We start from the raw sequence: 72,089 nt of genomic DNA on the forward strand, positions 1-72,089 counted from the left end.
ATATCTTTTTTTCACTCGCGTGTTTTCGCGCGTTTAGTAACGCGGAAAACTCGCGTTTTTTGTGTGGGGATCCCAAACTATGCTTACAACGCTCTTTAAAAATGCTAGTTTTGGCCCTCAACCAAATCTACACAAACGTATTTCACTTACGGATGTCTATCGAATTGAACAGTGCTTAGGTTGGAGATTCTCGCCCATATCAACATTCTTTTCTCTCGTAAGCTCTGGCGCGTTTAAAGACGCGCCACACTCGCGTTTTAGGTGCGGGAATCCCAACCAGGGCTTACCTAACTTTTTAAAGATGCTACTTTTAGCCCTCCCCCAAAATCTACACACGTGTGTTTCACTTGTGGAGGTCTTTTGATTTGGACAGTAGTTGGGTAAGAGATTCTCGCCTTTATAAACTTCCTTTTCGCTAGTAAGTTCTCGCGCGTTTAGAGATGCACCGCACTCGCAATTTTGGTGTCGGCATTTTAAACTACTTTGGCCCTTTGGCCCTTTCTCAAATCTACCTATGTGTATTTCACTTGTGGAAGTCTGTCGCTTTGGACAATGCCTGTGTAGATTTGAGAAAGGCCCAAATCTAGCATCTTTAAAAACTTAGGTAACCATTGGTTGAGATCTCCGCACCTAAAACACGAGTGGGGCGCATCTCTAAACGCGCGAGAACTTACTAGAGAAAAGAAAGTTGATACGGGGGAGAATCTCTTACCTAAGCACTGTCCAAATCAATAGACTTCCACAAGTGAAATACCCGTGTGTAGATTTGGGGGAGGGCTAAAAGTTGCATCTTTAAAAACTTAGGTAGGCGCTGGTTGGGATCCCCGCGCCTAAACCGCGAGTGTGGCGCATCTCTAAACGGGCGAGAACTTACGAGAGAAAAGAAAGTTGATATGGGCGAGAATCTCTAACCCAAGCACTGTCCAAAGATATAGACTTTCACAAGTGAAATACACGTGTGTAGATTTGGGGGAGGGCTAAAAGTAGCATCTTTAAAAAGTTAGGTAAGAAGTAGTTAGGATTCCCGCACCTAATACGCGAATGTGGCGCATCCCTAAACGCGCGAGAACTTAAGACAGAAAGGACAGTTGATATGGGCGAGAATCTCCAATCAAAACACTGTCCAAATCGATAGACTTTCCCAAGTGAAATACACGTGTGTAGATTTGAAAAAGGCCCAAGTCTCGCATCTATAAAAACCTAGGTAAGCATTGGTTGAGATCCCCGCACCTAAAACGCGAGTGGGGCGCATCCCTAAACGCGCGAGAACTTACTAGAGAAAAGAAAGTTGATATGGGGGAGAATCTCTTACCCAAGCACTGTCCAAACCGATAGACTTCCACAAGTGAAATACCCGTGTGTAGATTTGGGGGAGAGCTACAAGTTGCATCTTTAAAAACTTACGTAGGCATTGGTTGGGATCCCCGCACCTAAAACGCGAGTGTGGCGCATCTGTAAACGCGCGAGAACTTACGAGAGAATAGAAAGTTGATATGGGCGAGAATATCTTACCCAAGCACTGTCCAAATCGATAGACTTCCACAAGAGAAATACACGTGTGTAGATTTGAGTGAGGGCTAAAGGTAGCATGTTTAAAGAGTTACGTACGCACTGGTTGGGATCCCCACACCTAAAATGCGAGTGTGGAGCGTCTCTAAACGCGCGAAAACTTATGAGAGAAAAGAAAGTTGCTTTGGGCGAGAATCTTCAACCTAAGCACTGTCCAAAATCGATAGACTTCCACAAGTAAAATACGTTTGTGTAGATTTAGTACAGGGCCAAAACTAGCAGTTTTAAAGAGTCCTATAATCATAGTTTGAGATCCCCAAACCCAAAACGCGAGTGTGCCGCATCGGTAAACGCGCGAAAACACGCGAGTAAAAAGAAGATATAAATGTTCGAGAATCTCTTACCCAAGCACTGTCCAAATCGATAGACTACCACAAGTGAAATACACGTGTGTAGATTTGGAAGAGGGTTAAATGTAGCATCTTTAAAGAGTTAGATGGGCATTGCTTGGGATCCCTGCATCTAAAACGCGAGTGTAGCGCATCTCTAAATGCACGAAAACACGTAAGAGAAAAAATTTAAATGGGCAAGAATCTCCATCCCAAGCATTGTCCAAAGCGGCTTACTTCCACAAGTGAAATACACGTGTGTAGATTTCGGGGAAGGCTAAAAGTAGCAGGTTTGGAAAGTTAGGTGAGCATTGGTGGGGATCCCTGCACCTAAAACGCGAGTGTGGCGAATCTCTAATCGCGCGAGAACTTACGAGAGAAAAGAAAGTTGATAGGGGCGAGAATCTCTCACTCAACCACTGTCAAAATCGATAGACTACCACAAGTGAAATACACGTGTGTAGATTTGAGGTAGGGCTAAAAGTAGCATCTTTAAAAAGCTAGGGAAGCATTGTTTGAGATACCCGCACCTAAAACGCGCGTGTGGAGCATCTCTAAACGCACGAGAATTTGCGAGAGAAAAGAAAGTTGATATGGGCGAGAATCTCCGACCCAAACACAGCGCAAATCGATAGTTTTCCACAAGTGAAATACGCATGTGTAGATTTTGGGGGAGGGTTAAAAGTAGCATCTTTAAAAAGTTAGGTAAGCATTGATTGAGATCCTCGCACCTAAAAAGCGAGTGTGGCGCATCTTTAAACGCACGAGAACTTGCGACAGAAAACAAAGTTGATATGGGCGAGAGTCTCTTACCCAAGCACTGTCCAAATCGATAGTTTTCCACAAGTGAAATACACGTGTGTAGATTTGGGGGAGGGCTAAGAGTAGCATCTTTAAAAAAAATGGGTAGGGATTGCTTGGGATCCCTGCACCTAAAACGGCAGTGTGGCGCATCTCTAAACGTGCGAAAACTTACGAAAGAAAAGAAAGTTGATATGGGCGAGAATCTCTAACCCAAACTGTGCTAATCGATAGTTTTCCACAAGTGAAATACACATGTGTAAATTTGGGTGAGGGCTAAATGTAGCATCTTTAAAAGTTAGGAAAGTATTGCTTGGAATCCATGCACCCAAAACGCGAGTGAGGCAGGAGTGAGGCAGGCAGATAGGGGCGAGAATCTCTTACCCAAGCACTGTCCAAATCGATAGACTTCCACAAGTGAAATACACGTGTGTAGATTTGGGGGAGGGCTAAAAGTAGCATCTTGAAAAAGTTAGGTAGGCATTGCTTGGGATCCCTGCACCTAAAACGCGAGTGTGGCGCATCTCCAAACGCGCGAGAACTTACGAGAGCAAAGAAAGTTGATAGGGGCGAGAATATCTCACACAAGTACTATCCAAATCGATAGACTTCCCCCGTTGAAATACACGTATGTAGATTTGGGGAAGGGCTAAAACTAGCATCTTTAAAAAGTTAGGTAAGCATTGGTTGGGATACCCGCCCCTGATACGCGAGTGTGGCGCATCTCTAAACGCGCAAGAACTTACGAGAGCAAAGAAAGTTGATATGGGCGCGAATCTCCAACCGAAACACTGTCCAAATCGATAGTCTTCCACAAGTGAAATACACGTGTGTTGATTTGGGGGAGGGCTAAAAGTAGCATCTTTAAAAAGTTAGGTAGGCATTGCTTGGGATCCCTGCACCTAAAACGCGAGTGTGGCGCATCTCTAAACGCGCGAGAACTTACGAGAGCAAAGAAAGTTGATAGGGGCGGGAATATCTCACACAAGCACTATCCAAATCGATGGACTTCCCCAAGTAAAATATACGTGTGTAGATTTGGGGGAGGGCTAAAAGTAGCATCTTTAAAAAGTTAGGTAAGCATTGGTTGGGATCGCCGCCCCTAAAACGCGAATGTGGCGCATCTCTAAACGCGTAAGAACTTACGAGAGAATAGAAAGTTGATATGGGCGAGAATCTTTAAGCCAAACACTGTGCAAATCCATAGTTTTTTAGAAGTGAAATACACGTGTGTAGATTTGGGGGAGGGCTAAAAGTAGAATCTTTAAAAAGTTAGGTAAGCATTGGTTGGGATCACCGCCCTTAAAACCGCGAGTGTGGCGCATCTCTAAACGCGCGAGAACTTGCGAGAGAAAAGAAAGTTGATATGTGCGAGAATCTCCAACCCAAACACTGTGCAAATCGATAGTTTTCCACAAGTGAAATACACGTGTGTAGATTTGGGGGAGGGCTAAAAGTAGCATCTTTAAAAAGTTAGGTAAGCATTGGTTGGGATCCCTGCACCTAAAACGCTAGGATGGCGCATTTTTAAAAGCGCGAGAACTTACGAGAGAAAGGAAAGTTGATATGGGCGAGAATGTCTCACCCCATGTGGAGACGAAATTGACTTCTACTGTAAGTATCTCTGCCTGGGTTTTTTTTTAATGCATTGAGAACAGGGCTGTATTTCTCTAAGGCTGTGGGTGTAATTCGTAAAAACACTGAGTTCTTATAAATCGTTTAGAAATTCTTCGTTCCGGTTCAAATTTATGTTGCTGGCACATTAGCCTGCGAACGCAGACGTATTTCCGGTGTCACTTGGTTTCGCCGAAAAATAACGTCTGCGAACCCGAGCCAGGAAACGATTTCTGTGACGTAGAAATTTTAAGCCAATCACGGTTTAGCTCAGGTAGCCCCAGAACTACTGCGCGAGGTTTTTTGCTATGAGGACCACTCGAGTTTCAGTCTATCATGGAATCTGATTGGGCAAGGAGAAACAAAAGTCATTACGGCACAGAAATCGTTTCCTGGCTTGGGGTCGCAGACGTTATTTTCGGCGGAACCAAGTGACAGCCGGAAATACGTCTGCGTTCGCAGGCTACTGGCACTGCTACGTTAGTCTGCTCTATAAATATTTAATTGCTTTGGTCGAGTTTTTAATTTCAATATGATTAAACGTTCTTTTTATGCGCTCCTGTTAAAAATGATGCAAAGTTGTCAATTCTAGTAATTTCAATTTGAAGAAAAGGTCATGTTAGTACCTTCTTGTTACTTGATGAAAACTTTGTTTTACCAGGTCGCTTCATGACGCCTCCTGGAGTAAGCTATACCTTCCCTAGTTGAATCGTCATCAGTTTATCGTACGCTATTCAGGTTATTGATTGGAAAGATATTATATATTTTTGGACCTTAGTTGCTCTATTTTCAGGGGATGGGGGGTGGGCTTACTTCTTTCGGAGGTCTTTACTTACGGACTTTTATGATTCGTTGCGTGTACGAGCCATTGGCCAAGTGATTGGCCAAGCCATTGGTAGCCGCGCATGGTCACCTAAAGCACTGACAATCTATCTTAGCTCCATGTACTAAGTTTCTCCTCGCGCTTGTTTTGCCCTTGGCTGTATAATTGTGCGATATTTTCTACACAATAGCTTCAATTGCCGAGCATGATAATACTGCACGTGGCTCCCACTGCCAACGACATACTCAGACAAGTATTCCAGATCATCTGGGTTTTTATTCCTTAAGATCTGTTTTAGATTGATTAATCAAACGGTCATTTACGCCCGGGCAAGCATCTCGATGCAAGCTCAGAGTTCACTGTGATGGCCTTCATTTGGTAAACAGGACATTTACGTCTGTTCGCCGCGCTCAACATCCAATCGTAGGCACTTTGGTATCTTTAAGTTCAGTTCGTAGATCTGAACTCGGTTCAGGGGTAGAAGCAGAGGAAGGTTCATATTCATGTTGTGTGATTTGTTCATCATTGCGGGATTACTTGATTTATCGGCATTCCCCGGTTTTGTCCGCTCACGTTTTTTTCCTGCCCAAGTCTTTCTTCGCGTGTGTTTAGACGTGATCCGATATATAATGACCTTGTTTTGATCCAGATTATTGGCGTCGGTGGAGTCCGCCATCATTTGAAAGCATCCGGAATGACTCGAACGCACTATTTACTTTTAAAGCACTATTAATATCGTGATTCATTTTAAAGCTTGTCTCATATTCCATCGGCCCTTTCTGGTTTATTTTTTATTTAATATCATCGACATGTCACTGAAACAGATTCTGACGCCTTCCCTGGCCGCAAGACAAAGATCCCTAGTGAGAGTATGTAGGGAATGCTAGAAAAATTTCCTACCATTTCTCTGCGGTACTAACAGTGGAAGCCCCGTGCGTCCCGTCATGTTAGCAACTTGCTTGCTGCAGGAGATGAACTCGTCACGGGTTCCAAAGTACCATCGGATCTGCTACAACTGAAATCAGGACACTCAGAGAACTTGGACTTTACACGTTTATTCTTCGTACTTCGCTACACGTCTTCGATGTACAGCTGTTTGATGTAAATCGTAAATCGTCGAGATGTAAATCGTATTACGATGAACAGAGTATTTTACTTATAGTAACGCAATAGACGATTGCAGCATCTAAGGAACAAAATAAAGACAGCTAAATAAAGTCAGCTTGAAACTAATCACAAACTTAAAGGCATGAATAGGCATCTGAATAGAGTCGGCTTCATTGAAATCGTCAACTAACTAAACTCAGTTTACAAGATATATGTGCCAACAAGACTTTATAACAAAAGTTATACGCGTAGGCTGTATATTCAGCTTGTATGTAAAAAGGTCCATAAAGATACATTATTTTTCAGAAAATTGAAACTAGAACAAAATAACTTTCTTTATATGTTTTTACTGTACAAAACCGTTGTTTAAACAGCGACCATCTCTACGCGAGCGTATTAAAACTTACTTACTTTAAACACAATACAGGTTGCTTTATCGCAAGTCCGCTGTTTGTTTAAGTTCCGAACATAAAAGTTGTTTGACAAATTTTAGCCAAACAATGCTCCAACAAAGTAGAAGTCCTATTTTTAACACCATTGCTATATTTTAACCTCACACACTGAATCACCAATGCCAAAGATTGTTGTATCATCTGCGTACATACAAATCGTTCTGAGGCCTTAGCTTTTCTTTTTTTGCTTTCTTGTGTTTCTTTGCATCCTTGCGCCAATAGAGAGGCTGCTTGTTGGTAGAGGGACTATTAAGTCAGACTGAATGTGCGACATGCTTTAATTAGCAAGCCCCCTCCGCTCGAGTATCCTGCCCCCTGCCCCTGTGGAGTACCCTGCCCCCTGTCCCTTCCAGAAGCCAGCATGATATGGGATGATGCTACAATGCTTCCAAGATAGACTGTTACAACATGTTAATAAAGATTCATCTATTGGCTGGAAAGATACTGTAAAATGAAAAGGGACACATCCGCGCTCTGCCCCCTTGACGCTACCTTTGCTGAAAGCATTTTATTTGTGTTGTGACAACGTGACGTGACCGATGGGTTTATCTAAGTACTTCATGTATCCCTTGTTATAGTGTATTTAGAACTTCTCCGCATGCAGAATTTCCAGGCTGTAATTTAAACGTTTTCCTGGCTGTGTGCGTGATGTTGTGACCCATTTATATGGTCCTATGAAAATTTCGAAATGACAAACTGGGGCGGACGTAAACCAGAAGCCCGGCTATAAATATAAATAGCTCATTGTAGAACCACGCGCAAATCTTGAATCTTGCAGTTCCAACAGCGAAACAGTGCCATCTCTCGGTACCTTCTCCGCCTAGTGGCCTAAGTTAAGGTGTCAAACAAAATTAGTCCGAACGTTATGGGTAAAATAAACCGTTGTATATATTTTTTTATGTAAACCTTAGTTTAGTCACTGAAAAAAACGTTGAAAATTGCTTTTATGTGGAAAGAAGAATAAAACGTCAGAACACGCGGTGGAGAGAACAACTTGATCTGTTCATCCAGGGCGGAAAAAGGCCGCTACATGTAAGCGCTCTGGCTCATCTGCTAAGTTCCCGCGTAAAACGCGTCTTCCACTCCGTGACGCGAGGGAACTGGAAATGAAAGAGAATCTAAACATGGCGGTGGACCTTCGCATTTTGTGGGAATTATATACTTAAATATTCTGATGTCAAAGCCACGTTGAAGACACTATTTCTGGTACCACTTGCACTTTGAAACCTATTTAGCTTCGTGTGGTTGTATTTGGACGCAAGGAAAATGGCTGCAGCATCTATAAAATTCTGAAATGGAGACCACGTGAAATTTCACATGCTGACAACAGCTTAGCTCGTACAAGAACATACCGAAGGTAAGATTAAGAACTTAAGCTACTGTTTACGAAATTTCTTTCCCTACTGGATCTTTCTCACGGACTAATGCCTAAGCATTTAAGTGACTGAATTTTTGTTGCGCTTTTGTAAGCATAATGTTTGCTGCGCTGGATTCAAATTCTTCCATCACCGTTCTATGCCGTTGTTTTGACCGAAAAATGTTTGAGTTGATATTGAGCAAGACGAAATTCTAGCCCCGTGAAAATCTTCTTAGACAATACAAAAAGTGATAAAAGATGCTAAAAGGTGCTAAAAGGTGTTAAAAATCTTGATGTAAACGCCTAATTTACATAAATTTTTATTTTTTCGGTGAAGCTTTGAAATTGACCAATTATTCAGCCTTACGCAGTAGACCTCAGCACAAGGCTCTGGGGAATAAACCCCCCAAACTCTGCAGGCATTCCCCAGAGCCTTGTACTGAGGTCTATTGTTTTAGGCTGAATTTTAATATATCAAAATTGGTCTACTCTTTAAAAGTATTGTATTTAAATCCTTTATGAATAAGCTTATTATAAGCAAGCCTTATATTTAACAATTATTCCACAACTGCGCATTGGATATGAGATGGTAGATAGCAAACATGGCAGGTAGCGCTGAGTTGGCTGTAAATATCTCATATCCATCAAGTGCAAGTGGATTATTGTTTTTGTTATACCTCCCAGCTCAAATATGTTTTCTGATTGGAGGAGAACGTGTCACGTGTTGTGGGTCAAAACTCACTAACTCCCTAGGGCAAACAAAACTCTCTAACTCCCTAGGGAAACAACAACTTGAACTTTTGACTCGCACATGATCAGGTCGTGCTCCTTGAAACCAAGGCAAATTTTGAGCCAACCGGTGTCAAGCAAACAATTTCTTATTTTGCAGTTTATTTCTATTTTTGAGTTGGGAGGTATAACAAAACACTTAGTGACTACTCCCGTGGGAAACAGTTTTGTTTCCCGTTGACCTTAATGTTCCCCTCGGCTTCCCCTTCAAGAACATTGAGGGTCTCAGGGAAACAAAACTCACTGTTTCCCTTGGGGCCAGTCATTAAGGGCTTATTATTTAAAACGCCCCCAAAATATAGCAAACTAGACTAAAATAAAAAAAGAAATCACAAGTATACTTACCATATTCGTAGAGCATGGTATAATGGCTCATAACCCATCATGGCTAAGCCAATGAAAACTCTTGAATTGCATTATCCAATGATCCAACTTTTTTTATTCAACCAGCACGAGGTCTGCATAATTTGGCAAAATATTGGTGGAGTCCTTTTTGTAGGTTTATGGACCAAACTACAGGCATAAACTTGCAAAAAAAAGAACAAGACTAATATTCTCTACTATGGACTGAACAAGTTAGTTCAGTAAAGTATTTTATTATATGGCTTGTGCTTGTAGCCGATATAATGCACGCTTCAATAATTTGGACAATTCTAGGGCATTCTCCCGTAATTTTAAGCATTTGATAGTGTTATCAGAGAGAAGTTATGGGTCATCATGCAACAGTAGGGCATCCCTAGTATGCAGGGATCATCATCTATATTGGCAGTAGTCCAGTTGTCTGTGATGACTAAAAATTCGTAGGGAGGACCAAAACAATACAAAACTCGTCCGCTGGACGAGTTAAGTTTCACTGTACCAGGAAATTGAAATTTTCTTATGAGTTCCCTGCATTCTGACCACTAGTCATCCATTTGGAACTTTTAGAACACAGAGGGAGATTTGCAGTTTTCTTTTGTGACAAAATCATCAGTTTGGTCTGCCATCTTGGATGATATTGTTTTCTCCATGAATGGAACCATTGCAGGTTCAATTTTCATTTTGTCAACCCCTGATACTCTTTACTGCATCTGCATTCACAAAAATATGTGGTGTGATCTTGTCAGCTGTTTGTTCAGGATATGGTGTTAAGTAATAATGTGAACACTTCGGAAAACAAGCCAAATGTGAGCAGGAATTGCAAAAACATTCCTTTCAACCTTCATGGCTTTCACAAAAGTTGGGTTCATTTGTACCTGGATTGTCTGTGTTTGCCGACAGCCACCACTGTGGTCATGATATACTGGGAGACTGGTCATGTGAAAATAATAAAAAAGTAAACTTTCCATTTACCTGCTGTTCTGTTGCCATTCTTCCCTACTGGATGGGCAAGTAAAATTTTGCCAGGACATTAAGTAATCCGGCATACTTGCCCAGCTGATGACTTAGAGAAAAAAACAATATGGCTCCCTGAGTATGTATATCGACATCATCAGTCACCTGTCTGATCAGAGCTTAAGCTGCATCTTGGAGGGTAGAAGAACATCAGACTGGTTCGAGATGAGAAGCGGTGTGAAGCAGGGTTGTGTCATGTCTGGCTTCATTTTTGTTATCCTAATTGACTGGATCATGAGAAAAATGCTTGACAAAAGAAAAGGATGCATTGGAATCTCACCACTGTCCTAGAAGACCTGGACTATGTGGATGATATCACACTCTAGCAAGCAGACACAGTGACATGTATCCAGGAGAAGACATCCAGCCCTCACAACATAAGTAAAGCATCAACCTCAGAAAAACCAAGACCATGCCCCTGAACTGCAAAAAAAAAACAACCCAATCACTGTTGGTGGCAATGAGTTAGAAGACATTGAAGCATTCACCTACCTCGGCGCAGTGTTTCATAAGCAAGGTGCAAGGAGGCAGACATCAAAGAAAGACTGGCCCTTGCAAGAACTGCTTTTGCCACACTACAACCCCTATGGAAATCATCAAAGTGCAGTTCTATAACTTTAATATACCTGAACTGACCATCACATGTTGGTTTTTTATGCATGGACCACGCGTGTGGAATTAGTCAGATGCTACAGTGCCTCGTTTTCGTTCAGACAAAAATAAATGAAAGAGAACTTGAAGTTTATGCAAATGCTTGACACATCATGAAAGTCGAGTTTCAAAATGTCTCTCACAACAAAACAAGGTCTTCAAAGGATTAACGACTCAAGTGGTCCAAAACAACTTTAGTCTCTGAATCTTTTAAGACTCTCTTAACTTGTTAACAATAAAACAAAGTCCCCGAAGCGCACAAATTTCCTTACAATTTGCAATGACCATCGCACAGTTTCCTGACGTAACAAAGGACTTGACTTTCAGTTTCTCCTCCCTTTTCTGATGAGCTCTGAAGAGGTTGGTGGGACAATTTATACCTCTGTCCAACTTCATCTGACAAGCTGTTTTCTTTTCCATCTGGTTTGGACACACCATCTTGCTTATTGTGCTTCTTTACCAACACAGTATTCCATGTGAATTCATCTCCAGCCTTTTCTCTCAGTTACCTCTTTTCCAGTCTTCTGAACCACTTAAACGATTTAGACTAAAGTTGGTTAAAAACTTTTCTCTCACTGTTAGCTCTTTTCCAGTCTTCTGAACCACTTAAAGGATTCAGACTAAAGTTGGTTAAAAACTTGTTAGACTTTTCCGCTTTCAGTAACACAGTTTTGCCTATCCGTGCATCAGCATAGGCTTTGACCTTCAATTTATTTGACTGATCTTGATCGCAAACATCTTTCAAGCACAACGTTCAAACATCAAAGCATAGGCTTTGACCTTCAATTTATTTGACTGATCTTGATCGCAAACATCTTCTGTTGGCACCTCTATGGTCTCTCTTCTTAACTCTGAAAATTTATCCGAAAAGCTGTTTGCTGTTCTTCACCCCACTAAAAGGTGATGCCCTTCGCTTGGAAAGGCCCAGTGTGCAAAAGATTGAGAATTTATGCAGTTTCCTGACCCAGTAGCATTCGGCAGTCACCCTTGACCACCACAAAGTCAGCTCTACAACCACTGTTGTGACCAGTCAGCGTTACATCTGCAGATAAAGATCCAAGAGTCAGGAAAGATTCTGTACTACCCTAAGCAAAAAGCTCTCTGGCTGACGTACGATGTTCATGACTCACATTGAATTCCTTTCAGTTTTAACATGTCCCAGGTCTGTTGGCCCATCACATTACAAGTAGCTCCAGAATCAAGAAGGACATCAGATACATCTGCACCTTCGACAATCAAGGTTATCAAACGGCTACTTTGTGACTCATGGCCAGCTAACTGCTCCACAGAAAGTGTGAACTCAGGAAGTCCTATGGTGAACAGGTGTGGCAAGTTCTCCACTGTGATTTTCATCAGCCTCAAGGTTTGTTTCTTGTGACCTTCCATGATCACTTCTTCCTCTATTGCCACCCCTGCCACTCCCAGCACTTCTTCCATGAGCCGCAACTCTGCTTCCTTTATCCCCTCTGGATCCAGAGTCAGCACCGTTACGCTGACAAATCTGGGGGCAGTTAATTTAACTTTAAATGGCCAATAACACCGCATAAGCTCAGTCACAGGCCTGACACTTTTTGTCTCCACTGAAATGTCCTTCTTGATCACAACTAAAGTATTTCTTTCCTTTCCAGAATGCATATTTCCATTCGACTTATCACCAACTATTCACTTGGTCATTCAATTGATTATTAACTTGGTCAGCACCATACTGTTTGAATTGGTGATCAACCACTTCTTGCAATCTCACAATCCTTATCAAATCATCCAAAGTTAGAGCTCCCTCTGTTTCCAGGAACTTTCGATCAAACTTTCTTGAATAACACTTATCATTGACTTGATCATGGACTTAATTGTTCTCATTTTCACCAAACTCATAATTGATTGCCCGTTGACAAATCCTTCCATGGAACTGATCAACAGTTTCTCCACTTTCCTGTACAATTTGTCGAAGCAAATTTTCTCAAAAGGAAAGATTGCATTCAGAACAAAATAATCATCAAGAATTTTAACTGTTGCCTCAAAATTAGCTAAAATATATTTCACGAACATCCATTCCTGTGACACGTAAAAGGAACTCTTTTCTGTGCATCATCAGAAACTTCTTTCCCCATCATGTACAGATTAAATGCTCTTTCCCACCTTTTCCACTGCTGGCTTAAACTGTGTAGCTCTCCTTTTGGATTATTAAACAGTTCCAAACAACCAACATCTAAAGCCACCAAAGTTCTTTTCAAACTACTCAAACTACCACTCGAACCAGTGCTTGCTTCCTCTGTCTCACCTCCCAGCATCACTAAGAAAAATCCTTTGTCGAAAACCTTGACAAAATCCTCTAAGAAATCAGCCAATGTAAAGTTGCAGTGAATAAAATATTACACCTGTACTTAAATACACTTGAATCAAACATAAAATGTTTTTTTTTTTACACATTCCATGTGTGTGGAATTACGTGTAGTTATGACACTCGTAACCTCACTCTTGGTTAATTAATAGATGCGTGCCAAATATTAGCATTTATTTAGTCTTCTCACATCGCTTTTGTAAACAGTTAATTGTCCTCCAGGCATGGAAGTAAAAAAGTTTCTTCACAACAATAACTTTATATTTTGTGCTATGAATGGAAAAAGAAATTTGCCAAAATTAATTCGTGGGCAGTCTACCTTAGAGCTCCGTATTGCAAAATTCAAACTGCTTAGCAAATTAATCAGAATTCATCCTTTTCATCGCAGACAGTTTAGCCATACAATAAATTTACATATTAACCAGGGGTGAGGTCTCTACAGGAAAATCTCAAACTGAGACCTTGCCATATTGACTGGGCAATAGTGAGGTCAATACATTAGTGAATAGCAATGCTTGATCAAAACTGTTTTCTTTTAAGTGCCAAATAAGGCTCAGTGCCAATCACAAAATTTATCCATTGTAATAGTGGCTGAGAAAATGGTAGCAAGCAAGAATTCCACTGAGAGCATGCCTCGTCATTGAACTGCTGAGCCCTGCCAAGGCTAGCTTTGGTTAAATTTTAAGCCATTCTGTGCAATAAGCCTCTTTTTAAACGGTCTTGCAAGGTGCAGAATGAATAAATGTTTTTTTGGGGTCTATAGGCCATTGGTTGGAGGCGCGGTGGCCTCATGGTTAGTGTGCTCATCTCCGTATCGAGCGGTCTGGGTTCAAGCCCTGGCCAGGGACATTGTGTTGTGTTCTTGGGCAAGACACTTTACTCTCACAGTGCCTCTCTCCACCCAGGTGTATAAACGGGTACCGGAGAACTTAATGCTGGGGGTAACCCTGCGATGGACTAGCATCCCATCCAGGGGGGAGTAGAAATACTCCTAGTCGCTTCATGCTACAGAAACCGGGAAAAGCTCCGGCCTGATGGGCCACTTGGCTCGCATGCAGACTTTACCTTTACCTATAGGCCATTGGTAGTTTAATTTGTTTCACTATTTTGACCTGTCAGAAACAAGACCTGTTAATTTCAGGAATTAGAGGAAACATTTATTGTGAAATCATGTATGCATGTCGTTAATTGCTTGACCTCCGATGTTAATGTATGTGGACAATTTGTTTTGTCAGGCCAATGAAAAGCTAGACAGATGTAAAAGAATGGAGGTGGATTTACAATGGACTTACTGTCTATACAGCAACATTTACAATAGAAAGAAAGAAAACTGGTCACCCCTTCTGACAAGATAAATACACTGTTAACCATAATTATGCTAGCTTGCTTCGTGTTTGGCCTCGTTCTGTGGACATTTGCTGGTAGTGAAGGGGGAATGGGCTCAGGGATATTTTTGTGGAGAAACAAAGATAAGAACTTTAAAAACTTAGAAAAAGATGAAACAGACACTTACTGTAATGCAAAGAGTGATTAATTATGTTCTGAAAAGTAAATAGTTAGAGCGGGTAACAGAGATCTTTTTCAGGATTCTTGGGGTCACATTTGTGTTAGAAAGATGGATCATGTGCGCAGTCATAATTTCTGGCTTTGCAAAAATTGTGGTTGGGTTTGACCATCAGAAAGTAGAAATTATCTTGTTTTGGTATGGTCACTCAAGTGGTTATAGAGATTCTGTTGTTGTCATTGGTCAAGGATTGCATCATATCTTGCTTGAATGACCTAGCAAGAGGTGATCATATTGCAGGTGCTTCATGCTTCAGGATTTGTTGACATTTCTGATAATGAAATGGATAAGATCAAAGAGAAAGCCCCATCCAAAAGTACCAAAGATGTGGCTAATTTCAGAGTAAAACTTTTCCAAGATCTACATGTATATTGCATGAGATAGGAAAATTTTCCTATTTGTCATAGCAAACCATTTTAAATTCCAGTGAAAGTTTTGCCAACTTTGACTTAAGTAGATTATCAGAACAAACAAAACTCTATTACCGGTACACAGAATAGTATTTAATATGCAATTATTTATGACTGCACTTGAAAACATGGAAGGAAACAAAAACGAACAAATTAAGTGAAGAAGTCGATGCTCTGTGCCAATAAAACCCCAGATGCAGAAGAATTCTTTCAGATTTAAACAAGAGTTAGTACAGTCTGGAACCACTCAGGAGGACTTAAGGGGTCAGAAGATCAGTTAGATAATAAAATCTTTTCTCTGGCTATTACAAGAAGATGACTGTCCAGTTGAAGTCCTTATAGATCCACTTGAGGCATCTAAATCCAAATTCAAAGGCATTATTCCAGAGGCCTGAAGACCACAGCTCTTCCAAGTTCAACTGCGAAACAAGCAATAGATCTCTGATATGAAGAACATAAACTCAGCTGGAGAATATGTTGGGAAAGATGACAGAAAAAGCCAGCAGACCAGCCATTCATTGTGAGCCAAGTGTTTCTGCCAGACTGCACCATTGCGGGAATCCTGTATTGCAATCAGAGATGGCCCCCAGAAAAACGAAAAACGCCCTTTCCTTTTACAAGGCTGCAGGCTTAATGCAGGCATAGCATTTTAAAAGCCACCCCAGGGCTCAAAATTGCGACCAATATGGTCGCCAGTGCAACTAACATTTCATCTTTGGTGACCAAAAATTCTGATTTAATTGCCACAATAGTGACTACATTTCTCTGTGTTGACGATCAATAACAGTTATCTTCTCAGACATTATGTCCTTCCAGAAATCATATTGAAAGATCTTTGCTTCTAAAACACTCAACATAAGAAAAGAAGTCAGTCCATCCTTTTGCTTTGCTGTATTGATTCTCTCACATCGGAAAACTTCCAACTGGCAGACCACCCCATGATGCATTGCAAACCCACGATCATTGACTACATCATGTATGCCTATGGATTGTTCTCTTGTAATGAACGGATCCTTCATATCTGTAGGGCATAGTCATCAGTGTAACTTTTCCAAGTCTTCTTGATCCCAAGGGGGGGGGGGGGGGGGGTACTTCCAGAAATGTTGGGTGGGGGTGCGAGGCCCACTTCCCAAAACTCTTACCCTATTTATGACCCAAATCTGTGTTTGTTTGTTTTTTGCAAGCCTGTTTATTACCTGACCAAAAATTCGATAGCCTATTTATGACCTTTGTCACTGATGCAGTTGGCCTGAACATAAGCTATGAAGGGCTTTTGTTCACAGTGTTATTGATAATGATGAAAGAGTAGCTTCTTCTAAGAAACATACTCAATTCAAGACCAGAGTGCAAAAACCGTACCCTATTTACAACCAAAATGGCCAAAATCGATACCCTATATGTGACCAAAACAGCTGAAAAACCCTGCCCTTTGGGGCCGCACATACATGTACCTATATAGTTCATATAAGGAAGTACCTTCCCTCACCCTCCGGTTCTTGATGTGAAAATAGAATTGAACCTGAAGAGCCAGGCATGAGCAAAACAAGAAATGCCATATTCTGATTCAAAAGAAAATTTTATTGAGTAGAAACACTTCAAAAAGCATTTATTATTAAATTTTATCATAGCTCCTAATAAACTGCTGTAGTTTCCTTGGTACCCTGATGCATTTTTTTGTTCTGTAGCTTACAATTTATTGGCCCCTTTCCTAAAAAATTGGCCCCTAAAAAAAGGTCTTCAGGGGCCAATTTTTTAGGAAAGGGGCCAATTGGCTCTCAAATAAAATTTTCTGGCTGAAACACTGTGAGCAAGAACAGTTAACAAATCTCGTATAGATCATTTTCATGTGAAGTCATCATTTTCTAAAATTGAAAACTAAAGAGCCACCAAAGTTTTTACCCCCATCAAGCATAAGATGTGGTAAATTTATATCTGTTTACAATGTTACAGCTCAATAGTTTGCTTCATTTGAAAACCAGCGTATTTTGAATTTCAGAGTTATGGTGGAGCGTGATACAAAGCTACAATCACGTTTGTCGAAAAATGTATATATATGATTTTTAACTCTTTTAGAAGTTAGATCATTAGGAAAAGTGCTTATCTAAATGTTTCTTTGTTCAGTACAGATAATCAGTGACCTAGATAGCCAAAGTAAGTTCCAGATGTTTACACCATTTTCCAGCTACCATATTGGGGCACCACTGAGGTGTACCAACATGGTATTTCCATACTAGGCTCTGTAAATTTCTGCGAAAGATTTTGACAAATATCTGCAGTCTGGGAAAACGCACAAACCTAAAACCTGGAGAAGTGTCTTCTCTATCTATTTCCTATAAGATCACAATTTCTTGACTTTATCCACTGAATGGTTTTCGATTTATTTTTTCATGGGGTGACAGTGAAAATGATCTATAGTCAAGGCCATCACAGAGCTCAAGAGCAATAATATTTAAGTATTGAAAGCTACTGTGAGCAACCAAGACTCAACCAATCAAAGAACTCTTGCCTTCATCAACAGAGCAGAAAGTCCCAGAAGTTATCACATAACCTACACTGCACCCTCCAATTGATTGAATACCATTGGGCAGACACAAGAAAAATTACTGCTGTCCAATGACCTAAATCCTGGGGCAGTTCTTTCTTTTGGAAGTTTCCACAATTGTTCATTTACATTCAAATGAAAGTAAATCTAAACAGGGGTGTTGCCTTTCTCAACTAATCTGTTCATACATTGGGTTACTGCTGGACATGTTTAGTCTGTTTTTTTTTCCTTGACAAAATAATGACAGCAATCAGAACAAAGTGTTTTCATTCCTGTCTGCTTTAAGCATGTACAGTAAAATGTAGGGACCATGTGATCCATGCCAGACTGCACTTTGCCGTTCATTGATGCATCAAACAAACACTTTTTTTTTTCAGTTGCTTCTTTCTTTGTCTCTGGTAATCACCTGCATAGTTATACTAAAACATTTATTAATGCCCCGAGCTCAGCAAATATTGGTGAATTGTTGTTGTTGATTCCTTTTTCTGATAGTAATCATTGGTCTGAGTTGCTGAGAATTTCACCACTAATATGAATCTTTCCTGAATGTCTCAATACTTAGCCAGACAGTGGACAAGCCTGAATAGGCAGTGGGCAAGACTGAACAGACAGTGAACAAGTTCTTGACAGATGGTGTGTAAATGAGGATAAACAGAGGAAAAGCCAAAACATTCAGACTGTGACCAACTAGGTAAATACACTTACTGGGTACCCTGTCTGCAGGACATTCCTGATCAAATTTTGGTTGAAGCATTCTGAGTCTGGGAGAATCTCCTCATGGCTCACATTGTTTTGGAGCACCTCAACACTGACCTTGTAAATATAATATTATGTCAAAGTTATACTATGCACAGTGCCAATGGTCAATTCCCTCTATAAGATATGCCTGCAGAGAATCATGGTAGTTGTATTTGTCATCTTGGACTGGATATTTGCTTTGATGGCTGCAACTACCATGACGTCCTTAAGGCACATCTCACAGAGGCCTGGAATTAGTCATAAGTATAAATGCCGTTCACTCATTTCAGGGCATCTGACAGGATGCTGTGGTGCAGATCCACATAATTCACAAACATCCTCATTCCCCACATAATCAGAGTTTTTTCCGCATAAAACAGAAAAAATGTTTCATGTTAGCGATAAAGCAGCTGCTTACCATCCCCAGAAGTAAAAATTCCTAAGACATTGATTATTTTGAAGTAGTTTTTCTCCTGAAATGGGGAAATAAAAAAAACCCATTGCATTTGTGGTGAATTTTTAACCTCCAGGCTTTCCAACCTACTTTAGGTGAAGAGCCTGGAAACTAGTTTTTCATCTTCCGATATAATGCCTGGTTACTAAGTTACAGATGTTCCAAGAAACCAACAATGAATTCTTCATGTAAAATTTTATGGAAAACCTGTGTTAAATGAAGAAGTACCTGTCAACAAATACTAGAGACAGATCAAGCATATGTCAAAGTTGGTGGGCACGATGTTTAATAAGTAAGTTCACTTACTTACTTACTTAGTTTATGGCCATGCACACGGTGTTGGTGTACAGTCGCTAATCATTGACAAATGTCCGACTTTTACTCAAATATTTTTTTGTTATGGACTGAATGTGAACGAAAACAATCATAGTCATAGATTCTCGGTTATATCAGCTTGTGGTGTTGCTGTTTGAATCTCCTCTCTTTTGCTGGGTTAGCGAGTAACAAGGAGAAATATTTACACGACTCACTGAAATTCTCATAGGCGACATTACATTTTTAATCCCAAACAGTGCAGAGTTTGCAGCGTTCACAGCGTTTGCAGCGTTAACAATGTGTCTAACATTCGTTTGGTTTCCCGGTGTTAGATTGTGTCAAACCTTCCGTTTCTATCGTTTTTATCGTTCATTTTCCTTGTGTCGTTCGTTTCGTTTCGAACATTTAATTGCTCACCTCAAATTTATTTATTCAAAGACCAAGGTGATTGGTTGACATCGCAAGGGATTTCCAAGGACCCTTCATGCTAAAAACTGGCTTGGTAAACAAAAAGATCATCTGTTTGTTGCAACCAATTTTGTAAGATCATTTCCAAGTGTTTTGAAATGTTGAAAAAACTTCTAACGTGTTGTTTCGTGCAGACAAGAAAATGCACGTAAAAATTGAAAGATCTTATCTTCCACTGAAGTTAAGATCAATTGCTCTATTACCTATAATAATGTCACAAAAATTAAGATATATCAACTGTTAAAGCTGTTAAATAAAAAAAAATGGATAAAGCAGTGGAAAACCTTTCTGCTTCATTCAACCTGGAATTTTACTACCCGTGGGAACTAACGATTCTGATTGGCTGGCCAGCCTGTAATATTGCATTTTCTCAAAAGTCAACAAAAAGAGTCAACACAGTTGTTTCATCTGGGATCTGTAGGTTTTATACGAAGGCACAGGAAGTTTCATTTGTAGTTTAAAACAAGTTGTCATGTTAAACATGCCTTAATGTAACAGAAATGGACATGACGTGAGTAATTTAATGCTGCCACTGAAAGCCACGAAACTTTCAGCTGATCCCAAGTTCGCTGAGTTCAAACCTCTCATAGCACTGGCTCGTCACGCAATAAATTTAGGAAGAGCAGCGTGGTTCTGGTCCAGTTTAGGAACAAAAATGAAACTCCAACAGTCTTCCAAGTACCGTTTACAAGCATTGTAAATGGCGCAGTTATTTTTGTCTTGGAGGAGGTGGGGGGAGGGTCAGATGTTTTTGTGTAGGTATTTGTGAAGGGTCATGCATTAATCCATTCTGGGAAGTGGGAGGGCCATGACTTTTTTTGCAAAAAATTTCTAAAACTTTTGTAAAGTTTATCATCATTCATTGGTCTCTTTTGATCAGTCTATTGTTAGTCAAATCGGTCAGTTTTAGGTGCGTCTATTGTTAGTCAAATTAAGTCGGTTTGTTAGAAGTCTGTTTGTCAGTTTTGTTTTTGTTGTGAATAAGTCGTTACCGGCAGAAGCCATCATGGACTTACTGAACCTTTGCCTTACATCGACTTACTTTCAGTATAACGGTAAACACTTCAAACAGTTGCATGGAACAGCCATGGGGTCGCATGTTTCTGTTGTTGTTGTAGAAATTGTGATGCGACATGTGGGGGAACATGCCCTTGCAACTTGCCGACAAATGATGCCTATAAAGACGAAATTGACGCTTTTCATGACCACCTTAACCAACAGAACACCGAAATTCAGTTTACTAAAGAAATGGAAGAAAATGGAAAACTTCATTTTCTAGACTGTTTGGTAAGCCGCAACAACAACAAACTGCGTATGACACTGTACAGAAAACTAATTGATACCAACAGATTACTTAACAAATCATTCTACAAGCCAACTTCACACAAAGCCACGGCTGCAGACTCTGACAAGACAAGCGCAACTAGTTTGTGACACACTGGACAGCTTATGTGACAAAAGAGATACCTTGAACATGTTTTTCACAAGAACAACTACAATGCTGACTTTATTAGGAGAAAAATTTACCGACCTACTGAAACTTATGCAATAAACAGGAACCAGACACCTGTTACCACAGTGACTATACCTAACATTAAGGGCACTTCTGAGACCATCTCATGAATCCTACTGCCCTACAACATTCATGTAGCCCACAAACCTACAACTACGTTACGGCACTTACTGTCTAACATTAAAGACAGGGATGAACCCAACAACAGATGAGGAGCAGTTTACAAGATCAAATGCTTCAACTGCCAAGCTTCCTACATTGGTGAGACTGGCAGAAACCTTAACAGGACACTGACTGAACGCAAACAAGCCATAAGAAATGGTGATGCCAACAATCACATTGCTGTTTATCATCAACTGACAAACCACAGCATTGAATGGGACTCTGCTCAGTGCTTAACCTACTGTACAAACTATTTTCAATGACTGACTCTGGAAAGCTGGTACACTAACTTAGAACATATGCCTCTCAGCCAATGTCAAGAACTACTGGGGCCTTACAAACAATTTATCGACGACAAAAACAAAACCGACAAACAGACTTCTAACAGACTAATTCTAACCTTAAACGGACCAATTTGACTAACAATAGATGGATCAAAACCGACCAATGGCTGATGGCAAACTTTACACAAGTCTTTCAGTCAATACTAACATGGCTAAACTGACCAATCACTTTCAACAGACTAGACTTATAACATCATCGACTGACAAACACTATTCACTTGACACTGAAGATGACTTCCGCTCAGGTTGTCAAAGCGTGAGTCACCAACAACAGTTCTTTTGAGAACTACCCTCACCCAGATGGTCACACTATATGAAATACCATAAACTGTTTGTAATTAATGACACACTGCCGCATTAGTCTGGTGTACTATAGCAGTATCTCATTGCGCTGGTCAAATTTTTAATTTAAATTTGAAGAAACGTTGCTTTTAATACGCTCCTGTTGAAAATGATATTAATTTGAATCAAAGTGTGCTACATTACGTTCCTGTTACTTAAACAGAGTTGCCAAACCTATCTCAAGTAAGCCAAAGCTATGTTCTATTGACAGTATCAGTGAACATAATTATTATGGTTCCCAATATAGCAGCACTATGGAGGGGGGGGGGGGGGGGATGAAGAATTTCCCACTCAATTTTAATTTCTTCCTGTAATATATCAGATGAATGCAATAGAACATCTGATTCTTATAAATGATGATGATGATGATGATGTAATTTACTGACAGAGGGTCCACAACTTAACTCAATTTTCTCACAAAAAGCAATTTGAGAGCAAAAAATGAAAACGTCGAAAAGAAAAATAGATATATCTGATACATCCCATTCAACTTATACAAATATTATTGCCAAAATATACCAGTTTCTGGAAGCACTATTTAGGCCCATTTAAAGTTGCTAGAAATTTTGGCTATTTTAGACCACTTGAGAGGCCAAAACATAACATGGTGATATCTCGAAAAATAGTGGACACCTGCCTTGGCAAAGATCCAAGTAAAATTGTTTTAATGGAACAGTCAGCTGACAGCTGGCCGACAGATGGCTGACAATATCTTTTAGGAGCTGGTCTTCACTTTTATCAATCATATTGTTGTTTCATTAAAGGATGTTGGACTAGACAAGGAACATCACCAGAGAGTGTGGATTTGGCAAGAGCAGGAAAAGGACAACAGGCCAGACATTAAGGATTGTGCCCAAAGATTGAAGCAGGACCAAATGACAAGATGGTTTCTGGTAAATTTATTGTGAGGCAGTTATTGAAAGTCAGAGATTTACAGCTTTAAGAAATAATAGTAATAATAATTATGTTATTTGTAATTAGGGGTACAACATGTGGCATGAACTGTTTGCAAGGCTAACATTTTGTTTCTTTCTGATTTTCTGGTGATTAGAAATGTTTTCAGAATACCCAAACTGATTGATTTTAGCTAAAGCCAAATAATCTTTCCTCCAAATTATATGCAAATATGAAAATGTGATCTACATACATATAATCTCAGCCTGGAAATGTTGACTTTATAAATGTTCATGTTACTTTGGATGTTTAATTTAAGATATTTTTAGTTATAGATTGTACATTTTCCCCTAAAAAATTACTGAGGCTTTACATTGCAAACTAAGCTAAAAATCTCAAAGTACAAAATAAACTCTTGCAAAATATTCATGCTACACATACGCACTGATTAGTAAGCTCACCAATTACTTAAAAAAGTAACTAACAGGAGAATATTGTTTTACTTAGACTTAGATATACCAAATTTGATTTATAAATAGTTTTGTAGCCATTTAACTTTTTAATTATTGGCCCAGCCCGGGAGGTCATTGAACATGGGGTACAGCTGGCCCGGGGTTTTCCTCCTAGGGGCAAGTGGACGTACGGGGAGGTTTTTCACCCAGCTGTTGTTCCACAACCCCTGTTCAGTTTAGTTACTTATTTCAATAGCTTGATACACTTTTGCTAGATTCTTCAATGTGGTTTACATTGGTTTGGAGAGAATGTAAAAAAAATACAAACTGTAAAGTATACAGTCACTAACATTTTAGAACAAACACTTCTGAACTGATACCAACAACTGCATTTCTTTCACTCATCAAATGGCTTGTTTATGACCTCAACTAAACCAACCAGCAGACGATAACTTCAACAGAACAAACACAAACTTGTCTGACTAACAATACTTGTGCATTTATGTAGATGATTGAAACGGACAACACCGTGCAGCAAGAACTACTTGCATCTTACAAATGACTTATTCGTGACCTCAACAAGCCAACAAAATAAAATGTTAACTTCAAACAGAACAATCACACATTGGACTAAAAATCACTGCAACCAACAATAACTGGCCAATCACAGTTAACTTACTTTGTACTCTGACTGTCAATAACCACACTGGAAACTGACCAGTCAGCTTCAAGGACCAGACTTATCACCCTCAACTGACCAACAACTTTTTACCTAACTCTGGAGACTGGCTCTATGCTTCACAGAAACTTGACAAAAGACAAAAGGAAAGCACCTAACAATGACCAAAATGGACACATTTGGTAATGGCAAACATACTTACAAATACCTGACCTGACACCTGTACTTCAACATAAACTTAACAGTCAACAAACTAACAAAAAGACCGCCATTGACATTCAAGTCTACTACTATGTCAATAAGGATCACGACAGCCAAACCTTAAGACACCACCGAAACTGTGCAAATCACATACCAATGCAACCCACCACCTCATTATGTTAATACTGTTGTTTGGTGTGTGTGCCACCAGTGTTCAAACAAGTGCCTTTTCGGAGAAAAAAATTGTCTGTATAGCTGGTTTGGAACTGAATATGGAATTAGCTGTATGTGATTAATTGGTTCATTGGTTGGATTTCTTTGTTACTGTATGTCATTCTCACTACAGTCTGCATCATGAAGTGTATATTTTGTTGTTTGTCTTATGTTGTTCTCACTAAGGTCCATGCAGATGGCAATGTTTTGCCAGTTTACTGTTAGCTTTCATTGTTTTAAGCTTGCGAAAAAGGCTGGTAGAGAAACGCAACAAAATTTTACGAATATTAGAGTTAAGTGTACTGTTCACCCTGTTGTTCGCAAATCTGTTTCATGCTGAATCTTCTAAGCTTGCAATTTTACACTTCCAAATTATTGTGCTGAAACAATATTAGTCATTTTACATAGTTTGTTTTCCCTTCCAAATTCCCAAATTTCTTTGAAGATCAAAGTATTAAATATTATCAAGTCCAAAGAGTTTACCTTTTAAAAAGTAAGCCAAACGGCTTACATTCTGCCAAGATTTTGCTGCTTATAAATCAGTCAGATTGCTTAGATGGGGGTGAAAATTGGCATGGAATTATAGAGAGCCAACTGAAGGCAAATACTCTATTGCAAAAATGCTTTACATTGTACTTTTGTTCAAACAAAAGTATGGATAATTGCCCTAGATTTTGACTTCTTTCTTTGGCAGTTAAATTTCAGTTGTTATAGCCACTTTGAACAGAACACACGTGTGTAACGTTTTTGCAAAACAGTTTTCCAAGGACTCCAAGGCTCCTTAAAGACCAAATGAAGTAAGAAAAAAATATAAATTCTTTATTTGTCAGCCTAGGTCATTCAGTATAGGGAAAAACTGTACAAGATGTCTTGAGTCAGCCCAAGCCCTTGGGCCTCAGGTTGTTCTCATCACAGCCTCTGGCACAGTTTTTCCCATACAGACCTGGCCAGCAAATAATACATCTCTTTCCACGCCATTTTTTCTGTTAAATGTATATTAGTGGGAGAGCTGCATGCAGTAGCAAAAATTCTGACCCCAATCAATGAACCATTTAATCAAGAAATTACAATATCTTTTTTGTTTTCAATTATTTGGATGATTTGATTCCATTGTCAAATCTTACTCTTGCACTTGTTTGTTCAATATAATTAGGATTGAAGGTCCCACGACAAGAGTCTTGAGCAGAGCTAGCCTGCGAGCAGGCTCACCTTTGAGTCACACGCGCGAGCGGTGAAGAGCAAAGAGATCTGACAGGAAGGAGTCTGGTGAAGAGGCGCCCAGAGGTGCCCTTTCTTGTCTCACGGCTTTGCTGCTCGATTTTGCTTGCGCTCAACCATGAGCCTGCTTGCAGGCTAGAGCAGAGTGTTTCTTATGCATGCAGTATTGCTGCCCCAGGACAAGGTCGTTGATTAATTTTCAGAATTTCGTTAATAATTAGAAAATCCAAAATTGGCAATTCTGAGATAGGACAGCCTCAAGACAGTTGGCATGTATGTGCACAGGACACCCAATTTGTTACTCCTCGCTATTTTTACTCTGGGATGATGGTTTGATACAGGCTAAGAATAAGGGAAGCAGTTATATTTCATTATAAATTGCGTGTTCACAAGATAGGCAGTGAGGTACTTTTTTTTCATTCTCAATTTATGCACAGTTTGGATTAAAGTTATTTCACTTCTAAAAAATGGCCTAGGTAAGCTGAAGTCATTTTGCATTCCATGTTCAGTTGTCATGACAACAGTTTGAGGTGAAAAATGACATCCGTTTACTATCAGGCTACTTCAAAGTGCAGCATCTCATTTTAGCGAGTTATCGTCCTTTTTAAAAAAAAAAACTATTAATGCTTCCTTTGTTTACATTAAGTAAAAATGGATCTGCAAACTCATTAGCACAACTCTATAGAAGTTTAAAGTGCTTATTTTTAACACCACAGAACTTAGTTGCAGCTATTAGCAAGGTGCTATTACTCTTATCGTTGCCACTCAATTTCCTGACTGCATTTATTGCTTTGAAGACTTATCAGAATTTTCATCAATACACGTCGTTTAGCCTTAACCACAAAAAATGTACTACTTCCTTGTGAAAAAGTTTTAGAGTGGTAATGATTTGAAAAAGAGAAAAAAGAAAACAAGATAGAGAAGAGCTATTTGAAAATTACCAAAATTTCATTTTAGCTACTTACAACCTTTGATGGAATTAGGCTATTCTTGGTTTCCAAAGTCTTGGTTTCATTTCATGGTCAAAATCTCAAGTTTTATTTTAATTTTCCTGGCCTATAATGGTAATAATGCAATATTCAGGTTAAAGGAAGGTAGATCAACAGTCTGCGTTTTTGTTTTATCACTAGTCTGTTTTTTTTGTTGTTGTTGTTGTTGTTCTTGTTTTAATCTAATACAAAATCTGGACTCTTCTCGGTGCTTAAGATCTACCTAATGCAGACTGTTGATGAACATCAATTTGTTTATTTGCTTTGTGTGAATTTCTTGGTTCTTTCTTGGTGTTGGAAGTCCTTATATTTCTTAGGCTCTCCAAGACTTCCTTTAATCGTCTTCAATACTGTTTGGTTTTTTAATGACTGTTTTGGTTTTTTTCCCTAAAAAAAAAGCTTGTAGGATTTTTTAGCTCAGTACCCTGAGCACAGCCTGCCGACAGGCTAGATCAAGTTTTAAACCTTGTTTTGTTTTGTTTTTTTTGACTTTTATCACCAAGAAACAGCCACTTTTTCTTTTAGTACTTTATTTATAATTTGCCAGTGAGCTGGCATATATCTACTTATTAGTTGTTAGGTTATCATTTAATTCCAGGACAGAAGGTGGCACACACACCAAGACACAAATCTAGCCAATCAACGTTCCTGCTGGGTTGTGGAAGCTCTGCCTCTGAGAAGGTGTGTGTTTCTGATGTCCTCTGATATATTCCAACTGAGAAATCCTGGGAAATTTTATCTGATCCTGTAATTCAAGCTGGGGATAGTTGGACGCTTGGAAGTGTTGGCCATTTGCTCTCAAGTGGGTAGGACAGTGTGAAGGAAGGTGAGAGTTTGCTTTTCATGTCTTTAGGGTCTCACTTAATTTGTCACAATACCACACCATCAATTGGGCATTTTTGGACCAGCAAGATGCTTTTTCGCAGTCAGTGTATCAGGAAATGTTCCGCAACCAAGGATGTAAAACAGGAGTGCTGAATAGTGGGGCTCAAGGAAGGTACATCTCTTGAGAAAGCATGGACAGAGGAGGGTGCTGAATTTTATCGGTCTGACCTGATTGGATTTTCACAAATGACATCAAATTGAGCTAATGGTCACTAGGAGTCTCTCTGAGTGGGTTGCTACTGGGTTAGGTTTTCTTTCTTTTCTTAGTTAAAATTAAAACTTTAAAAAATTAAATGCTGAAATCATAAATCCTATAGGCCCAGTTATAAACAAATCAAATCTTTTTGACAGAAAAAAAAACACATTTTCTCATTAAGTTTTCTCTTCATTTTGAAATTTTCTTGTTTATTAAAACATTTCACGGAACTTAAAAATTATTTTGAAGCTGTATATTCACTTTGACTTTCACTTAACGTAATATATAACTTACTCATTTTTAATTCTTCAAGAATAATATTCATTTGTTCGCCACTCTATATCTTTTAGGGATACAGCTTTGGGTACTAAGGTTTCTGGAATTGTGTTAGTAACCAGACATGAGCTGTGATTGGTCAATGGTTGTCTTGGTGATCATCAACGAATCATAGCTCACGTTGGTTACCAAGACAGTCCCAGAAACCTTAGTTCTCGAAGCTGGAGTCCAGTCTCCCTAAAGCTTCTAGAATATTGAATAAATTGTTCTTTTTTTTTTTGGCAATCAACTAGTTTTAAGAAACGGATATATTGATAATAGTTGTTTGAGGAACAACCCTTCATTGGTAGCCTAGTTGACTGTCAAATACAACGGCACCATCTCATGTAACGGTTAATCAAGCTATTGTTGAAGGGTGATTCTGAAACATCTGGCATTGATTATTATTTTAAGCACTTTGATTTACTTTCTTCAACATTGTTGCCTTTGAATTTTAGACGAAAATTATAACTTATTTAAGCCTAAATTAAACTTATATAGCGTTCCTTAATACTTAAATTTACTCTTTCAGTAACAATTAAAATTCGCAATCATGAATTTCCTTTTTAGCCAGATTACATTTTTTCCATGGGTTTCTTTCCTCTTGAATAAAATTCACTAAAATCACTTAAATTCAGACCACTTTTTGGCAGTTTTTTGGATAGTCACGCATTTTTCAGCAGAGAAGGTGCGTGACAACGCAAGTCACGGCTGCGTAGGACGCTACATTTTCTTAAAATGGGAATTTTGTAAATATAAATATTATAAGTATTATAAACTAAAATAACGTATTGTTAGCTTCCTTTCGCACTACAATAAAATAATAGTCAGCTGGATTTTTTTACCCTATTAAATCGAAATTTCAGCTAATTAAAAATACATCCACAGCAAAATTAATCAAAAAATTTCTATTTTTCAGCCTTTAAAAATATATTGCGCGCATAACTTTAGACTTTTACTGACTGCCAAATGCTCTCAGCAGCAATAGACCCTTTTCGCTTGGACGGTTTGTTTTCCCATTACAGACCACGTGATATTCTCTAGACAGTTCTTCTTTTATCCGTCTAAAAATTATTTATTCATATACACACGACTATTTGAAAATGTGAAAGGAAGAATTCTCAAGAGTATCATCACATGGTCTGAAATGGGGCCACAAAACGCCCAGTCGAAAAAGGTCTATTCGGCATACTCTTAAACTTGTTTTATTTATTTTGTAACAAGACCCGTTCAGCTTTGTATGTTAATTGCCGGTTTCAGATCACGGATGTTCTCTGGAGAATTGCTCTTTTGTCTTTCTGAAATTTATTTATTCATTCGCACGGGAATGATCTGCATTTGACAAAAACAACTCTCTAGGGTCACATCACATGATCTGCAATTGGACAACAAACAAACAAACTGAATAAAATAAGTTAAATAAAACCCTCGCACTATATTTATTTATTAAACATACAGCATTACAACTTTTTCCCCTTTATCATAAATTGCGGTCGTTTTCTTTCATCCAAATTTAAAGAGAGAAACCCGACATCAGTAGCTTCACAGGTGAGAGACTTTTAGTGACTTGTGCTCTTTGGTGAAGTTTGTGGAATGACGGTCGGGAGCTGGTTTGGTCGGGAGGTCAGACTGGTGGATTCTGTGTTCAATTCTTTCCTTGATTTCAACGGTGATGCACTGAAATTGAGCGCCATACTTTAGCGCTTCGGTTTTTCTTGTCCAGGATGCGGAAATTTCCAATTTGAAATAGGTTTTCATCCAAAATATTCTGGGAGGGCGAGCTTATTTAATATTTTGGCATTCGAGCAAATCATTTTTTCGATGCATTGACTGGCGAATTAGCATCTTGAATCAATTTTCAAATTTGGCATATTAATTCCAAAATTACTCGAGCGTGGCATTGTGACAAATTAAGACTGAGACCCCGGAGGCATGGGGAGCAAACTCTCACTTTGCTTTACTCTGTCCACTCCACTTGGGAGCAAACGGTCAACTCTTTCAAGTGTTCAACTGTGCCCGGCTTGGATGAAGGAATCAGATAAAACAGACCAGGATTTTAAAGTTGGAATATTAAATGAGGACTAACGAAACAACACCAACTAACGGAGGCAGAGTGGAAGCAACCCAAAGAGCAGGGACAAGATTGGCTAGATTATTTTTTTTTATTATCATTTCTGTTATTTTTTAATAAAAGTAATGGACAACAGAAACAATTTTTATTTCAATAAGATATTGTTATCGTCCCTCCATGTTGTTTTATTTTGCAATCCAACCGTTTGAGTGAGCCAGATAAACTCTCTGGAATAAGCCAAGTTCTAGAGAGGTCTTGAGAAAACTTTGCAGTACGATTGGCACTTAGTTTCAGTACACAGTTCGTTTCTCATGTCAAAGTACGCCACAGATACGTCTTTTTAGCATTTCTTGCTGACTCTTTCAGATTTTCTTCACATACAACCCTTTTTGAAGTCGTCACGCAAAGGAAAAAGCGTAACATGGTGTCGGGTCTGGTTGAGTGACGACCCTTAGAAAAGCCGCGTACCGAGTTGTTTAAAATTCGAAATTAAATTTTAGACCTATCTGTGGAGTACATTGGAACAAAAACAAACCATTTACTAAAACCAGTCTACAAGCGCACCGCTAAGTTTTACCGAGACCTCAACATTTACTGTAAACACCTATATATGTCCCAAGCTGGACACATTATTTCTCCTTGATAATTCCCGACGTTTTTCTGATGTTATGAGAATTTGGTTGTACATCAAGACAATATTGCAAGTACTCTTATCATTCGTCCACTTGGAAATATATTGACACGGAAAGGAGAAATAAAATGTTCATCCCTCTTGGAACTGGTTTGAGAACGTTTTCCAATACCTCTCCACTGGGCTTCCTTTTAAAAGCCGGTTTCCAAAGAATCGCCGGTAAATTCGAGAAAATTTAAAGCCGGATACGAAATGAATATTTTTGAATCTTTGTCCTGCTTATGTTCGCTCATAAATCAAAGAGAAAACGGTCCGAAATAAATTTGTGCGCACGATAAATCAAACGTTCAAAATGAAACAATTCCAGCAACTGTGTGATAACCAACCTTTCACTTTAACGCTCAGATTTCTGGAGTGAAATTTCAATTCCCAAATTTTCGAACTACTTGACATGAAAAAAACATTCCAGATTACAGCAAAACTGTAGTCAAACCAAAAAACAAAACGTAGGTCATGCAAATTTCTGCTTGCTATTTGCACGCACCGTGTAATTCTTTATATATTTCAATAGATCAAAATAATTGTTGAAAAGGCCGTTTATCAGCGTTTATAAAACACCCGAAATCAACTGAAAAGAAACGTTAATTTCTTTAAAGTTATTTTTTCTGCCAAAAAGGCTTGCACAAATAATATCTACAAAATGCAATCTTTCCTCATATCTTCCCCAGTTGCTTGATCAAGTAGTAATTTAGTCAAATTACATCTAGTAACGTTTTTTTTCTTTTTCCAAGAACTTGATGCAAGAGTAAAAAATTTCGACAACACGAAAAATTAAATGTGCGTTCTTCAAGATTGAAATAACATTCGACTCAGTGGAGGAGAGGTAAGGAAAATGTACCCATAAGGTTTACAGTAAATAAATTGAAGATACAACTGAATCCCCCATAGGACACCACCTATGAATTTTGCATCACCACTTTACTACTTATAAAAAGTTAGTAACTGGGCTGAGCAAGACAATTTTGGGAACTTTAAAACATAGTCGTATATGAGACTCGAGATCGCTTCTTTTCAGAGGGTGGTCACTAAGGGAGGTTCAACTGCATTAAATAACTCAGACATGCAATGTTCTGTATCAAAATCACACCATTTGTAGGAGCTGTAAACGGCCCCGCACAGTACAGCCCATCAGCACGTGAATAGACAGAGGCTCTCTTTTAAGGACGGTGCCTACTAAATACAAAGGTTTTTGCGCCAGGTTAGGACCACGCGGAGAAAGTAGATCTCTCCAAGGGCTATTGGAATCCACAAAGAAAAGTTGGGGTAGCCACGCATTTTGGCGGGATAATTAGCCTTGAATCTCATTAAAAATGCTGACATCAGCATTTTTTTGAAAAAAGAAGGAAAGGATATTTCTTCACAGATTTCCATAGAATTCGTCTTTACATACAGAAAAGCAAGCACATTTATAACGATCTTAAAACTGCATGGTAAATGGTAACATAAAAACCATTTTGGTATGTTTTTAATAACAAAATCGTTGGAACAGCGCTTTTAGTGTCTCTGACAGCCTTCCTCTGGTTCAGCTAAAATACAGTCTAAATATATTTTGCTCACAACCAAAAACTAATGACGTGTTGAAGAGCCTTGCCACTTCCATTTCATAACATAAAATGTAGGGGTAACCACGCGTTTTTTAAAGTTATTGATTTTTTTTGCAAACTTTTACGGTGCCCGTTACATTTTTTCCTGTCACCTCCCCAGTAAGTAAAACATTTGCGCATCTAGCACTTGTTTTGCGCGCGCACTACGCCATCTGCAGGCGCATGTTGACAGTTGGATTTCAGTATAATTTTAGACAGATAACAGATAGTTTTTCAGCTGGAAGACGTTAACAGTTAATGGTTAGCGATATCCTGGTATTCTGGTATTCCTGGTTTTAGTATAGGTTCATTAAACTTGATTTGGTCACAGTAGAAAAATTTTGCTTCCATTGTAGTCGTGTACTTGGTAGCGTAGTTGATTGCGTCAATTTCAACTTCAGCGCGCGCGTGGTACTTAAACCATATAAGCGCCCTGAACCATGCCTTGCGTGATGCGCAGAACGTGTGCGCACTAACAAAAGTAGGCACGGTCCTTAAGGTGGCTCCATAGGGTAATCATTTATGGCGTTGCGCGCGTAAGTGTTATCTTTTCGATGCTGTTTTTGCATTCGCTTTCACACCTAGTCCTCTCAAACTTATTACATGTAATAAGCAATGATTAAATAGTGTTTTGCTATCATCTCTGTTAAAATTTTGGGATTTAGTCTTAAATTATAAATGCCACAACAAATGTGTTTTTTACTGTTTTTATGGCTTTATTTGTGATTTTCATGAATTTCCTTCGGTGAAATCTTCCAAAATTGTTACATCAAATCGCTTTCAGCGGGATACGAATTTTAAACACGAAAAAAGTAGGGTTTGCAAACGCAGTTTTTTCGATATTTTTACATTTATGTCTTTTACCGCTGCGAAAAACCTGGTCTTATAGATTTCCCTGAAAAACAAGCTCCGACTAAAGTAAAACATTTACTACCAATCTGCCAATTTTACGGAATTTCACCGAAGGAAACGCGAGAAAATTCACCGTCAGTTTTGCTTTTTGTGCTCATGTTGACGTAACAAAATATCGAAAAACGCTGACGTTTTCCTTTGAGCGCGCGCATATTACTTCCTCAGCGCTCGTGCGATCGTACAACTATAGGGAGCCATCTTAAGGGCCCATTAACCGATCTTTTCGAGCCGTTGCTAAGGAAAATTTAGTCTCATCTAACCTCATTTTTAGTTAGTTCAAAATTATTTCATGTGTTTCAACTTTTTCATGACCAGTAACACTAGTGATGACGTCATCAGGCCACGCCCATGGTCATGTGACTAATACAGAAAAAATGCAAAGGCTCCCAGGCAAATTACTTTCTCGGGATTTTTTTCATTGATTTAATATTTTAATTTAAATCCTCATTACACTATGCACCGATTTTGTTTCATTTCTAAAAGGTTAGATTTTGAGAGCATTTCAAAATATTGGAAAATTCGTAATTTTCTGAAAAAAGCATGATTTCGAAAAGGAATGCATAGCTATGTTGCCAACGTTGGCCTTAATCGAAATTCATCGAAAAAGGCTGGATTTAATGAAAAACCGCGTTTCCTTTAGCATTTAAAGAAACCGGAAGTGCGCCCGATATCTATTGGAAGTTACACTATAAGCGCATGCGCAATTTACACTACCAGTGCACTTCGGTAAGATCAAACAAAGCCACACGGAGTAAGTTTTTCTCTTTCTATTGCTCTTGTTTTTCTGTCTTTCTCTTATTTTGTCTTTGCTTGTACTTTTTTTGCTTTACGTTTTGCGAAACACAAAGAAAAACATCTAAAATGTATGCGAATTTGCAAGTTTTTTAGTTGTTTTTATTTTCCGTGCTCTGGCTGACGTAAGTGACCGGAAGTGAAATTTCACCTCCTTAGCAACGCGTCAATCAGGTCCAACTCAGCAACCACGGAACGGGTCAAACAGTTGGCCAGTATGTCTGTCCATATCTAGTTTGTGAGTCAGTTAACCAATCACTAGACTGTCTGATGGTCGATCGTTTGCTGGGTCGGTCTGTCTCTGTCAGTCTGTCAATCAGACAACCAACTCATCAATTAATGAACTGGTTATTAAATGGTTGGCCAGTATATCTGTCTATCTACTTTTCGAGTCAGTTTACCGATGACTGGTCCGTTTGTTGGTTCATTGGTTTGTGGATGTCTGTCAGTCTGTCAATCAGGGACCAACTCATGAACTAATGAACTGGTAAAACGGTCACCCAGTATATCTGTCTACCTACTTTGAGTCAGTTTGCTAATCAGTACTCTGTTTGTTTGTTGATCGGTTGATGGTTCTGTCGGTCTATATATGTTTGTCTGTCTGTCTGCGTGAAATTTATCGATTCAATCTCTACAATTGCTTCTTTGCCAGTTTCTCAATAAAACCATTAACAAATCAGATAATCAATCAATCAATCACTAGTCATTCAATCCATCAGCTTCCAGTCAGTGAGGCACCAATTAATCACAATCAATATCCTGTCAATCACTTAATTTGATGCACTCAATCTGAAAATTTATTTTAAAATCGTGATGCACCCGTCAGCTTTTGAGTAATAATAAATTATTAAATTCAGCTACAGATGTAGACTGTCTTTCATTTGGTTCATCAATCAGTTTAGTATTCAATCAACTTGTCAATATGTCCATTGTGCAACAAATCATGTAAATATCAGTCAAATAATAGTTTTGTCTGTCTGACATATACATACAGAGAATCACTTGGTCAAAAGATCAGCCTCTAAGTGAATCAACCAGTCAATCATTACAGTAGTCCAATTAGCGAATCCAGACCATCAAGTTCACGAATTTTATTTCTTCCAAAGTAAAAATTCAAACCATATTGAATGCAAAGTTTGAATTTGCCTGAAGAATAGTTAAAAAAGGAACACAATCTCATTTCCTATTGATTTGAAAAATGCATTGTTCAAAGGGTGTTGTTTGAGAGCTCTTGTTATTCATTGTGCAAATAGACCAAGGTAGAATAGATTGCATGTCTGAAGTCAACAAATCCCAGAACTTGGCTTATTCAAGAGCTATTTACCTGGCTCCCCCAAGGGCTGAATTGCCAAATAGAACAGTTTTACTGCTGCATGAGGCTGCGATCCACTGTCATTGTTGGCATCTGACCTGAGAGAAGCAAGATTACTCTCAGTGACAGGCTTAACTTACAAGTTCACTTATTACCATCTACTAAACACTCAATTCAATAAAAGGGATTTAATCAAAACGGTGCTGATGTCTTGTTAACATTTGTTTCATTTCTAAAAGGTCAGATTTTGAGAGCATTTCAAAATATTAAGAAATGCGTAATTTTCTGAAAAAAGCATGATTTTGAAAAAGGAATGCATAGCTATCTTTCCAACATTGGCTTTGGTCGAAATTCGTCGAAAAAGGCTGGATTTAATGAAAAACCGCGTTTCCTTTAACATTTAAAGAAACTGGAAGTGCACCCGATATATATTGGAAGTTACCCTATCAGCGCGTGCGCAATTTACACTATCAACGCACTTCGGTAAGATCAAACAAAGCCACACAGAGTTAGTTTTGACCTTCTATTGCTCTTGTTTTCCTGTCGTCCTCTTATTTTGTCTCTGCTTGTACTTTTTTTACTTTGCATTTTGTGAAACACAAAGAAAAACATCTGAAATGTTGGCGAATTTGGAAGTTATTGAGTTGTTTTTATTTTCCGCGCTCAGGTCGACATAAGTAACCAGAAGTGAAATTTCACCTCCTTAGCAACGCGCACGAGCACGCGCATAAATCGGTTAATGGGCCCTTAAATTGCTGTTTCCCTAAGGAGTTGGAGAGCTTTGACCCACGACATATTCTCCTCGATCCAAATATCAGAAAACATGTACATTTGAGTTTGTACAACATATATTTATCACTGAACGACTTTTATTTTATCGGTAAACCTAAGGTTAACTTAAGCTTAAGTTTATTATAAAACGATTAATTTTGAATGAGCATTCCCCCCTACCACCTATCTCCTAAGGTTCGCCTACCCCAACACTGCAGGTAAACACGTAACGTTACTCTTAATGTACACACATGCAACGAACATTTCCTTTCTTATTAACTGGTAAGCTTATGGTAATTATTAAGTTAAACCAGAAGCATATCACCTAGGTGATATGCTTCTGGTTAAACTGCTAGGCAATCAAACTGTAAATGCAATTTACGAGCTTTACCTTATTCTGGACGACTGCAGGTCGAGGCCGTCAACAAACAAAACGCGTCCTCATCCCGCCTCCTGGCTGCGACATGCCAAAAAAAGGTAAGGCAAGTTAACAATGTTTCACCTTCAGAAAATATCGCTGGGTCACGCTGATGAATAACAAACCTGTGAGAGAAACACGCGCTCATTTTTTTTCTGTTTACGTTTTTCTCGCACGCGTGCACAATGGCGGAGACGAATATTACACTCGCAAAGATTAGTGGGAAATAGCACAACAAAACGGGAAGGGAGGGGAGGTGCGGGTAAGAGAGAGAGAAAAAGTGCCTGAGAGCATAGCTAATAGCTGACAGGACATAGAAAATTTAATGTTTGGTTGTCAGGTACTGAAAGATTTGTCATTACGTCTGCGAAGTTATTCCAAAGCTTAGAGAAATTTGGTGCTCATTTGGTGCATCAAGTGGAAATGAAAAAGTAGAATTGTCAGGACTAGCTGACTTTCTAATAGAAACGAAAGCGAGCCACGTGGACAGCTATTCAGGGATGATTTTGGGAAGCTAGGAAACTATTGAAAGGGAGTCAGCGAAAGTACTAAAATCTCAATTTTCGTCTCATTTATTTTCTCTTCCAATGGAATTCCCTCTCTTTATAACCGCACGGTCTCTATGTACCATTTGCTCAAACCTTATGAACGGGATTTCTCTGAGAGTTGGGAAAGGCTGAAATATTTTGACACAACTGTCTCCTGACAAATCGTGACACTTTTTTATCTGATAGGTCATACAAAAAGGTTAGATGAATGTGTAAGCGTTTTCTCTGATAATCTTTTCCCACCAGAAACAAGACAAAACATTTCAAGCGGATCTCGTATACTAGTTAACTCCTCATCCGAAGTGTACGGAAAAGGTCATAAAAATATAATTAAGAAGCATGTATTACACTATGAGAAAACAAGACGGAAATTTGAGAACACGAGAAAAATGCAATAGGGCCAAATGTTCTCAAATTCCTGTTTATGAACGTGACTTTGAATCGCCTTGGCTTTGGGGGACCAGCTATTGATCATTTTTACTTCTGAAACAATGAAACGGAGGACATGTTGGTGTACGTACCAAAGTAATCTTGTGGGAGTTGAACTCTTTTTCTATGTAAACACTTTCGTTGGGTTTATGTTACGTATTTTGCGCACAAAAATCTAGGCTAGCGAAGTGAAACTACACATTTCCTCCTTTGATTTACTGAGCAGAAAGCAGCGTTGGTTTTGATCGAAGAGAAGAGGGTACACAAAACGCAGCCAAACTACAGCTTTCTGTCCATACGAAAAGTCGTACACATTTCGTCAAGACATGTCTTCAAGGTATTTAAATGCCATTAACACTAACTTCAAACTTTCAATAAACAACTTATCCGCTACAGTCCACAAGCGGTCTCGACACTCGAAAGTCCGAAATATTGCAACACTCGAAAGAACGCGTATGGACGAACATCTAGATGACGTCATTCGCCCCTGAGGAATTGTTTGGGGTTGGTGTCCATAGAAAGATAGATACACAAAGACTCGATTGTTTCTCCATTACCCGATTAGAACTGCGTTCTCCCGAACACAATAAGGTGCCGCAAATTAAGGTTTGGCTTCTTCCGTCTTTTTCTAGTTTGCACTTAAAACTGAAGGGTGACGCTCTTTTTAGTCTTTGTTATATTGTACCGTTGTTGAATTGAGCGCCAGAAGAGAGGCATTGCGACGCTTGTTTACTCAGACCGATCATAATAGACCAATTTCGATATATTAAAATTCAGCCTAACACAATAGACCTCACAACGAGGCTCTGGGGAATAAACCCCACAAACTCTGTATTTATTCCCCTGAGCCTCGTACTGAGGTCTATTGTTTTAGGCTGGATTTTAATATATCGAAATTGGTCTATTATGATTGGTCTATTGTCTTGATATGCATCAATTAATTTCTCAATAGGACCGGAAGGCGCAGTAGTCCAATGGTTACTGCGCTGAACTCTATATCGCATGTTCGGTTTCCGAACCCTGACGGGCGTCTTGGGCCGGACACTTTACTCTTTAACAAATAAAATATTAAAAATAACACCAAACCTGTCAAATCTTTCAGTGGTTTGCTTTATATTTTCATCCAAATTTGCTCTTTCAATACAGGAGTAGGTTGCCATCGTAGCATTAGCCGCATGTACATATTACGGACCTATTTTTACCACTGTTAAACATGTTGTAATATATCAAACACGAAAGACAGTGTTTGACCACATTTCCAAACACCGAGAAGAGAGTTGAAAATACGACGCGTAACAGAGTATTTTTGACAAACTTCGAGGTGTTTGGTAATGTGGTCAAACATTGTTTTGAGTGGTAGATATATCTTCTCAATCGCAACTAAAACGAAGGAGAAAATGGAGAAATAAAATCGTAAAAATCTATGCTAATTAAGATCAGATATCCAAACACCGTCACGGTCATGATTTCCTTTATTTAAACTTGATGAATCATTAATGAGCTGGAGAAGTTTTGGGAAAAGTCTCTTTCTCAAAAAGCAAATTATTTCAACTGATAACGGAGGCTTTGGATAAACAATTAAGAATAACAATTAGCGATTATAATTTTGAATGACGTTTTGATGACTCGTTCATCATTCTGAAATTCGTAAAACTAAAAGTCAGATTCTCGTGAGTCCTTTATATACTAAGAATGCGTGTTAAAGTCTCGTAGCATGTGATTAAGAATTCTACAATGTGGAATGTAGGGTGTTAATTAGGTACTAAGTAGTTTTGCTTTGATTGAGTCAGATTTGAAAATGATGAACGGGTCATCGAAACGTCATTCAACATTATTATCGCTAATTTTTATTCTTAATTATTTTAACTAAAGCTAGTAAATAGTGCCACATGGCGGATTATAAAAGAACGCCTGATCAGCTATCGCTGTCAAGTAAATAGTAGTCTTAGAAATATTTACTTGTGCTTATTTATTCTAAATAGCGAAGCGCGCAAGTGACGTTATAACTCAGACAAATTCAGACAAACAAAACGGAATGGTGGAAGATTTAAAGCTCTTTCAAGCGCGTAAACAAGTGTTCCGAAAACAATATTTAAAACGAAAATTTGGGGTTCATTTGCCTTCTATTTCTCTCAGAACACGCTTATGTTGTCTGACTCTCGCGGGGTTCCAATAATTTGCATTCTAGTTTTAGAATTCGCGCGCTTCGTTATTGCGCCCGAAACAGGAGCCATTATGGCTCCTGGCTCGAAATCATTTGACTACCTATATGAATAAAATACATGTATGCCTGCTTAGAGGCTTTAGTGTTTCGTGCAATGTAGTGTTAATTTGGTTGAGCTTAAAGTGTTAAAGGAATTACATCTTTAAAGAGTGTCTCGGTGACCCCATTAGTGGTTGATTTATACCCTGATCTGTTAAAAGACTCGACATATTGTCTGCCAACAGGAGACTTGTGGTCGATCCGGCAGGGATGACAATAAAAGATGGGATGATTTCAAATTATTATAAATTACATATCAAAATGATGAGACCAACTGCTAATTTACTGCAATTATGAATTTTATGTAAACTTACTGACTCCTTTATTCAATTTAATTGTATTTTAAATTCATTCGATTCATTGCGGTTTAAGTCTTAACTCTGAATTTGACTCCATGCGTTAAATGACTATTTCTCAACTTTACAGAGGTTTGCCTTCCTAAGCATAGTCTCAAGAAATGTTTTAGCTCACCTATGTTGTCTATGTACCAGCAGGACGTTTTGAAAATCAAAGATTACATGCTTCCGTTGCCGTTTGAGACGAACTAAAAAAAATTGGTTTAACACAAAGTGGTATTTTCTTACATAAATATTTTCCTCAGGAAAATGACACTATAATCGGCACAAAAAAAAAAAATGAAAAATGAAAAAAGTCACTGGATCAGTCCACGATCACTAGTTCAATTTAAACACATTTCCCATTTTTTTCTCTGCGAATCGCGCGTCCTAACTTTTCGATCTCATTCAGGAGAGTCTCCTGGAATTCTTTTGCCTCTTCTCTTCTCTTGTTTTCCATGGCCATCATTTCATCTCTCAATGCATTGAGTTTTTCATACACATCCGGGTCCCTTGTGATGTGCTGGACGGCTGCCGAAGACTGGGCCTCGCTGCTCGCACGTGGGCACATCTGAATTGAGATTATTAATTATTCAGGCTTATTTTAATAAGTTTAAAAACTGGTAAATATTACCTTTTCACTTTCATGCTTATGTTTCTTTCTCTAAGTTCATATTTTCTCTGACTTGAGGAGGTGCAGTAGCTAACAACTGGTGCAGTGACTAGTTCAGATCGAGGGGTTTGGATTCGGGTCCGTCAGTGGTCGACACGTTTAGCAACAGCGTTTTCAGGTCAACGGAAAACCGCAGACGGCAGTTTCAGGTTAAGTGTTTGGCGTTGGATGTTTGTGACCTCTATTGGTTTAGCTACGAAAACATGAAAGAATTATTTCACTTGAAGAGGCCGCCATATTGAATTTCCAGACAACAACAGAGTTTTTTGGATTTTCAAAAGGCAACAAAAAGTTCTATTTTCGCTCATTGGCTAAAAATTTTATCTAAACTTGTACTAAAAAGACTAGTTTACCGATTTTCTTACTGAGCACGTCGCATAAACAGAAATTCAGGATTGAAAAAAACGTTCAGGTAAATCACTTACGTGAAAACCTGCTTCAAGGAGCCCAACCCTTGGTCACGTGACTCCTAGCGGTTTGCCGTTTGAGGTTTCCTCTGAAAAACTTGGTGCTAAATGTCACTATTGTGTTGTGTTCTTGGGCAAGACACTTAACTCTCCCAGTACCTCTCTCCACACGGGTGTAAAATAAGAAACTGGCGAACTGTCACGGAAACCTGAAAACATTCAGGGCTACCAACCCGTGAACCATTAATATACTCCAAGTCGCCTCATGCTGTCGTTTATCTTTATAACAACAATAAAGATTGTGGTTTTAAGAATTTGAAATCTCATAAGCCATCAGACTCTCGTAAGACTTCATTTCGGATAAACTAAACCTAAATCTCAACACATGGGTCATAAGTAAGGTACCTTTGCAAGGACACGAATTCCTTTGTAGCCCATTGCGACGTAGGGGAAAAGTTCCGTTCGTCCAGAGATGTACTCCATTGAAGTACGTCCTACCACATGGCTGTTCTTGAAAAAGACAATGGGAATTACGCCATTTTTTGCCCCATCGAAATCAACTTCACAAGCCATGAGATCACCACGGTACGCCATCGCGTCTGAAAGAAAAGAAAAACATTGCTTAGAAAAGAGTACTAAAGAGCACTGAGAAAAATTCCCAGTATATGCTCACGTCACGCCTGTATGTATACATATGCATACATACATACGTTTATTCCACGTTCCCAAGGGGCTTTTCAGTGCAATATGCAACAAACAACAATAAAATACAATAAAATTAATTCTATGTGAGTAAAATTTAAAATGCACTAAGAAATTCAAATCTTATAGAAACGAAAGATGTACTGAATACAAAGCAACCTCGTTCCCACGGTGTCTCTATGTCCCAACAACAGAGAGGGAGAAAGAACCCGGAAACGTGGTTGAAAAACAAAACCAAGCCTTTGAGTAAGTCTGTTAGTCGGCCCGGAGAAACGAGGAAAGAAAGTCGAAACGAGCAAAACCACGAAAGATGAAAGAACTCATCAAAAACCTAGCCGCCAAAATGAACTCAAAATTAAATCGCATTGTAAAAGTAGGAAAACTATTCACAGTGAGATGAATCATTAGGTTACCTGCAACTTCTCTACCCAGGTTATCGCCACAGCGTGCTTCAAATATTTTACCATCATCAGCATGATAACCGACTGTTCCATCAATCCACCCGGGCATGTAATGACAGTTGTAGCCTTGGTACACAACACCCACCCCCACAATTCGCCTTTCACCACTCTCCTGAATTAGAACCTGAATGACAAAGGGTCACCGAAGGGTGGTTAATTTAACAATTGATTCGTGCCGGCTTTAGCGTGCATCACCGAGTTATGCAAGCGGAGAGTTCGAAGAACACGAAAGAAACGTAAGAGCTGCTCGAGGCGCAACCAAGAACTTAAGCTTCTTGAGGGCTCTCCAAACTTCGCCGGTAAGTGCATCACAACTCAACGATGCACAGCTAAAGTACGAATTATTTGTTTTGACATAGCCAATGGAAATGGCGAAGCGAAGTTAGCTTTGCTCACGCCATGAGCGTGCATCAAGGAATCCTGAAGCACGCTTGTTTTTACTGAGTTCGTCTACGAACAAACTTCTTTAACCTTTCAAGGTACAGTCTAACCTCGCGTGTGTGGGCACCCTTGGCATCTGAAAAGTGTCCACATGGTAGAGGCGTCCATATGTGGGGGGTTAAAACTGTAGTGTTTATGTGTGTCTAGGGACAGAGCTGACTGTCTGATTACGAGAGGCGTTCGCCTACAGTATGTGTCTGTTGACAATAGCTGTATCAGTAGACCCTATCAAGCCGTTTACGAAAGCCTCTTGGTTGAGGACTATTTACCAAGTTCCGAAATCCACTTGCTGTTGAGTTGGAGCTCAAAAAGTACACGTAGTTTCTTCGCCAATTTCGCTTTGAGAAACAGTGCGGAAAGAGATGCGGGCTAACGGCTACATGACGCTCTTACAGTTAGCTCTTAAAGACACCAAGAAACACAAAAACCACAGTAATGCTCAAGTTAGTTGCTTCAATAATTGTAATGATGAGCTGGCAGTAGAGACATCAAAGCCGAAACGTTAGACTTGGCCCATTTAATGATGTTTTTTCGTAAAAAGGTCGGCAAAGGCTAATGAGCACTCCAGTCATCAGTTACCAGTCATCCTGTCATTTACAAGATGAATAGGATGTAAGTTCCTGGTCACGCTTTTAGGTGGCTCAACCGCGCAAACATATATAGGCGCTCATTCCAAATCAAACTCACTTCGCAATCCGCTGTCCGCATTTAATTAAGTCACATAGTGAGTAGTGTCCAGTTATAGTCATACTCATAATCATAGCAATATTTCAATTTTTCTTAGACATTTCTGTCCAATGGGGAAAGGTACAATGAGGTTAACCCTATGTAAAGCACCAACCCGGAAGACAAGGAGAGACCACAACACTGGGAACTGCGTGCCCTACTCTTTTCGATAAGTGTGTGGGTTCTTAAAAGTCCCCTGCTTACCATGTAACTCTGAAAATGCAAGAGACGGGCCTACGGTTCATAGTCCTTATCCGAGAAGACTTGAACGTCTAACCCTTTGCAGATGTAACTACAAAGGCAGCACATTCTCCTCAGTTATTTTAAGACCCTGAGTGTTGGTCCGGTCTGGTGCACGAACCCTCGAACTCCCGCACAGAAGTCTGGCGATTTAGTACCAACTGAGCTAACCATGCCATTCACAACAGTTCCTGTTAAATATCTCACCTCCAACCTGGGATTTTCACGTGTAAAGGGTGTCAGACACCGGGCACCATGATATTCCGTGGGAGTTTTTGAAGTACCACAAAGAGGACAGGAAACAGGACCCTCGTAGGTCAACAGGCAATTTTCGATCCCAATTCCAAGCGACTGCCATGCCTGCAACGACAAACATAACACAGTGTAAGGAAACTAAAATGCTTTGTAACGAGGCTGAATCAACACTAGCAGTTATCAAGAACGCGAGAAGTTCCAAATTACTCAATGTATTCCTTGACTTCTCTAAACAACTAAAACTTTTTCTCCATTCTATTATACCATGTTCACATGTCTTCTCTTAAAACGTTGTGTACTCCCTTAACTATCTATAGAAACCTTACAATAACTGGAGACTGACTAGAAAACTTTCAGGTTACTTCAGTCTCCAGACTCAAATTGTACATTTTTTTCTGTCCTTTTATCTACATGTATTTTTGTAAAACTATAAATGTGCGAGTGATTAAAGTTGTTGTTATTGTTGTGGTTGTTGTTGACGATTGCTCCTCTTAAAACATCGACTCTGAAATAAACGCGAGAAAACGCTATGATATACGTCTGAAAATAGAGAGAAAAAAGTTTTTCCTAAAGGATGACAAATCACTTCCCGAGGAGCAAATACATACTTTTCTGCGGAAATGTTCTCCAAAACAAACGAAAATCCACTTTTACAGTGGCATTTCCCTGAACATTCAGACCTTGCTAAAGAAACGATCTCCCAAGAGGACGAGTAGATCAATAATGTATGGTGGTTTCAACTCACGCAAGCTTTGGCGTTGAATGTTCTCTGTTCACAGTCTTGGTGTCGGAACAGCTGTCGAATGATCTGATTGGCCATCTGCCGATTTTTGTCCGTTTCGTGTAGCAGCTGATCCATCCTTCGCTCGTCTAAAGGCAAAGATAAATGAAAGAGTAAAAAGTTAAGTCTGTCCTCGAGCGCTTCCATAACAAGAACCTACTACGAGCATGGCCACTCCCCTTCACTACTCCCCCTAGTCCACAGTTGGTTTCCCCTCTAAGTTTTTTCGATCAGTAACACAATAAAATCCTGTCTTTAGAACGAAGAGCTGAGTTGACACGCGAAACTTCAACTCTCGATATTTGCCAAGTTGGAAAGACCTCGAGAGCCTGATTTACGAGAGACTAACTACCAGTTCAATCTCGTTCCAGGGTCTCTCTCTCCTGGGCGAGAGAAAAGGGGGCGGGAAGAGAGAGACCCTGGGAACGAGGTTGCTGCCAGTTCAGGGAGATATCCTATCATCCCCAACAAATGTTGATGAAGCCTGCGGTTTACGTTGCTAAGCAACATCGATAGGAAACCCTTTGAGTCCTTAAATCGGTATTCAAAGGTTACTCCCAGAATGAATCAGGCAAGTCTTCTTTAAAAAAAAATCTCCCGTCGACAGACCAATGTGAAAATCATCCTGTTGCAGCTGTAACGCATCCGAGAAGTCCTCACTTTAAGCAGAAATATTCAACTTATCGCCTTCTGGCGAGCTCTTTCTAGCTTTCACGTCATACCTAGTCCTATGACGCACATATTAAACAGCCTGCAAGAGCTGTCAAGAAGACTTATTCGCATGCTACGTTACACCTCTCGATTGCACACCCTTGTAATGTTACTGTCTTTACCAACCTGTAAGCGGAAATGAATAACCAAAAGTTGCGAAGTAAGTTCTCGTAAGTTTCATCACCACTTGATCTAACGCTGCATCCTGTAAACAAGAGAACCAAATCAGAAACAAGTTTCGATCAACAATTAGTCCTTATAGAACAGTTCAGACTGGATCATTCATCGCCAATTTCAAGAGTAGTCCGGTAGGCTGTGGACGAGACGTTTGCAGTTCGTTTAAGAAGATCTCACACTCAAGCTAGCTGAGGTTGGGACGAGAATTGACTTGGAGTAAAAGGTCGGGAAGTTGAAGCTACCAACGAGGTCTGTGGAAGTGCCTATGCGAAAGACAAATATTGTTTTGTCTCTTTCATGAAGCTTATAGTAAGAGTCCAACGAAATCTACGCCCCAAACGAATGGTTCTTTCGCGATCGTGTTTGAAGCACTCTTTGAATTCGGAAAAAACTCATTGAAGTTGTTGACTTTCTAAGCACAGCAAAGTCCAAAAACACTTAACACAAGATTTTTGGCCTGACAACAATGATCCCGTAAGGACCCGGCAAATTTTGCGCCATGCGTCTTAAGACAAAAAGAAGCGAGCATACCCTTCGTTCAACATCAACTCCAGGTTTTTCGAAGAACTTCCTTTTAAAGAAACACCGCTGACACAGTTTTGATAGAGCGACAAGTGGCATGCTTATAAGGTTGAAAGGGACTGGCACCGGATGGCATGCACTGTAAGTGTTGATTGCTGTTGCCTTCTTAAACGACCACTCTCTTAAGGAATTATCCTGTCACAAAACAAGAAAGGTACATTTAGTAGATAACTAGCCACAGGATAGATAGTTAACGATTATTTGGTAATTATTCACCGAAGTGGATGTGAACAGTATTCACTGACACGTGCGATTTTTATTTAGGGCCCACAATCCACTCGACGACTTCTGGAGGATCAAACAGCCCATGTAAGGTTGAAGTTATTTGATAGCTTAGCCGAAGCCTTTTATGAAACACTTATGTAAACTTAGGTGTAAACGCAACAGAGAAGCACCTGAGCAATAACAGCACAGTCAGTTCTCAAAGACATGTACATGTAGTTGAATTCTAGAAAGCTATGGTTTCTCGCTAGACAACGGAGCACATCTCGTATCACGTCACCGACAACATGTTGACATCGAAATTTGCAAACAGACAAGCTAACAAACTTACGAGTCGATTGACATTGTAGTCGCTCGAACACCTAATATACCTCACTACTTTACTCTAGTTTAATTTTCTATTGGTGTTTGGTGGCGAGGAGACTTCTCTTGGTGGCGAGTTCGTTGGTGGCGAAATCCCCTGGTGGCGAGGTGACCAAATACCCACTATTTGCACAGAATAGATGGTGAGTAGCGTAGCCAATCAGAGAACGGAATTCGTGATAGAACGCTGGTAGATTTATACTAAAACTCGATAGAAACACGGTGCATGGTTTCTATTTCTTAAATCAGTAATGTCCAAAACTTTGCATTGAAACTTCACATGAGTTTTGAACATCTTTTGACGTCATCTCTATGATATATAGAATGTAGGCCAAAGTAAAATGTAGTCTATTTCTTAAAAGAACGATCCCAGAAAAACAGAGTGACGGCGTGTTACCTGGACCTGTTGATAGGTGTTGGTCAGCAGAGCGATCAATATGTTAGTAAGAAGAAAAACCCCCATGACCAAGAACAAGACGTACAGCAAACAACCAAGGGTGTTAGACAAACTATCATCTGAACTGAAGAACTTCCGACTGGTCATTCCAAGCAAAGACCACACAAGATGTTCCGCTATTCTCCACCAACTGCAAGGAAAAAAAAAGAGTTTTGGGGAAGCAAGGATGATACAGTAATAGAATTTAATAAGGCCTTGAAATTTTCATGGATACAAACGACTGCAAATCTAAATGGAAGTGCTTTTTCGATTTTCATTTATCTAAGGTAGGCGGGAAATTAGTTTTTCTTGGTAATTTGGCACCAAAAGATGCCAGAAAACTTTGTATAAAGATGATTTTATCCAAGAACTTATTGAACTGTGGACGGACTTAAATTATAGGGATTCCTTTGCCTCTCAAGCTAATTTCAGTGTTGGACATATTTGGAATAACTCGATGATCAGAATCGCAAGCAAGATCATATTTTATAAACACTGGGCTAATGCAGGGGTGATGAAAATGAACGATCTCATGACAAGTGATTCAAGAATAATATCTTACAGTTGTTTCAAAGATAAGTTTTGTTTTCCAGTTTCGTTCCTCGAATTTAGTGGAGTAACTTCGGCTATCAGGAGTGCTACGAGATCTCTGAAATTGACATTACCAGGTGAAAAAATTCTGGAAAATGTACTGTTTTTAAGTTAAACTCATCCAACAAGCCAAGTCAAGCAGCTTACAAAATCCTTATCAACAAAAAGTGCACTCGCCCAGAGAAAAGCCAAAAGAAATGGATTAGAGACTGTGAACTCGTCAATGTTGAAAATTTGGACTGGGAGTCAATTTATCTACTACCTAGGATACGTACATTAAGCACGAAATTAAGGAACTTCCAGTTCAAATTTCTCCACAGGAGAATAGCTACAAACTCTTTTCTACTTAAAATTAAATTCTCGGAATCAAATCTTTGTTGCCTTCGTCAAACAGCACAAGAAAGGTTGCTTCATCTCTTCTGGGAAAGCCCAATCACAGAAGCCTTTTGGAATAGCGTTCAACAATTTCATCTCTGTTGATTTAATACCAGCCTCACAAGTTTTAACTTTATGCCAATGTTTAGGTCTCAAAGGAGAGAAAAGCGCCTTCTTATTCAATTATTGTTTACTACTTGGTAGATTTTACGTTTACTCTTGTAAGTACAAAAATGTTCGACCATCCTCAATAGAATACATGTACATTAATCAGGTTAGATGGAATTTAAAAATAGAAAAGCATGTCTCAATTACTACGGGAACGCAAAACGCATTCCAACAGAAGTGGCACAAAATACTCCAATCATTGTAACTCCCTGTTCTCTCCTTTGAACGTTTGTTTAAAGAGGCAGTTTAATTGAATAATATTTAGGTTCTCCTTTTCATTTGAACAGCTTTAACTTAGTATTTCATGGCCCTATATTTTTTCGCTCATCTTTACTTTCGTTAGTTGTTAGAATAGTGTATTAGTAGCAGCAGTAGTATTGTATCTGTTAGTTGTATTATTATTATTTTTTTTTTTTTATTTATTTATTTATTTATTTATTGTCCCTATTAGTAATATCGTTGTTATTTTGGATTAACTCCTGTTAAAAAGGTTGTTATATTGTTAGTGTTGTAACCAATGTTGACTGGTACTGTAATTGGTAATTTGTAAGTAGTGATAGTGATGTGAGTAACCTAAGTTTTTGTAATAAGTAATAAAGTGTAGTATTGCAAAAAAAAAAAGGATGGCACAGTGCAGTCAAAGCGCTCGCCTCCCACCAGTTTGGCCCAGGTTCGATTCCGGCCCGGTGCCATATGTGGGTTGAGTTTGTCATTGGTTTTCCAGGTTCTCCACTTTACCAACGTTCCAAATTCAAATTCGACCAAGATAGTGCACCTGCATGAAAACCAGCTGAGGCTGATGTGGTTTCCACTCTAAATATTGCAATTTAGCTCACCGATACACGCGTAAGCCTTTTATCTATTAATTTTAAGGCCACATACAATTCCAAAATCGCAAATCTTATATCACCAACGGTAACAAATTAATAGGCCATATTCATATTCCTGGCACTGGACTGGAACTAGCATGGAATTGAGGCTAATACAAGGAGGCTTTTCAAATGCAAATGACATTAATTTCTTTTTAATGATATTCTTCCACAAGAGTCTACACTGCAAGCTAGTTCCAGTCAAATCCCAAGAATAGCAAATATGGCCAATTAGCAAATGAGAGGCATGGCACAAGAAGCTAACGAAAACTCCACTGTTGATCACTTATTCCCATAATGTGTCCTAACACACGTGAATATATGAAAGATCATATAGTTGAACTGTGGAGAAAGATATGAAGGCCTAATTGATCATCGCAGTTATACACAACACTTGTGCAGCTGTTAGATCAAAACCTGAAAAAAATTCAGGCTTGAACAGGACCAGCTGCTGTGTATATAACTGAGATGATTAATCAGGTCTTCAAATTGTTCCTAAGCGAAGGAACAGAACATACATGAACAAATAGTTCACTAAATACAACCAGGAAGTTGGAAACAGAGAAACTGCGACTACTAATAACTATTGCTATTCAACTTCTTCTTTTCTGAGTAGCAGAAGTGGTTGCTCAATTTCTCAGTTCTCAACAAACGGATTCTGTTAACACTCATTTAAAAAAACTTACCATGCAAAACTGTTACTAGCATCACATTTTCTGTAAGAAAGGATTTTTAAACACTATTAAGAACATTGCACAAGAATATTGTGGTCCAGTTACCCTCCTGTGAATAAACTAAGTCCCCAAGAGTTGGTCGCCAACTTGCACTAACGCTGGCCAGGAGGATAAGCAAGATGTTCTGTAACTTCACTCCATGAGTGTTCAGAGTCATGGAAAATTAAAGCTGGGAGCTGCTACAGGCTTTATTTCCAAGGTAGTCCCTCTCAGGTTACTGTTAGATCACTCTGGGCTTCAGACATCCAACGAGGGTCTACAAATAGCCTAGAGGAGGACTGGATTACATTTCTAAAAATAACTTGTAATCAAGAGAGACTACCTTGAGAATAAAGCTTATATAGGTTACTGACTCTCTCACCTTCATCCTCTCTTATTGAACCTAATGATGTAGGAATAATGGAAAAAACTTTCAACTAGACTATATTTTAACTTTCATAGATTCCTCTCTCTCTTTCATGCATTTGCACACTAAAATTCAACATAAAACACGGAAACTCACTCTTGAACTACGTGATTGGGATCAGGCAGTTTATTTTAATCCTACACATACAAGCAACACAGAAAATGATTCTGCTAATTACAATCTTCAAATAAACTACGATAAAACTAGAAGCCCATCGAGAGCCTGTACAAGATAATTATAAATAAATAAATTACAAAGATTATAACACAACGAAAATCATTACTGCCCATGGAAGTGGGTGGGCGGGAAAGCTAATGCTATAAACTTGAAAAGCACGAATTAAATAGATAGCTATTGCACTATTGCTAGAATGATACTGATGCACGCTAGATCTGAAACTAGGTTACATACTAGGTATTGAGCAATACTACAGTTATTTTACTCTAAAGTACGTGGTGGAATTTTACTGGCTTGCTATAGTCTCATGACTTTGCTATAAAGTTGCTCAATCGACTAAAATTAGGCTGTGACCTTTGCCTGAACCCAGCTGTGAAACTAATGAGTGGTTGTCATGTCTAGATTCATATTAATGGTATTAATATTCAACAATTATCAAGACATCTTTCATATATGTAAGTGAAAAGGAAACATACTTGACAACAGATACATGTAAGCTTGATGAACTTGAAAATAAGAGTGGTTTATAAAAAGCTTGACAGTACTTACAGATGCTTGTGGGAGCCATTATAGGAACTGTATGATGCTTCCACAACATAAATCTTTGTCATTGCCAGCGAGAAACCCAGAATAGTTGAGATAAACAACCAAAATATTGCCCTCAAATCTCTCAAAATCTCAAAAACAGCAATTTGTATGGTACCCATTCCTCTAGCAACTTCCATCACACGACCAAAGGCTCGGAGCGTCAGAAGCAGGGCGATAAAACCGTACAAATAGCCAGCCACAGCCAAGGATCTGTTGCCAGACACTGATGTAGATACAACCCATGTGATCATGTGCAGAATGAATGTGATGACATAGATAGAGACAATGATCAAGTCCAACATATTCCAGCAATCACTGAAAGATAAAGTCAGCATTGCGCTAAGTGGCTTATCAATGGTTCCTGTAGCATTAAGAAACTGGAAGTATTTCTACTCCCGCCCTTCCCCTCCATCCTAGAAGTAGATACAGCATAGGATCCTACAACACTGAATTTAAACTTAACTAAACAAGGTTACAGGAGATGGTATACTTAAGTGCTTGGCAACACTCCACCGTTTTTCCGACGTCAATACTTTAAAGGATGAATACTACCACTGTTTATCAAATAATGCTACAATACCATAAATGCCCAGCCATTGGCGAAATATTATGTCAATTTTCATGGCATAATAGGTTACCATAGCAACAGTACAACCCGTTAAAATTATCATAATTGAAACTAAAAAAAACCGGTTCACCAAACTTGTTCTAGTGTTAAGGTGGCTAAATAGCGCAATGATTTATCGCCTTTCACATGCTAGTGTCATGTTTTTGCATTCGTTTTAACACCCAGTCCTCTCAAACTTATTAATTGTATTAAGCAATGATGATATATTGATTTACTGTCATCTCTGTTAAAATCTTGGCTTTTAATCTTGAATTATTAATGCCCAAACAAATGCGTTTTTTTACCATTTTTTGGCTTTATTTGTAATTATCTCGAATTTTCTTTAGAGAAATTTTCCAAATTTTTTACAGTACACCCTGCGGGATACAAATTTTAAACACAAAAAAGTAGCGTTTGTAAAGGAAGTTTTTTAGATTTTTGCAAATTTATGTCTTTTAGCACTGCGGAAAAACTGGTCAGGTAGACTTCCCTGAAAAACAAGGTCCAGCTTAAGTAAAGTATTTCTTTCCCGTCTGCCAATTTTTACGGAATTCCACAAAGGAAACGCGAGAATTCACTGTCAGTTTTGCTTTTTGTGCTCGAGTAGACGTCATAACATATTGAAAAACAGATGTTTTCCTTTGAAAGCGCGCAGATTACTTGAGCTTTCATCCTAAGCGCGCATGTGATCATAAAACTATAGGGAGCCACCTTAACAGCACTTTAAGCTTAGTAAAATTGAGGGTATTTTACAGGTCATACTAATAACACATAATAATAAATTAATTTTTTAAGAGAAGGCTTCCAATCACATAGAGGTGGTTTTCAGGAGGGTTTCCATGTTGCGCTATGTTAACCTGTTGTGTTGCAAAAATGATAGCAATGTGTCCACCAGCAATTGGGCAGTTTTTTTATACCAAGATTGTAACATTCATTGATAAAGAGTGGTTATAATGACTCATATAATGACTGTTGCCAACAACCTTAAATCAGTTGGTGACACAAGTAAATCTTACAGAATCAGACCACAAGTACCTTTATCAGAAAATAAGGCATTAAGATTTTAAATAGCTTGGTTGAATGACAGACAATCTCTGCAGTCTCTCTTTCTCCTCATGGATCATGTAACCAGAAACAAGTCAAAAAACTTGTCTGAGGAAAAAAAAAGTCCTAGGATGACTGGAGGTGTCTGCCTTTCATCAATGATTCACAAAAGGGAAGATTAAGGGAAGTGCTACATCATTAAAAAGTTTCAGCCCTTTTTCATCATATCGCAATTCCAATCGCTGCCATTCATTTCAGAATTAACTTTTACGAGGTGCACAATGTACCTGAGGTAGTTGGCAAATTTTCTTAGCAGGACAGTTTGGCCTGATGAGTCTGCATCCTGCTTGATATATAAACCCTCTTCATGGGTAGCGCTGAGGAGTAATCTGCTGCGCCTTCTTGTTGCTCTTCTCCCAGCCTTTACAGCAACCATAACCTTGTCAACCTCCAGTACAACGCGTCCAAGAAAAAACAGCAGTATGACGCATTCTAGTTCACTAATGGTTAGAGTTGAAGGCATGAGGCAAATGACAAAGAGAAGGCCAAGAAGGACAACAGAACTCAGTGTCTCACGAAAAAACAGGAAGTACGGAGTTGTGAAGTAGTCCATATAAAGCTCTGTAGAAGAAATTGGGAACTTAGTTTACATCTAAAAATTTGGCTTCAAGTAAAGCTTCTTAACAATATTGTGAACAATTCTTCAGGTACACTGTGGCAGTGATAAAATGATGGAATACAAAGGATGACAACTTGAGGAGGCTCCACAAGTGAAATAATATTTCATAACATATAATGCTTGCCTGCAGCCCTGTGAACAACTTAAGAATGCAAATAAACACAATTTTCACAGTTATGAAACAAGAAAAAACCCTTAGGACTAAGTGCATAACAAGGAGCACCACTATTCAAAAGCCATGCAATTTCCTTGCCACAACTCTGCTTCTACCGTTCAGCAACAGGAAGGAGCAAGGGCTTCAGTGATGGATTGATTTGTAAACAGACAGCTGTACAGTAATGCTCCAATCTCAATTAGGTTACTGATATTAAACAATGCTCCCAACAACATTACAAGTGCATGTAGTGCTCTTGTATTACACAGGTCATCAGGTTTCACTGACTCTCAGCCAATATGTCAATTGACACTCAGCCGAGCATCGGCTGCCTTGTTCTTCAAATGGTAGACTATTGGCTGCCACTATCCTCAACGCTTGTTCATTATGTCAGTTGACACTAGCTAACACATTGACCATTACATTATGATCAACTCTCACCTGCATTTTGGTCAACTGGTGGTACTGTATATCACTTGCCTTTCAACAATATATTGTGTATTGTTAACCATTGGTTTTGCTGAAATAGTCTTAAATGTCAGCCATCTCCTCCCCTAACCCACAGAGGCAGAGAAAGAAAAGTCTCTCTCACCTGTGCCCATATGAGGATAGAACTTGTAAGGGTACAGCTTGCACTTTAGTCTGTTTTTCAAATCTGAAATGGCCATTATTTTGAATACGTATCTAAATTAAGCAACATGACAAGGCAACATGAGGTCTGAACCAACACTGAGGAGGTAATAAATATTTTGCAACTTTGACATAACTTAATGGCACAAGAAATGGACCAAGTAACGCTAGGGTATCAGCAAAGTGTCAACAGAGTATCGGCCAAGAGTCTGTGGATTATTGACTAAGTGTCAAGAGGCAACCGATGTCAACCAGCATATCAGTCTGAATTGATTGACATACTGGCCAGTTGTCATTCGGCATGTCCATTGAGTATCGGCCAATATGTCAACTAACACTCAAAAGTATTAAACGATATTCAGCCCACAGGTGCACTATCTAAAGCACAACAATTAAATCATTTACAAAATATTATTCCACCAGTCAGAAACTCAAAAAGGTTTAGCCACCTTCAAATTTACAAGTGACACGGTCCAAACCATTACCCTTCTGCCTCCATTGACACAGGAGATTCCAGTACATTTGAATTGTGTTTTAAAGATTAATAAGTAGTAGTGGTAGACTGGTACCCAAACTCGCTTGCCTTATTTTATATTTAAGAATTCCAACATTTCTTACCATATATGTCTTTTCCCTCCAAGCCTATAATATAAACATATAAACAAACAAAAGAGTGAGTCATCAAGCCTTGTGAATTTCAAGTTAAGCTGTGTGATTAGATGTTTGTAAATGTACCTTGTATAATGGCTGTTCCCACTGTCCTTGCAAGCTCAAATTCTTCAAAATAAAGGGCATTTTCCTCCATAATCTCTTCCAGTTGTGACTGTTTCGCTTTTTCACCAAAACCAACAGTGACAACTTTAACACCCATTTCCTTGATCTCCTTCACTTGTTCACAAACTCCAGACACATTAGTCAGGTCATCAACAAACACTATAAGTGCCTAAAGTGGAATTATACATTGAATTACACATTGTGCATATTTAGATGTTTATCTTCATTTTTAAGGAAGCAGACAGGATGGACGGACAGATGGAAAGACAAACAGACGTGCATGTGGACTGGTGGAAAGAAGGAAGAAAGGAACTATTGAAGGAGGGAGGGAGGGAAGAAATGTTTTCATACTTATAGGTTTTATACTAGGTACCTTGGATGATCAGGTTTTCCATTATTGTTAACCTGACTTCTTTGCAATTGGTAAAAGAATAGTCTATTACATGTACACCTAGAAATAAGGATTTTTAAAATCACTTGTGAGTGGGGATTCATGTGCATGTGGCTTAAAAAGATCCATCACTTATTACTTACCTTCTTGCTTTCAATGCGTACACAGGAGTTTTTGAAAGCATTACAAGCAACACGAAGGTCATCATGAAGCTGCGAGGATGTTGAACTGGACTTTTTAAATCCATTTATTCTTTCAATCGTTTCAGTCTCACTTAGACAATCCTCTTCAAAGGTGATGCTCATAGAAGTATTGTGTTCTCCATTGCCTTGACACAGAATGACACAGTAGTTGGCAGAGTTGCAGCCATATTGATGGACTGTGTAACTGATTGTCCTCTTAATCAGAGAAAATACTTCTTCTTTGACCGCTTTGGACAATGACAGAACAAAACACACCTCCCTTTCTGTGAAATTGATGAGAAAATATAAACAACAGCCTCCATTTGGCACAAAAATATGCTTGGATATTTGTCTGTGGACATTATCTGTTCCGTGAAGCAAGAAGTTTTCCAAGAGCATAGCTCGAAGAAAACTGTGAGCTTCAAGGAACAGCTAATGTCCAAGGAGAAATATCCGAGCATATTTTCCCACAAAATGGAGGCTATTGTGTTTATTATCCTTCAAATATTTTTCGCAACACATGCAGTTTAAAATTGGGGAATATCACTTGCCTGGATATTCCCCAGTTTTAGCCAGAACATAATCAATCAAATGACCCATTTAGACCAATCATGTGTGAGCAAAAATATTTGAGGGAACATAACAAGAAATACACTTGAAGATGGCAGACTAATAGGGTTTTCAATGCTAGTTGGTTTTAAGAAAAACATTTTGCATGGTTAGTGGCCTGATGTGTGACGTAAAAATTAAAAAAAAAATGGCCAACATGTAAAAAAATTAGGGTCAGGTGCATGTAACAGAGGATTTGTGGAAAGGGGAACTATTACTCATTACATGGTATGTCTTTGTTGACAAAATGTTGACAGATATTTTCATTTTTGTAACTCGTGAATGAACAATCATCAATAAATGATGATTGTACTTGTTATACTTCACAAAATTGATACCTAAACAAGATCGCAAACCACAAACATAATTTCTAATGGCACACCTGTTTTCTTCCTTCCATGAATTTTTATTTGACGGATGATGAAGAAAAATGCCAAAAGGAAAGGGAATAAAATGAAATCAAATACAACCAAGACATTAAGAAAGATATATTTCCAGTAGCTAGAGCTTGTCCAAGATCCTTTTCTGATGGAGGCAAAGGAACCATACCATTTGGATTCAAGTAAGTTGTACATCACAGGATGAGAGATAAACTAAAGACAAAAAAACAGCAATACATGCATAAAATTTGGAAAATCCTGTTAAACAATAGACATCAACCACAGTAAATACATGCATCTGCAAACCTCATTTACATTTTTACAGATACCTCATGGGACATATTCAATCAAATGAGACCATTTAGACCAATCATGTGCAAGCAAAATGGGAACATAACAAGAAACACACCTGAAGATGGCAGACTAATAGGGCTTTTAATACTAGTTGGTTTCAAGAAAAACATTTTTGCATGGTTTAAGAGGCCTGATGTGTGATGCAGGCCAATCCTATGAAAGGATTGGCCTGTTAACCCACCTCCGAGGCCATCAAAGAAGAGGAGACCGTACTGTTAGAAGAAATGAATGCTCGGACACGAGCCAACACCAACGACAATGTACCACTCACTGGACCTTTAACTGATGCTACACAATATAAACAATTTTATTGTGTTTCAAATAACAAAAAAACTTCCATAGATCAATTTTTACTAAAAATATATGCCAGGGGGCAAGTGTCACCACCTGGCATACATTTCTTAGTAAAAGTTGGCAAGTTTGGGGTCCCATATGTTCGTGTTTTCATGGAACTTTGTAGACAGTCAAACCTCTGTTAAGGAGCCCTCTGTTAAGCAGTCACTCTCTATGAGGAGGTCACTATTCAAATTTACGAAATTTGCTTCACATATTTACTGTATATTTGACCTCTATTAAGCAGACGCAGTCACCGTTTGGACTTCCCAATTGGCTAATTTTATTGTAATTCAACTCTGTTAAATGGTCACCTTGTTTTATTAGGTGGCCAAATGGAGCACAATTTTACACTCACAAGGAACTCTCAATGGCACTGAACAAAGTCAGTGACATACTCCACTAAATTAAGTCATGCAACCACAATAATCACACACAACGACAACTGATTTTTTCTCTTCATGTTAAATGTGACACTAAAACTGTCAATAATCTGCTTTAAGGCAAAAATGCTCAACGCCTGCCTCACGAACAACATTAGTGTAAAATCTGTTGATAATTGCGTGGATTTCTAGCTACTTAGATAATTTTGCCTCACAGTTGTTACAAACAATAAATGTAGTTTGCACGGTTACTTTTGTTTTCTTGTTAAATGTTTTGCCCCATACTGAGCTAAATTTTGATCACCTCTTTTAAACAGTCGACCTGAATTAAGCGGTCACCTGGCTATTTCCAGAGGGTGACTGCTTTATAGATATGGATATATTCTGGAACAAGACAATGTGAGAAAAATTGGTTTGTGTATTTAGAGAAGCTCTTATTTTGCAAATTGCCCAACAATTAACCCTCCTGCATCCCACTGGTCATGCTAACACTGCAAACACTTGATGAAGCAGACTTCATTTATAATATTATTTTTACCAAGTTCAAGTACCTTTTTATGCTCTGTATCAATGGCTTTCTCCATAATGCCATCCAAGCAACTTCTGAATATGCCCCTGGAATCATGGTCTGACTTTAATGGGTGAATTAATGCAGCAGAGAATTCATCCAATGAATTGACCAATGATTCAAGTTCATTTCTCTCAGCCCCACCACTGTCTGGTAGATCTTTGAGTTTTTTCTTCACCTGCATCAACATAATTATTTAAACAGAAACAAATTAAATATGTGTTAAAGAAAGAAATTATGTACTAAGCATCAGCAACATACAGCCAACATGAAGATTTTACATATATGCACTAACACATGAACAGGGTTGTACAGGGGAGTCTCTGGCATAGTTCACGAATGGAAAAATAGCAAATCACAGATCACAGATATCAAAATTTCATTTTCCCGAATCACGAACATAAGTAAGAAAAGTACTCTTTTTAATAACCTGCTCTTACGCTAGAAAAAGAGTTTAAAGAAAGCAAAATCATGAAAGACTAAATTAAGGCTCCATATTGCAAATTGCACACCTAAATCACTCTCGATAGACGACTCTAACCATTTGTACTCTTTCGGAGGACTCACATCTCAAAATCACATAGAATAGAGTGGTAAAATTCTTCACGGTTCATGCAAAACCTTCAAGTCATGGAACACAAAGAATAATTTCTTAAATTCTCCTTTCACAGAAAATAAAACAAGAAGACCCCTGTGCAACCCTCCATGAACATGTAAACCTGTGATCATATATGAGTCCACATTATTTTCTTTTCTTACTAAATGTAGTGCTAAGCCCCAGAGAAAAACTTTATTTTTCTAAAATGATTACAGTAGATTGAAAAACCACAAGTAATATACCAGTTGAAAGGTATTGTTTGGGGTATGTCCTAAATCACCACAACAGACATACAAGAATTCACAAATTAAATTGAGGAGTCTGCAAAGTCAAAAAATGAAAACACTCAAGAATACCTTATTCCTTGTATATATTGGGTATACCCCTAAACAATAGCTTAATTTGCAGCTCTGGGTGGGGATGTGCTGCTGCGACCCTGGAACCCTTAGCCTATACCAGAGCTAGTTCAGCTGAATTTTGCTACCCCATACTAAAGTAAACTCCCCCAAATCCCCCATCTATCGACACTGTTGACGCTGATTTGCGTAAATTTAAACTTGCCGATTTGATTTTTTTATATTATTGAGTGGCAATTCCTGGTTTCCTTAGTCTAGATAAAATCTTCAACCAACTAGTCAGTTTTGTGAAAAATTATACCCTATTCTAGACCCAAACACTCTGATTTATATACCCTATCCTGGAGTAAACTGCTTGAAAACCATACCCTTCACAGCGGCACATACCTATATAGCCCATATATGGCAGTGCCCCCCCCCCCCCACCACCCCCCGGGCTCTGGGTGTGCAGATTTTTGTCAGATATTCACTTCACCATAAAATTGTAAAGCGTAAAAGTTTCAAAAACTTGAGGGGTGGTTAATCAAGTCTGATTCAGGAGGGGGTACGATTTTATCCTTCCAATGTGAAGATCTCTCAAAGATCCTTTTAGGGTCCAAATTTGAAATGAATTGGCCAAATATTAAGCTTATTATAACATTTTGGGCCATATGGCACTATCAGGGCTTTTAAGGGTTAAATGTGTTAAAACACTATAATCTCCAAGTCATCAATATCTGACCTCTCTTTGCAAAGCTGAATAGCATATTAATTTTCTCAGTTTTGATAACATAAATAATAATGGTGAAACAAAGGCACATAGCTCACCTTTAAAAACTGATGAAGTTGTAACAGTAAGCTTATTAATTTAAGTGTTATGTCATATCAATGGAAAATTTAAACGGCCTGATGCAACAATTTTTGAGCTTAAATAAATCTTGTAATTTATATAAAAATCCAAGTTACATGTAAACAATGTTGATCCCCAATGTTGGTTGCTGCTCCCTTGCCTGCAGCCTCGCTGCCATTTAAAGGCCAGGTCACCGAGCAAAGAACTGTAAAATGGTCTATTAAAGTTTCAGCCAATAGTGAACTCAAGTAAGCATGACTTACATTCTAATTTTCTGGCTGTAAAAGGTCTGCAAATAAGCTCATCAAGAGAAGAATTTTCTCCCCTCAAACAATTCATGTCTTGATCGATGTCGTCTTCAGGAATAACTCAGAAAAAAAGACTTCTGGTATTTATTGTGTCTTGTCTCCAATGTGGACATAAGGTCTTTACACGTCGACAGAGTGAAGAGATTTCAACAGGAAACGTCTGTACTTCAACCTCGAAACAAAATAAAATGACGGCCGCTAATGGCGGCCGGCAACAAGACGCACGCGCATGCAGTTCCCGCCAAAACTTTTGCCCAGTGCTACTCGTTAATAATATGCTAACCAAAAGAGACGAAGGCTCTGGGGTAGAGAAGGAGCGCCACAAACATTTACCACAACAATTGCCGCAAGCGCCTCAGTTTCTGATAAACCAAATGCTTCGAACGATTTTACCCTCTTCACACTATTTGTGTAAAGCGGGTGTAGAAAGCCAAACTTTTACGACGATTGTAAGAGCTTATTAGCGCTTTGGCCAAACCATTGATTAAAGACATCTTACCTCAAATGCTTTGAGTAGCGCATTGGTCTTGCAGTTTGTTAGAATTTTAGGAGTTACGTATTCTTGAATCAGGTCAAAGTGTTTCCCACTCAAAGCTTCGTCGAGTCTTCTCTCTGTAACTAAAAACCAAAAGAAGTGAGCGAAGATGATAATTCTAAAATGTTATTTTCTTCTCGAGTTTATGGAGGACAAACAGCTGAAAGTAAAGTCCACTTACCCATCCGCTCCTCTTCTTTGAAAGTTACTTTAATCCACGGACACGTTTGCATGGAGAACAATAAGAAAACAAATACATACCTCTTACTAACCGAACTCGAGGGCCGAACTGAAAGTTACGGACCGAGTTTTTTTCCCCCATCGATTTGTGGCCTAAGCGCGAAGCGCGCGAGCCATAAATCGAAGGGGAAAAACGAGGATCCGTAACTTACAGTACGGACCGAGAAAACGAGGTTAGTAAGGTATTTATTATATCTCGATGTGTCTGATGCGTTCGGGGACGATTTTAATTCAAGCGGAATGACTTCAAATTTCTGAGCACCTCTAAAGTGAAACGAGTCAATTTGAAATCGTTGTTAAGTGACTCGTAAGTCGTTAGCAGGTTTTAATACACAATTTCAGAAGTAAAAGAAAGTTATAAACTTTTACTTGCTAAAAAAGTTAAGAACACTTGGCGATAAATCGCGAAACATTTTGCCAACAAAATCAGCTTTAAATTTTAGCTGGCCGTACAGTAGAATACGGCCCCCTACATTGACCGATCACAGCGCGCGTACTAACTGAGAGATATAATAACGGTGATTAAACTAGAAAGCTGCATCACTGATAGCACGTCTAGAAACTAAATTGTACCTCATGTTTATCGTTCCTGTAATCCTCCGATTTCGAGGTCTTGAAAGTAACCGGAAGTTGGCAACCGACCAAGGCCAAGTTGGTAACAAAGGAGCCAATGGGAGTTGCTACTCGTACTAGCCCCGGCTCATAACGCAATGAGTGTGAAAAGGATGGTCAGCGTGCTTCATCCCATGATTGTTAAAAACACCAATAACAATACAGAAAATAAAACTTACTCTCGGTGAGTTGGACCGAAACGCGTCGGGTTTTCTGCACTACCAAGTCTTTACTGACAGTACTTACCAACATCTTGTTGAAAATTTCCAGTCTCAAGTCGAGATTTGTCGCTAAGCATATGTAGCTGATCTTTGACAAACAGGTCTTTTTCGGCCAGGGGAGGATTTAAATTTTTTTTTCTTTCTTTTTTTCTTTTCAACGGTTAATTAAACACTCCATCTTTCTTTCACAGACGGCTAATTACATAACTTACTTACGGTACTTACAATACTGGTTACTTACACCACTGAGGATTTAGATCGTTTGTACATGTTGGAGCACCTCCTTCATTTTCTGTTACATTATTGAGTAGTTGCAGTTCATGGAGGAACATCATGTCACTTGGGCAGGCCACCATGACGTCATCGTTTTTCTGAGTGGGGGTGATCATTTCCTGGTCCTCCCATAGCAAAACGTTACTTTCCATTTGATTCCTGTGTGTTTTGAAGAGATTGCCTTTTTCACATTCAGTGAACTGTTCAGCTCATAACTGTTATAAACCTCATACCCACACAAGGAGTGATTCGTCCCCTAATCCTTCCTCACATAATCAACTTTTTTAGTGGCACCGTACCTTTTCTTTAGTTTCATTTCTTTTCTTCATTTGTTGGCAAATAATTTTTTCAAAAAAAATCTTACCTCCCAACCAGCAGCAGAGAAAATGTACGTCAAACGGAAAGAAGTCATGTTTATCGGGGACTTTAATATGAACATGCTTGAATCACCTGATAACCCAAATGGCCCTAATAAAGATCTGACCAAGTTCAGCCAACAATTCTGTCTAACGAATGTTATTCACGAGGCTACAAGAACAACTAATTATTCAAGAACTCTACTTGACATTGTTTTAACATCACACCCTGAGAGATTGGCGACAAGTGGAATTTTGCAAGTCGGGATTAGCGATCACGACCTGATCTTTGTTGTGAGGAAACAAAAGCTACCGAGACCTAAGGCAAGAACAATAGAATTCAGATCCCTGAAGTATTTGGACTCGAACACATTTCTTTCTGATCTCAGAAACGTCCCCTGGGACAGCGCTTATATTTATGACAACATCGATGATATATGGGCACATTGGTCTGGCCTATATAAACAAGTCCTAGACGAGCACGCACCTGTAAACCGAATACAGCTTCGTAATAACCAATTGCCGTGGATCAGCCCAGACATTCAAAAGCAGATTCGCATACGAAACCGACTCTACAAGAAATTCCGTCGCGCGCCAACAGACTCAAACTGGTGTAAGTACAAAGAACAACGGAACAGAGTTACAGGTCTAAAGAGAAGAGCAGTCAAAAATTTCTGCGCCGATGCAGCCTCAGGAACATCATCTGCTGGTTTATTCTGGAAAAAGATGAAACCTCTTCTTCCGAACAACAAATCTAACACTGATGGCACAGCTAACATCCATCTTCTGGATGATGGGAAACTCGTATCTAATCCCAGCAACGTATTTAACGACTTCTTTGTAAATCCAAGAATACAGGACTCAGCCTTGAGCTTAACGGAAGAGAATTTCGGCGACCATCCTAGCATAGCAGCAATTAAAAGCAAATCATACAACCTTGACTTTGCTTTTAAGGAAATCAACAAGGAAACCGTAACCAACTACGTATTAAAAATGAATGCCAAGAAATCCACTGGCCCCGACGGTTTCTCTCCAAAGATTGCTAAACTTTCCGCTATAGCCGTGGCTACTCCGTTAACGTCTTTGTTTAATTACTGTATTCGCACGAGTACTCTGCCCAAAGAATGGAAAATGAGTAATGTCACCCCCATCCATAAGAAGGGCGATGTGACCGATAAAAACAATTACCGACCAGTCAGCGTTATCTCTGCAATCTCCAAACTATTTGAGAAAGTGCTGTTCGACCAGATGTACGCCTCCTTTGCACCAATTTTCTCGCCCAACATGTCGGGTTTTCTTAAGGGACACTCCTGCGCTACAGCGTTGATCAAATTAACAGATGATTGGAGACGCGTACTTGATGAAAAAAAAGAAGTGGGTGTAGTTGCTATCGATCTCTCCAAGGCCTTCGACTGCATTTGCCACAATCTGCTGCTAGCAAAGTTAAAAGCGTATGGCTTGCAAGAACCAGCCCTACAACTTTTAAGATCATTTTTGCATGACCGTAAACAAAGGGTAATATGCAATAATACGTGCTCTAGCTGGTCACTTTTACAGTGCGGCGTCCCGCAGGGAAGTCTCCTTAGCCCCTTACTGTTTAACATCTTTATGAACGACATGAACGAATCTGTTTCCGTCTCTTCCCTCCGCCTCTACGCGGATGATACAACCGAATATACGGCGGACGAAAGTCCTCTTGTGCTTCAACACGTCTTAAATCAAGACATGGAAAAACTATCTACCTGGCTTAACTACAACTATCTTCAAGCCAACGGGGACAAGACACAAGCAATGATTCTTGGGAATTCAACATACAATTACGATTTGGAGTTTGATGGCACCTTAATCGATATCAAAGAACATTTAAAGATCCTTGGAGTATGTCTGGACAATAAGTTATCTTTCAAAGAACACACAAATGTAACGCTGAAAAGAGTATACGCTAAGATTGCCGCACTTCGTCGCCTCAAGCGCCTAGTACCCATAGATACTTTATTACTTTTATACAGGAGCTTTATAAAACCGCATTTTGAGTATTGTAATTCTTTACTGATTGGTATAGGTAAAACGCTCAACAAAAAAGTGGAAGACGCTAACTACTACGGTCTACGAACAGTAATGAACACGGGGAAAACTTCTAATTATGAGTCATTACTCAAACTGCTGGGCATGAGAACGCTAGAACATAGACGTTTTGAACAATCTCTGATAATATTTTTTAAGTGTTTTAAAGAAAATGGCCCACGTTATATCACCAACTTATTCAAGCCCCGGGTCACGCCATACAATCTTAGAGGCAGCGGGCTAAACGTAGAACAACGCCCTTACAATAGTAGATTCTTCCACGGCTCGTATTCTTATATCATCTCTAGAATTTGGAATCAGTTACCGCCGGCAGCAAAAAATGCAGCAAACGTTCCAGCTTTTATTAATCATCTTAATACAACAAACTTTGGTGGCTGCCAATGCAGTTCTTGTCTTAAATGATTCCTTTATAGACATGTTGTATTTTTATCGTTTTTTAATATTGTATTTTTAACGCATATTTTTTAAGATATTAATAGTATGATAATTTTGTATTTTTTAATATATAGTTTTTAAATCTTTTTTTTAACATGGTATGTCAAACACTTTTATCATGAGCCCCTGGCTCGGGAGACTTGGGCAACCACTCCCCGTGTCCTTGACGTAAAATAAATTACCTTACCTTACCTTACCTTTACCAAACAAAGAGGGAAATGATTGCTTGACGCAAAAAAATGTCTGTTTCGGGATGGCCCATTATTTTTTGGAGGGGGTTGGGCAATTTTCTGGGGCATGAAATTTTTTTCTCACCTTTTAGTTGCGCACAATTTTTTGGGTGGGCAATAGCTTGTGCAAGAATATTTTTTAACATCAAAAAACGGGAGCTGGATAGTAGAAAGCACTTGCTCGATTTTTTTCCAATACCTCCCATACATGATTTTTTTTTTTTTTTTTTTTCTTTCAGCAGTTTTTGTTGTACAGGAATCTTTGATAATTGCCCAAACCCTCCCCTCCTCAAAAAATAATGGTCCATCCCTTAGGAGGCTGTAGGTGAAATCAAACATCCATAATTCAAAATGGTGTGATACTGCACAAGGCCGCTATGTGACACTATAACAGCCTGCGTGACAAGTGGAGAAAGGGAATTACGCGCGCTTGTTACGCTAGATACACTTCAAAGTTAGCCTAGTTGTCTCTAGACAGTTGGAAAGAAGCAGGGGTCAAGGGTCTCTGATAAACTTTTCGGAGTCCCGAAGAATTCCGAAAAGTTCCAAAGATTCCGAAATATTGTCCACGAGTGATTATAAAATTTCCCTGAGAAGTTAAATGTAAACATCAGAGGGTTGACAAAAAAATTTCGACTAAAATTTCCAGAAAACCTCAAAGAAGTCTTGAGTAGAAGCTAAAGATTTTAAACTATAACGCTATTTTTGTACCTTGGGAGATTATAGAGTGCAATCTCGATCTCCGAGGGAGACGAAAACGTAGTTCGAGCGAGGGGCGGGTAGGGGGGAGGTAAGATTACAGTGTTCGATTAGAGCAACTCCCGGCAGGAAATGACTTTTAGTTTGAGACATCGAGAGGTTCACCAAATTAAGGGTGCGAGAAATCAGCATTTCAATATAACGAACTTTGTAGATTTATGAATTAGGAAGTTTACGCTTACATGTCGTTTAGTGCACCTTGTGCCATCGTCACCTTGAAGGAAAAAATAAACAAATAAACAAACGAATATAAGTTAAGAACTAGAAATAAGGGAGATCGATGTTTGATGCCTGGGCTTAACATTGTGAGCTTTTCTTGTCTACATATACCGTCATTATTGACTTGTTTTGTGTATAAAATATCCACTCACGCCCTTTTCCAAATCCATGATCGCTGAAAACACCTGAATACTAAGTTATCTATATCACTCCTTACTGGCTCCTGATAGAAACCATATCATCACACAAAGCAACAGGCACTGATGGAATTTGCATCCTTTTGCTGAAAATTACCGCTCCAACCGTCTCTCGATCTCTGTCCCACTAAGCTCCGTCGAAATGGAAAAAAGCCAAAGTAATCCCTTTGCACATGATAAGGATGGATCCAAAGCGAGAAAAATAACTATCGCCTTATATCTTATCTTTTCTGCATTAAACACTCTATGTTTTTCTCAAGGACAGTAACTCAGTTAAATTGAGATTTTATTCTGGATTCAGAAAGAATTTCTTTACCGAAACTACGCTCATCGCAATCGTAGACAGGTTACTGGAAAACCAGGATAGCAAACGGGCCTATTGCAATGGAATGATCCGTTTGCAGATTTGTAGCAAATTGGCACGACGCACGGGAACACAGAGGTCAAGTTTCACCTTCGTAAGACTTACTAGCACAGTGTCGTAATAATCCCTCTGGCCAGTGACAAACGACACAGACAATACAATGCTGACCAATCAAAACCTGAAGTAAATACAAGCGCGGGAAAACGTGTGCGTGCGTGTGGTTTTTGTTTCACTTCTGATTGGATGAAAAAGTGGCGCGAGTGTTCAATACCAATTATGAGGCGTAACGATGCAAAACCAAAGCCTTTTCGACGCTAAAGCAAAAAACGCTCGAAAAGCAATTTTAACTTACATAGCAAGAAAACGCTTCCTGATTTTCTGAAAATTTTGTTTTACCGAACTGGCGATGGTTCATCAATAAATTCTTCGAACAGGCACAGAAATGAATTGTTTAAAACTTCGGCCGGACCGCAATATTTCACGACTAACGTGAGTCGCAAAGGAAGACCGACAAAAGATATCAGTTGGCTTGATAATGTGAAAGTCTCCGGAGTTGCAAAACCTAACTTTTTTTTCTTTTTTTTTTCCCACATTTTTATTGCTTTTGCACACACTCACACAAAAAAAAACTTTACAAACACTTAACTTTCATTAAAACTGTCCTACTAACATTTGTGTGATACTTTACGTGCAATTAACTTGTATTAAAACAAAAATACCGACGATAACGTAAGTAATTACAATAACACTAGCAATGGTTACATTTTTTTGACAAATCTAAACATATATTCTAAGTGTTTTTAATTTACAGTATTTTCCTTATTGTTATTTAAAATCTACAGAGAGGAAGAGAAGTAATGAGAAGAGGAACTTTGCGTTGTAAAACATTTATTAATCTTTTCGATTTTATACTTGTATTTTATTTTATAGTGTTTAACCTATCTTTATTCTCCAAACTTGGGGAAAACTTCCTGTTTTTTTCTTTTTCTTTTTTTTTTTTTTGATAATTAACAAAGTGAATAGTGATGGATCAGGTGCTTTTATGCTCTTTTTTTATATCAGAATATTGGTTTTTTTCCGGCCCACAGTGAATATTCTTACTTTTCTGCCAATTTTAGGCTGAAAATATTCTTGTGAATGTTCTCTGATTATAGGAATACAAAGTGCGGGCTATGCCGATGGCGCTGAAGTAATTTTGGAGACAGATTGTAGGCAATAAAACCTGATCATATGACACACATAACTTCTTGCAGAAATGTTGTGAGCATCGAACACACACGGCTAGTGCTGTTTTTGTTGTTTTTTGGCTAGTTTTGCCGTTTTGCGGTTAAGTCGAAAACATACATTGTATTTACAAATTTTCAACACACAAAATAATGTTCTTTTCAAAATCTCAGCCTTACGTTTATTCTTAAAATATTAATTCTTAAAATTTCGCAAATTTCAACCTCGATATTCTTACAAAATTTATTCCTATGTTAAAATAAAGGGCGTGACGAGGTGCTCATAGGTCTCTGGACGTGCGTACGCAAACAAGATTTGTAACACTTTAACACAACAAACAAGAATTTAAACAAAACTTAATTCCAAACCAACATCTTGCCAACAGTCTGTTGATCTCGCTATGGACATTATTATTATTATTTTCAAATGAATGTAAAGGAACAAGCGGTTCTGTGGACTTAATTTATTCGTATTCAGAAACAGGAAGTCGATGCGGTCCGTTCAGCTGAGACAAGCCATAATTGTCGAAACTTTTGAAAATAAACCTAGTCGGAATAGTTATTTGTTAAATTCCCAGTGAGAAAGTTTTCATTCCCCGCCGGTTTTAACGCGTCCCTCGATATTACTATTGCAAGTACACAGTCAACACTGACATTGTTGTTAATCAAGTGTTACGTACCACACTTAAAGACCAGTCTCACCTTAAATTTGCCTCTCTGACTGACTAAGTAACTACGTTTGCATAAATGACATCATCGGTTACGTCCTATCATCCAATCTTTTAACTGTGGTAGTTTTCCGAGACTGATACCCTTGCGTTCTAATCTTCAGTTCGTGTTTGTCGCCACCTCAACGTTTGCTGGTCTACTGTAAGTGCTAATAGCAACGATAAACCCGTTGACAGCTTTGGCTGCTAAGTGATGCGCAATTAAAAATAAAATATAAATATATGACAATTACTTTTGAAATGCACCATCTATACTGTATGCAGACTGTTCTTTTTTTATTATTATTTCACAAGAATCGAATTACAAAAAGAGGGGGAAAAAGCATGTTGGTACACACTGGGAGTTAAACTCAAAGGCCGCCTCAATAATTCCCAAACGATAACTTGATAAAAGCGCGATCTCTTCTGTCGTCATCGTTCAGTGGCCACCCTTCGAGTAATTTACCCGTGAAAGTGATTATTAGTATTATTGTTGTTAAAATAAAGTAACATTTGATCAACATTTAGTTGTTCTATGGAAAAGCCTGCTCAAAACGGGCATCCAAAAGAGGCAAGATTAGCAGACACGGTGTGTTCACCACGCTGCCTTACAGACTTAACACCTCCGCTGTATGTGGAAGACAGTATTTCTCATTAAATATTGAAAATGTGCTGCTCATAGTGATCATATCCAGTTGCCAGACTAAATTTAAGTTTCCATAAATTCTTACCCTTATAACAAGATCAAAAAACACCAACGTCCTTCAGCCAAGATCATGAACAAACGTTTAACATATCCTGCCTACAGATAAACGCGCGCCGAGTTATATGCATTAAAACGACAAGAACAGCTGGTAAGGCAAATTAAAACTTCAGCCAATCGGAACTGCTTTATTTTTACAAAGATGGTGTATATTAAATGTCTTTTTTACTCGCGGCTGGCCACCAGCTTGATCGGTACTGTACTTGTCAGTCTGTATGTTTATTTGCGTGTTTGCTTCTTTTCTTTAAGGGTTTTTGCTGTCAACAACGCCTCGCTTTTACCTTTTTTTTAATATTTCAACTTAGAAAGTTGAAGACAATAAAAGTTTTACAACAAATAGATAGTGTACTAAATGATGGCGTTGATTAGTGAAGGTAAATATAGAGATAATTAAAGCCATATATAGCTGGAGTTAACAAGAGATAATGGAACGTAAAACACTTTTAGCACCATTAATTTACATGACACTAAATAGAAAGCTTCGCAAAAATATTACAGCAGAATGTTCGAGGTCAAAAAGCAACTGTATTACTCAAAATGTTCTCTAATCTAAGTATTCAAAAGGCCATTTTCGAAATATTTAACATTTTAACATTGCTCCAATAGAAATTAAGAAATTATTCCTCATTCCTTCAATCACTCTTCAATCTCGATGTTATTTCTTTTGTTTCTTTTTTTTTCTAAAAAATCCTCGTTGATATAAGCTATGTCATGGATAGAGCAAGCCTCTCATTTGCTAGAATCAGTCTTAGTAATCGTCCCTGTTCTTAACAATCCTTGATTCTTCTTTTATCTCTGTAGTGATTTTTCACCTTGGTTAATTTTTATTTTGATGTTAGCCCGTTTAGAAGGCAACTTTGCACAAAAGATTGCTCGATATGTAATAATAGAGCTCCATTAATTTCAAACGTTTTCACCCCAAAAACTGTTCAACAGAGTATTCATTGCGTTTATTATAGTAATCACACTGATCTGCTTCAAACAAATTCAAACATGCTACCCCAGAGAGGTTTTCAAGAAATTTACACATTTTCATCAGCTCGTTCATCTTTCTTTCTTTCTTCATCTAAACGCAGCACTAACTTTCTAATTTCCGTCAACATCTTCCTCTGATCTTCAAGCTGTTCTTCGAATTTCCGTGCCTGCACAATCCTGACCTGTTCCTTTGCTGCCATGTCTTCTCTCAGTGAGAGATACTGTTCTCGCACGTGGTCCAACAACTCGTGTTCTGTCCCAGAATCCCTGATAGACCTCTGCTCAGTGTCCGACGAATACTGGGAAATGCGGCTGCTCTCACGCGGGCACATCTAAGCGATGAAGATTTAACAAATTGACGTCAGTTTCTCAGTCACGCGTCTGTCGTGTTACTGATCATGAATTGCCAATAACACGACCGATTCATGAAAAACTGACGTCAATTTGCTTTTTACAATAACAACATTGTATAAACTAGAAAAGCATGTGTCTGTCTGCTTATTGACAATGAAAATTAACCAATGAGCGCGCGAAATTGGTTAGGATTTGCTTCGAAACGTATGCAGGGCGAGATTTTGTTATGTCATTTAAACTAGCGAAGCAAGTTTCGTCCGAAAAGAGCATAATACGAGACTGACATACCTTGGCAAGCACACGAATTCCTTCGTATCCCAGTGAAATAAAGGGATACAATTTGGTTTGTCCTGCGGTATACTTCATTAGAGTACGCGCGACTTCTTTGCCGTTCAAGGAGAACAAAATGGGTATAGAGCTGTTTTTGCGGTTATCAAAATCCACATGACAGGCAATAAGATCACCACGGTGCGCCATGGCACCTACAACATAAAAAATATTGCTATCAAACTACAAAATACAAAGAACTGTTACCCGGCAGGACTACCGATAATTTTCCACATGTGTAGCTTGTAAATCACATTCACCGTTTACAAGAGCATTTCATTAGAGCATTTAGTCAATTTTCTTTTTCCCAGTGAGCAGAACATTTTCTTTGGACCGCGTGCGTCGTTTCACTTAGCTAGTTCGTTTCCACAGGAGTCTCAAACCCTGATATGATAATGATAATAAACCCAAATCAATACTAACATCCATGGAAGCGGTTTAAAACAGTTAAAATTAAGCACTATTTTGAAACAAAACCAGCTTCGATCTGATGTAGAAAATGGCCCAGAGAAAGTACGAGCTCTGATTGTTTTGGGTGTACTCAAAAACGCTGTGGAAACACTCGCCTGTTGGCTCGTGTTCCCACGGCATTTCTCGTCCTCCCAAACTTTCACGCGTGTGTCTATTAAGCAATTAGATTATGAGCTCGAGATTTCAGGCACGCGATAGTTGACGAGGGCGCAGCCCGAGTCAACCATCGCGCGATAGAAATCGAGAGCGAATAATC

The 72,089-nt window shown here is 38.8% G+C and overlaps 3 protein-coding genes and 1 long non-coding RNA gene across 7 annotated transcripts in view; 1 reads left to right on the top strand and 3 right to left on the bottom strand.

The window, feature by feature from the left end:
• Positions 1-6,717: 6,717 nt before the first annotated feature.
• LOC145478854 (uncharacterized) lies at positions 6,718-30,291 on the top strand. The gene is made up of 3 exons (XR_014048334.1): positions 6,718-8,052; positions 18,283-18,411; positions 22,821-30,291. It is a non-coding gene; the product is annotated as an uncharacterized LOC145478854 (long non-coding RNA).
• Positions 11,545-14,432, bottom strand: LOC145478844 (uncharacterized). Its single transcript, XM_081457025.1, has 2 exons — positions 11,647-14,432; positions 11,545-11,569 (listed from the first exon to the last, which is right to left on the bottom strand). Exon 1 carries the CDS (start codon positions 12,499-12,501, stop codon positions 11,986-11,988), a length of 516 nt encoding a protein of 171 aa, XP_081313151.1. The 5' UTR covers positions 12,502-14,432; the 3' UTR covers positions 11,545-11,569; positions 11,647-11,985.
• Positions 30,292-38,713: 8,422 nt separating the features above from the next.
• LOC145478787 (uncharacterized) lies at positions 38,714-60,214 on the bottom strand. Of its 4 annotated transcripts, XM_081456947.1 has the most exons (18): positions 60,158-60,214; positions 58,380-58,574; positions 56,761-56,971; positions 55,731-56,053; positions 55,158-55,365; positions 55,041-55,064; positions 54,385-54,447; positions 53,247-53,580; positions 51,270-51,623; positions 50,090-50,119; positions 47,362-47,551; positions 46,329-46,514; positions 45,747-45,825; positions 44,874-44,998; positions 44,081-44,233; positions 42,419-42,590; positions 41,709-41,902; positions 38,714-40,794 (listed from the first exon to the last, which is right to left on the bottom strand). In XM_081456947.1, the coding sequence occupies exons 2-18, from the start codon at positions 58,410-58,412 to the stop codon at positions 40,573-40,575; spliced, it is 2,901 nt and encodes a 966-aa protein (XP_081313073.1). In that variant the 5' UTR covers positions 58,413-58,574; positions 60,158-60,214; the 3' UTR covers positions 38,714-40,572. The 4 variants fall into 4 exon arrangements, with proteins under 4 accessions (XP_081313073.1, XP_081313070.1, XP_081313071.1 ...); XM_081456944.1 differs by lacking the exon at positions 60,158-60,214 and having other exon boundaries at positions 58,380-58,893; XM_081456946.1 differs by lacking the exons at positions 38,714-40,794; positions 60,158-60,214 and adding an exon at positions 41,331-41,528 and having other exon boundaries at positions 58,380-58,893.
• Positions 60,215-69,225: 9,011 nt separating this feature from the next.
• Positions 69,226-72,089, bottom strand: part of LOC145478784 (uncharacterized) — a 15,973-nt gene continuing 13,109 nt past the window's right edge. The window contains exons 18-19 of the mRNA XM_081456934.1: positions 71,324-71,517; positions 69,226-71,013 (exon numbers count right to left, since the gene is read on the bottom strand). Of these exons, the coding sequence (XP_081313060.1) occupies positions 70,729-71,013; positions 71,324-71,517 (479 nt within the window). The 3' untranslated portion in view covers positions 69,226-70,728. The remainder of the gene's footprint in view (positions 71,014-71,323; positions 71,518-72,089) is intronic.

Source organism: Orbicella franksi, chromosome 2 (genome assembly GCF_964199315.1).
Source record: "Orbicella franksi chromosome 2, jaOrbFran1.1, whole genome shotgun sequence".
Classification (NCBI taxonomy): domain Eukaryota; kingdom Metazoa; phylum Cnidaria; class Anthozoa; order Scleractinia; family Merulinidae; genus Orbicella; species Orbicella franksi.

Coding starts and splice junctions, on each gene's coding strand:
- LOC145478844 (XM_081457025.1), bottom strand. CDS start 12,501: ATGCATTCTGGAAAGGAAAGAAATACTTTAGTTGTGATCAAGAAGGAC.
- LOC145478787 (XM_081456944.1), bottom strand. CDS start 58,586: ATGTTGATGCAGGTGAAGAAAAAACTCAAAGATCTACCAGACAGTGGT. Junction 45,826..46,328: donor GAGTTGATGTTGAACGAAGG/GTATGCTCGCTT, acceptor TCTTGTTTACAG/GATGCAGCGTTAGATCAAGT. Junction 40,795..41,708: donor GAATTCGTGTCCTTGCAAAG/GTACCTTACTTA, acceptor ATCTCAATTCAG/ATGTGCCCACGTGCGAGCAG.